Raw genomic sequence first — 67,120 nt, 5'->3', positions numbered from 1 at the left:
ACAGGATACACTGGCGGACCCCAAAGATGTGGCTGTCCTCCTCACTCAGGTGAGTCTCTAGCTGCTTTCAGACATGCACACACGTCCCAGGAGACTCAGATGAAATCTCCAGTGGAACTGATGTCACAAGTTTGATTCCTCAGATTTAAAACATAACAACTGTTATGGATGTTGATTTGTTTACAGCAGCCAATAGCTGTGAATGTGAACAGGAAGTAATCAGAAGTCTACGTCCTCACTCACCTCTCTCTCTCTCTCTCTCTCTCTCTCTCTCTCTCTCTCTCTCACCTCAGGTGTCTAACTTGATCTACCACCAGCACATCGAACACTGGGAACATCTGGATTTCATTTGGGGTCTTGATGCTCCTGAACAGATGTTTCCCTCCATCCTGAAGCTGCTGCAGGAGCACCGCTAGAGGGCGCCATGAGGACACTGGTTTCTGTTTACAGTTTTTTTCGATTGCATAAACACTAAAATCAAAAGTATAACACAATTATCAAACCTGACACTCAAGGAGCAAAACATGGCCCAGACCTGCACCACTATAAGCACAATGTCAGCTTCACAATTTTTGCAAAACAATACACACAATGATCTGCAAAACACTAAACACACTTGTATACATTAAACACAGAAGTATATCAAGATGTCACTTCCTTGCAATTCCTAAGCACTTCCTGTCAAATTACCCCCCCCCCCCCCCATGGGCCAATTGGTTAAACACACCATGTTTAACCATTTGGCATTCAAACACATGATTGCTTAATTGTAGACACACCAATCAGGTTTAATCACTATACAAATGCATCAGCTGAGTTCACCTGTTTTCAACCAAAATGGAGCTTGTGCTCAAAGAAGAAGAAGAGTGAGGGTGAGAGGGGGGGGGGGGGAACCTCGGAGGAGGAGAAGGCTGCAGCTGCGGCATTAGTAATGATGTTGTGTGTGATGTTCATACTGCACACATAACTTTCATAATGTAAATGTACTGTATTCCAGACCTATGCTGAACTACACAATCTTGTCTTTCACTGTATTTCTGAGAGTTTTACAGATGGATGAGGAAATCACATGAATTCATATTCATAGATGAGGCAGGGTTCATAGGACAAAATCAAAAAGGAGAGGCAGACATATCATTGGCCACGGGGCTATGATCCATGTCCCAGGGCAACGGGGGGGTGACATCACCCTTTGTGCTGCCACTACACAGAATGGGGTCCTCCTCCATCACGACAACATGGGCCCTTACAACACAACTCACATTCTCACATGTTTGGACCGATTGCACAACATCATCACAGCAGTGAACCACAGGCACCAGATGCAACACACTGTCATCTGGGACAATGGGTCATTCCACCGCTCTGCTCTGGTCCAGAACTGGTTTCAACACCATCCACAGTTTACAGAACCATACCTCCCACCACACTCTCCGTCTCTAAACCCAATCAAAGAGTTTTTCTCTGCATGGCGGTGGAGGGTTTACGATCTCCAGCCCCAGGCTCAGGTTCCCCTCATTGAAACTCTACTGGATACACAATGTTCTGTTCTCTGATATTTGTCGAGCTTACAGTGTTATGCACACTCCTGTAGTAGCATGACAACACATGTTGTGTTGTGATTCTCCATGTTGACATGTTGACTGATTTGGGGATATGGAGAGAAATAAATTCCATTTTCATGAGTCTGCAGCATTGGTCTTGTGTAGTGTTTGGTGAATTTATTGTCTATTTGCACTTTCTCAGAGTACTTCACTTATAGTACTCTAATCACTGAGAACTGGAATTGCTAAAAGTGTTTAAGGTTAGCAACAGCAGTGTGTAACTGGTCAAAACAGAATTAAGTCATATGAAGCGTGTGTGTTTCATATGGCCAAAAAATATGGTTTTGATAAATAAGTGTAAAGTTTTTACAAGAGTGTTTCGTTTTGCAAAGGATCTGAGGTGTTGTGCTGATTGTGTGTGTGGTTGTGCTGATTGTGTGTGTGGTTGTGCTGATTGTGTGTAGTGTTTGAAACACCGGGCCCTGTTTTCAAAATCGTGCTTAAGCAATCGGAAAAACTGTAAAGCTTCCCCCTCCACATCTGTGCAGTTGTAGCTCACAGAACCAGAACAACTCTTTTGATCAAGCTGAACTTTTTGTCAATTAACAACATTTATTTGTGTTCCTGTGACGTCATCAACCTGGTCTGTGAGGTCACAGAGTCGTGCACGTGACCACAACAGAGCGCCCGTCACAGTCATGTGACTGTGAGATGTGTGCAGTATCAACCAGAGACAGTTTGATATAAGATGCTTTTATTTTGACGGGACATGTTGCATATGACTCTGTACTGTGAGGTTGTAACTTGACTCTGATTTCACAAGTTAACCTTAAGATTTTTTAACATAAAACCGTTTGATCTGAATCAGTTTTAATAAAAACAATTTTAAATGTGATTTTTCTTGAGGAACTCTCGTTCGGCCTCGCTCTCTCTCCTCTCATCCGTCCATCACTGCATCTTCAACATGTTGACGATCTTGTTGAACTTCAGTCTGGTGGCGATGTCCAGCGGCGTCTCTCCGTCCTGCAGAAGAGAACACAGACGGGGTTCAGGCTTGTGGCGTCATCAGGTCCACACGACACGCCCCTGTCCTCTGAGCACGTACCTGGTTTCTGAGGCTGGAGTCCGCGTCTCTGTGCAGCAGCAGAGGAACCAGACGATGACTCTTCCTCTGGCAGACCAGGTGCAGCGCCGTGTTTCCTTTCTACACAAACACATATCACTCAAACACACGGTGTCGCCCCCCAGTGGTGTAGCTGTGCACTAACATCTGAACTCTTCAGTCTGAACATATAAAACAGGAAATTGTCTGCAAACATTCAGACCAGTGTTGTATTTATATTTATATTCATATTTCCAACCTGCTGAAACCTGTAGTTTTAATAAAGGTAAAGTTTCATTTAGTTGAAGAAACCTCCTGAAGCAGACTACAACTCCCATCATCCCACACTGCTGCCCCACATCAACTAACTGCCTGTAGTCCATATTGTGACTGTGACGCCTCCTGGTGGCTGAGTTTTATTCTTCTGACTGATGTGAGAATATTCTGCTGTCAGCTCTAAATTACAGAATCAGGTTTATGGTGTAAACTCACATAATCAGCAGCGTTGACGTTGACTTTACTTCTCAGAACGACCTCCATCAGACTCACATTCTGCCTCTGCTTCTGTAACTGCACACACACGACAAGGAGTCAGTGTCTCAGACAGTTTGTGAATGAAAAATTAGAATCAGTTTCTACCTCATTAATCCAAACATTAGGACTTTATGAAGTTAAAATCTGACGGACAGTAACTCACCATGAGAAAGTATCCGAGCAGCAGGATGGGCATCAGGATGGAGATCATCAGATAGTCGAGCAGAGAAAAAGTCCTCTTGGACACGTAGTGGAGACACGTCCTCTGCTTCTGAAACACACAGACTGTCAATAAAGTTGATTTCATTTAGACACAACATTACTGAAGCTGTCTTCACACATGAGCTCCAGGTCAGATCCAGGGAATCGTCTCCAGAGTTTGTGTTTCACAGCTGAACATCACAGCAGCAGGTTTCCTCATGGTTCAGGTGAGAGGTGGAGCAGCCGGTGGGGGGGGGGGGACCTGTTACCTTAGGTCATGTGATCATGTTTACATCACCTGACACATCGTCAGCTCTGATCACCACAAACTCTCTTCACGTCTTCGTGTCTTCATCGTGTGTCAGCCCCCCCCCCCCCCCCCCCCCGTCAGTGAACCAGTGGAGGATCCTCTGCTCCTGGATTCACACTCTACACAGGAGCTCAGGAGGAGGAGGAGGAACTGACTGTGGTCCTCATGAGAAGATCCAGAGCTTAACAGAAACCTGATGACATCATCCTGTGAAAGCACCTTATTGGTCAGGTGGGCGTCGGCCTTGTTGTCCAACAGGTATCGGACCATCCTCAGGTTGCCGCGGCGACAGGCAGCGATGAGGGGCGTGTCCCCCGTGTGTCCGTCCTGGACATTCAGGTTGTTAGGATCATCGGTCAGGATGCGATAGAGCTGATGAACGTCTCCGTCATACGCTGACTGACAGGCCGGCTGGGGGGGGGCACCACAAAGACACAAAGACACAAAGAGACAAAGAGACAGACAAATTATGAGACAACTGATGTAACTAATGTTTATCAGCAGCAAAGAGGACACGTCCACTGAGGGTGAGACAGGACACGTCCACTGAGGGTGACCAGTACATGTCCACTGAGGGTGAGACAGGACACGTCCACTGAGGGTGAGACAGGACACGTCCACTGAGGGTGACCAGTACATGTCCACTGAGGGTGAGACAGGACACGTCCACTGAGGGTGAGACAGTACACGTCCACTGAGGGTGACCAGGACATGTCCACTGAGGGTGAGACAGGACACGTCCACTGAGGGTGAGACAGGACATGTCCACTGAGGGTGAGACAGTACATGTCCACTGAGGGTGAGACAGGACACGTCCACTGAGGGTGAGACAGTACACGTCCACTGAGGGTGACCAGGACATGTCCACTGAGGGTGAGACAGGACACGTCCACTGAGGGTGAGACAGGACATGTCCACTGAGGGTGAGACAGTACATGTCCACTGAGGGTGAGACAGGACACGTCCACTGAGGGTGAGACAGTACACGTCCACCGAGGGTGGGACAGGACACGTCCACCGAGGGTGAGACAGGACACGTCCACCGAGGGTGACCAGGACATGTCCACTGAGGGTGAGACAGTACACGTCCACTGAGGGTGAGACAGTACATGTCCACTGAGGGTGAGACAGGACACGTCCACTGAGGGTGAGACAGGACACGTCCACCGAGGGTGAGACAGTACACGTCAACTGAGGGTGACCAGGACATGTCCACTGAGGGTGACCAGTACATGTCCACTGAGGGTGAGACAGGACACGTCCACTGAGGGTGAGACAGTACATGTCCACTGAGGGTGAGACAGGACACGTCCACCGAGGGTGAGACAGTACACGTCCACCGAGGGTGAGACAGGACACGTCCACCGAGGGTGAGACAGGACACGTCCACTGAGGGTGAGACAGGACACGTTTCTCTGTTGAGATGAGAATCAACATTCTTCTTCTGATGTTTAACAGATGTTGTTCTCTCTCTCTCTCTCTCTCTCTCTCTCTCTCTCTCTCTCTCTCTCTCTCTCTAATGATAAAATGAACAGAAGAAAGACATCAAACAAAATCATTCAAAAGCTCAAACTCCTTAGTGAATAGTAACTAAGAGTAAAGTAACTAAGAGTACAGTAACTAAGAGTACAGTAAAGAAGTGAGCAAATGTTCTTTGTTACTTACATCACTCGTCATTTATTTGCCTTCATGTTGATTCATGTTTGTACCAGAACGAGTCACAGTTGCGAGTGTGTGTGTGTTTCTGTTTGTGTGTGTCTATGTATGTCTATGTGTGAGTGCGTGTGTGTGTGTGTGTGTGTGTGTCTGTGTGTGTGTGTGTGTGTGTGTGGGTGTGTATTTGTAATTGTGATTAAGATAAAATATTTAAAGTTTTTACCTCAGAGTAAACCAGACCCATGGCGGCTGACAGGAACTCACCTGTGCACATCAACACACACACACAATATCTGAACACTCACTTCCTGTTCCACATATCAAAATAAAAGAAAGTTTCGGTTTCTTTGAATCAGGGTTTGAATCAGTGACACGTTGATGAAAGTTACTGTTTCATGTCCTGTCATTATTTGTATGTTTAAAAACTCTTATTTGTATTTATAACTTCTCAAAACGCCACACATTCTAACAACGTTCACTTTTCAAGTGTTTTTCATTTTCGTGATGAAAATGATGACGGACCTTTACCTCATCATCATGACGTCATCATCAACAGCAGCGATGTAAAAAAGATTTTCAGGCAATCTGCTTTACTTTGAAATCAAACACCTACCACTTCCTGTCTGTCCTTCCTTGACTCTGTTGAGTTTGATTCTGAAAGAGGAAGGGACGTAGTTTCCGGTTTCTGTCTTCCGTTTAACACCTGAGAAGAGGTGGCGTCAGAGGGAGGCGGGGCTTCACAGATGGAATTCAGCCTGAAGCCAAATCAAACAAGATCCATTAAAAAGTTCACAAGAGAAACACGACACAGAGAAAAGGTGCACATCAACAACCCACACAACCAACTCACTGTCAGGACACGGAACTTTGGTTTTTAGTGTTTGGCTAAAGTTTGTTTTCTTCTTGTAACAAAACTTCTGTTTTTTTTTGGAGAAATGTTTTTGTTTAGTTTTTCAATATGTTGGTTTTGACTCATGATGGATTAGAACCAACGGCGTCACATGACAAACCCAGTGACACACTGAGCGATCAGCTGATCTGACTTTTGGATTGCGCCTCTAGTGGCGTCATGTGGAACTCTCAAGAAGAAGCCACAGGACAGGTAAATCCAGGTGGGTCTAACCTTTAGTTCAAATTAGTTGTTTTATGACGTCATCTTCACTTCGATTTAGACGATAAACAATGACAATGTTTTACTAAGTCAGAGGTTATGACGTCACTGTGTTTACCTGCTGCTGATTGGTCCTCACTACATGGATAAGTTCTGTTTATGAAAAACGTGTCAGAGTGACACATCTCTGCTACTGGGCTAAATCTTCGGCAGCAGTGATGCGCATGCGCAGAGGGTGACCGGAAGCTGTAGTGAGTCATCTGTGAGCAGAGACGATCTGTGCGCTCCACCATCATCAGCTGTCACACGTTTCAACGTCTTCTTCATCCCTCGTTCCCTTTCAGCTGCGGGCTCGATCCCGGATCCGGACGTGGTGCGGATTCAGTCCGAGTTTAGAGCCTCTGACCTGGGCTGTTCTCCAGCTGCGTCCCGCTCTCAGCTCCAGATGTGACGGTGGATTAAAGGTAAATGTCTCCTGGAGCTTTCTGTCCCCGGTCTTCATCTGTCCCACCAGGACAAAACCCACTTCCTGTTTCATTGCGTCTCTTTACGATTTATCATGAAAAATATTTAACTTTAAATCAAAAAAAGGAGCAGATTTAACTCATCCATTTATTATTCATCAATCATTTCCCATGAACTCTTATTTTGAAAATCAGGATTTGTTGTTCAGCCATTTATTTGAACATGAGACTCACATTTGTTAAGGTTTTAAATATTAAATTAGTTTTTTCATGAAGTGTGTTTTCTGGATAATTAAGCGTTTTTATAAAAAATATAGAATATTAGACCTTTACTTTCAAAATAAATCTTTAGACAAACATGTTATTTATTGTATTTTCAAGTAAATTCATGTGGAAAAATCCATTAAAAATAATACATTGCTGTTCATTAATTAAAACACCATTAATTTCCCTTATATAAAAAGCATTTAAGCATTAACATGGTTAGCTTCCATATCTGAGGCTGAAGCACTTCCTGTCACCTGGCAGGTGGGACGGAGGTCAAAGGTCGAGCAGCAGCAGAATGTGGACGAGCAGGAAGTTTGAGTTAATCATGAGTCGCTGCAGTCGGTGGTTCGACTCCATGTGAATGAACCATGACACAGGAATGCTATCAAAGGTCGACTCAGTGTGAGCGGACAGCGCCCCCTGCAGGCTCACAGGAAATCCGTCCAGTCAAATGATTCACGTGTTCAAACCGACCACAGCTCATCTGTCTCGTGTTGTTTTTAGTCTCGTCCGCTCTTCTGATAAAACCCAGTCTTCTTCACCTCGTCACTGCCCCTGAGGCTGGAGAGCAGAAGACACTCACTAGTACTAGACAGTTACCAGATATCAGAACCAGGACCAGGACCAGGATCAGGACCAGAACCAGGACCAGAACCAGGATCAGAACCAGGATCAGAACCAGGACCAGGATCAGGACCAGAACCAGGATCAGGACCAGAACCAGGATCAGAACCAGGATCAGAACCAGGACCAGGACTAGGACCAGGACAAGGACCAGGACCAAGACCAGGACCAGGATCTAATCCGGATTCAGGTGTGAACAGGCTTTAGTTTCTGACTGAAACTGTCTGCAGGCTCCAGCATGATGCAGCTGTTGCCATGGTGACGTCCTCCAGTGAGGATGATTCAGAGCTGCTGGTTTCCAGTCCTCACTCATCTGCTCAGAGAAGAAGACCCATGCTAGAGTATCACGGTAACTCCGGATCCAAGGAAAGGTCCAGCAGGTGTGAAGGTCCAGCAGCTGTGAAGGTCCAGCAGGTGTGAAGGTCCAGCAGCTGTGAAGGTCCAGCAGGTGTGAAGGTCCAGCAGGTGTGAAGGTCCAGCAGGTGTGAAGGTCCAGCAGCTGTGAAGGTCCAGCAGCTGTGAAGGTCCAGCAGGTGTGAAGGTCCAGCAGCTGTGAAGGTCCAGCAGGTGTGAAGGTCCAGCAGGTGTGAAGGTCCAGCAGGTGTGAAGGTCCAGCAGGTGTGAAGGTCCAGCAGGTGTGAACCTCCGCGCTGCTTCTCACAGTCTCACAGCTAAAGGGACAATTCACACAAAACTGAAGAGTGACGACCAATGTCTCTTTGTCTCCCTGCAGTGAAGCATGATGGGAGGTGGCAGATGGACGAGCTGGTCGTGGGCCGAGTGACTGACACACACCATGGACCAAGACTTCAGTTTGAATACACTGGTGTGTGTGTGTGTGTGTGTGTGTGTGTGTGTGTGTGTGTGTGTGTGTGTGTGTGTGTGTGTGTGTGTGTGTGTGTGTGTGTGTGTGTGTGTGTGTGTGTGTGTGTGTGTCCCTCTGTCTGTCCCCCCTCTCTGCGTCCATCCTTCCATTTTCTGTCTTGTCTGCGCTGCGTCTTGTGAATAGAGAACATGGTGAACAGAGGACTGGTTCTCCTCCTCTAACCAGTCCACCATCTTCTGATGGAAATGAGTTGAGTAACAAACGATGCATTCAGGCTCCGGGCAGAGACGGGAAATCTGAATTTCTTTGCCTGTAATCTCAGCTCAGATGTTAATGTGTTCGCTGAAGGGTCTTGATGTGGGACAGTGATGGTTGAGGTGGATTTACCAGGACACAGGTTCTTTATGTCCGGACTGTTCAGAGTCCAGACTGATTCCACTCAGTGATACTCAGACTTCAGAGTCACTGTGAAATCAGCGCCGGCTACATTTGTAGAATCCGAGGTTTCCTTATTGACTCGGTCATTCAAATCACATCTAGGGTTAGGGTTATTATTTTTCTGATGCAGGTTCAGACCCCAACACAAGTAACCTGGACGTATGTTACCTGATAAGTCTGTGTGCAGCGCACAGCAGCATCCAGGAGTTTCTCTACTTGTGTGTTTGTGTTGTGCAGAAGAAGCTGGCAGCAGAGCCGGACTACACTGACGTGTCGCTGACGGCGGCGGAGCGTGTTCGAGCGCTGGGGAAGATGGGATTCAGTGTGGAGATCAACGACGACATCACACCACGACGCTACCTCCGCTCCGGTGTGGAGATGGAGCGCATGGCGGCCGTGTACCTGGAGGAGGGCAGTCTGGAGAACGCCTATGTCCTCTACACCAAGTTTATCACGTAAGAAGTAAAATGACTGTTGTCATGATGTCAGTGTTTATATTAACTCTTCAGTCGCTCACAGAAAACGTGTTTGTTCAGTCTGTTCGTAGAGAAGCTGCCGAGTCACAGAGATTACCAGCAGTGCAGCATTCCAGAGAAACAGCTCATCATGAAGGTAACAACACTGATCACCAGCCATTGTGTTCAGACTTCTAGAGTTATACCCCACACTCCTGGAGCTTGTCCCCTGACCTCTAGGGTTGTCCTCTGACCCCTGACCTCCGGATATAGCTTCTGTACCGATGGACAAAGCCTCCAGGACCTTTGCAACTAGTCCCCAGACTGTTGGAGCTTGACCCTTTCCTCAGACTCTGGAGAGGTGGTACTCCCCATACCACTAGAGGTCATCCATATACAGTGACTTGCATAAGTATTCACCCCCTTTGGACTTTTCTACATTTTGTCATGGTATAACCACAGATTAAAATTTATTTCATCGTGAGTTTATGTAATGGACCAACACAAAATAGTGCATCATTTGGAAGTGGGGGGAAATATTACATGGATTCCCCAATTATTTACAAATAAAAATCTGAAAAGTGTTGAGTGCATATGTCTTCACCCCCTTTACTGTGAAACCCCTAACAAAGATCTGGTGCGACCAATTGCATTCACAAGTCACATTTGCAAGTCACATAATTAGTAAATAGGGTCCACCTGTCTGCAATTTAATCTCAGTATAAATACACCTGTTCTGTGACGGACTCAGAGTTTGTTGGAGATCATTACTGAACAAACAGCATCATGAAGACCAAGGAGCTCACCAAACAGGTCAGGGATAAAGTTGTGGAGAAATATGAAGCAGGGTTAGGTTATAAAAAAATATCCAGAGCTTTGAACATCTCTCTGAGCACCATCAAATCCATCATAAGAAAATGGAAAGAATATGGCACAACCGCAAACCTACCAAGAGGAGGCCGTCCACCCAAACTGAAGAGTCGGACAAGGAGAAAATGAATCAGAGAAGCAACCAGGAGGCCCATGGTTACTCTGGAGGAGCAGCAGAGATCCACAGCTGAGGTGGGAGAATCTGTCCACAGGACAACTATTAGTCGTCTACTCCACAAATCTGGCCTTTATGGAAGAGTGGCAAGAAGAAAGCCATTGTTGAAAGGGATCCATAAAAAATCCCGTTTGGAGTTTGCCAGAAGCCATGTGGGAGACACAGCAAACATGTGGAAGAAGGTGCTCTGGTCAGATGAGACCAAAATGGAACTTTTTGGCCTCAATGCAAAACGCTATGTGTGGCGAAAACCCAACACTGCCCATCACCCTGAGCACACCATCCCAACAGTGAAACATGGTGGTGGTAGCATCATGCTGTGGGGATGCTTCTCTTCAGCAGGTACAGGGAAACTGGTCAGAATAGAGGGAAAGATGGATGGAGCCAAATACAGGGAAATCCTTGAAGAAAATCTGATGCAGTCTGCAAAAGACTTGAGACTGGGGCGGAGGTTCATCTTCCAGCAGGACAATGACCCTAAACATACAGCCAGAGCTACAAAGGAATGGTTTGGATTAAAGAATGTTAATGTCTTAAAATGGCCCAGTCAAAGCCCAGACCTCAATCCAATAGAGAATCTATGGCAAGACTTGAAGATTGCGGTTCACAGACGGTCTCCATCCAATCTGACTGAGCTTCATCTTTTTTGCCAAGAAGAATGGACAAACCTTTCCATCTCTAGATGTGCAAAGCTGGTAGAGACATACCCCAAAAGACTTGCAGCTGGAATTGCAGCGAAAGGGGGTTCTACCAAGTATTGACACAGGGGGGTGAATACTTATGCACCCAACAGATGTCAACTTTTTTGTTCTCATTATTGTTTGTGTCACAATAAAATGTATTTTGCACCTCCAAAGTACTATGCATGTTTTGTTGATCAAACGGGAAAAAGTTTATTTAAGTCTATTTGAAGTCCAGTTAGTAACAGTACATAATGGGAAAAAGTCCAAGGGGGGTGAATACTTATGCAAGGCACTGTACAGTTGCAGCTAGTCCCCAGAATTATGGACATACTTTCTAGACCTCTGCCACTAGTCGCCAAGTCTCCAGAGGAAGTTCCCAGGTTTCTAGAGCAAACCTTCACACTGGTGAGCTTGTCCTCGGAGTCTGAGAGCTACTTACCTGGAGTTCTGGAGCTAGACCTCCAGAACTCTGGAGATAGTACCTGGACCTTGTCCAGAAAGCTTCTTCCATCCTGGTGCTCACCCTCCTCAATGTTACCAGCTCGAATCCGGTCCTCAGTTCACTAGTGGCTACCTGCTTCAGATGCAGGCCCAGTGGTTGTACCCGTCTTGGTGACTACAGTAGTAATAGTTGTAGTAGTAACAATAATTCTGTTTCTCATTTTTGTAGAAACTTCAGGAAGTGGCATTCCCTCGTAAAGACGAGTTGAAGAAACGTCTTCAGGAGAAATACAGCAGGGAACACAGCGAGTACCTCAGATCCCAGGTCTGTTTGTGTTGTCCAATCAGATTCTACAGTGTGTGTTTAACTGTTATCACATTCGATGATAGACTGACTCACAGGTTTGTGGAAGTGAGATGGAAGGTGAAGTGTTATTCTAAAACATTTACAGGAGTCTTTTGTGTTGTTTTAGAACAGGTGTGTTAGTACAGGTGTATTACAGTGGTTGTGTTTCCTCAGAGCCAGCCGGTGGTGTTGGATGGGTGTGGCCAGCAGCTGCAATGCCTCTCCCTATTGGACGAGGACAGGAGGCGGCGGCTGCTGCTGGAGGGGGAGAGGCAGCGTGTCGCCGCCTTGCGACGGATGCAGATCGAATCAGAACAGTTTCGTTACTTCGAAGACCAGCTGAGGCGTCAGGAACTGGCCAATAGCAGAGAGGAGGCGACACAAAAGGTCACACTGTAAAAGTCATACTGTTACTATAACTGCTACTGTTCCTGTTACCATTACTCCCACCAGTACATCAGTACTACTGCAGAACTTCTGGTGTGAATCAGTCCCATGTTCCGTCAGTAGTTCCAGTATCAGTGCTGTGTTGTGTCAGTAGTATTTTTGCAGTAACATGTTTCTCCTGCAGGTGGAGACCAAAGTGCCGGAGGTGATCGACAGCACTCGTCTATCTCGGCAACCAATCAGTGATGCTGTACGATCCCAGGGGGCGGATCCAAACAGAAACAGACCTGCTCCTATCAGCGAACCAGCTGCCACGTTGGCTGGAGTACATTGTGAGTTCACACGTGCACTTAAACTGTACTGTTTATATTTATATATATATATATATATATATATACATATAAATATATATATACTGTATGTATATATTCGTTTGTTTTATGTGTGTGTGCAGCTCAGAAGGTGGAAGGTCTGAGGCGGGTTGTGATTCCCAGAGATCTGACGTATCGTTTCCTCCTGTTGGCTGATTCCAACACGGCCAGAGGAATAGAAACATGTGGAGTTCTGTGTGGACGACTGGTGAGACCTGATCTTTGATATTTGATTCTCCGAGGAAATATTTAACAAGTTACCATAAGTACCGACCAGAACTCTCTCTCTCTCTCTCTCTCCTGTCTGCTGCTCTCAGACACACAATGAGTTTGTGTTGACTCACGTCGTGATCCCCAAACAGTCGGCCGGTCCAGACTTCTGCGACATGGAGAATGTGGAGGAACTGTTCAGCTTCCAGGACCAACAGAACCTGCTGACGCTGGGCTGGATCCATGTAGGATAAATACACAATAAACACACACTAACTACACACTGAACACACGCTAGCTACATCTGAACTCACGCTAACTACACACTGAACACACGCTAACTACACACTGAACACACGCTAAATATACATCAAACATACGATAACTACACATCAAACACACACTAACTACACACTGAACACACGCTAACTACACACTGAACACACGCTAACTACACACTGAACACACGCTAACTACACACTGAACACACGCTAACTACACACTGAACACACCCTATCTACACACTGAACACACGCTAACTACACACTGAACACACGCTAACTACGCACTGAACACACGCTACCTACGCACTGAACACACGCTAACTACACACTGAACACACGCTAACTACACACTGAACACACGCTAACTACACACTGAACACACGCTACCTACGCACTGAACACACCCTATCTACACACTGAACACACGCTAACTACACACTGAACACACGCTAACTACGCACTGAACACACGCTACCTACGCACTGAACACACGCTAACTACACACTGAACACACGCTAACTACACACTGAACACACGCTAACTACACACTGAACACACGCTACCTACGCACTGAACACACCCTATCTACACACTGAACACACGCTAACTACACACTGAACACACGCTAACTACACACTGAACACATGCTACCTACGCACTGAACACACGCTAACTACACACTGAACACACGCTACCTACGCACTGAACACACGCTAACTACACACTGAACACACGCTAACTACAAACTGAACACACGCTAACTACACACTGAACACACGCTAACTACACACTGAACACACGCTAACTACAAACTGAACACACGCTAACTACACACTGAACACACGCTACCTACGCACTGAACACACGCTAACTACACACTGAACACACGCTAACTACAAACTGAACACACGCTAACTACACACTGAACACACGCTACCTACACACTGAACACACGCTACCTACGCACTGAACACACGCTAACTACACACTGAACACACGCTAACTACATACTGAACGCACGCTAACTACACACTGAATGCACGCTAACTACACACTGAACACACGCTAAATATACATCAAACATACGATAACTACACATCAAACACACGATAACTACACATCAAACATACAATAACTACACACTGAACACACGCTAAATATACATCAAACATACAATAACTACACATCAAACACACGCTCACTACACACTGAACACACGCTACCTACACACTGAACACGCGATAACTACACATCAAACATACGATAACTACACACTGACCACACGCTAACTACACATCAAACATATACGATAACTACACACTGAACACACCCTAACTACACCCTGAACATACGATAACTACACACTGACCACACGATAACTAAACACCTAACACACGATAACTACACACTGAACACACGCTAACTAAACACCTAACACACGATAACTACACACTGAACACACACTAACTACACACTGAACATACGCTAACTACACACTGAACACACCCTAACTACACCCTGAACATACGATAACTACACACTGACCACACGATAACTACACACTGAACACACGCTAACTACACCCTGAACACACACTAACTACACACTGAACACACGCTAACTACACACTACACAGGCCACCCACTGATCCCACTGGCAGACTGGTGTCCTCCATTGTCCTTCATTTGCATGATCAGAGCTCACCATGGCAGCGGGGGTTGAGCAGCGACAGATGGAACAGAGGGACAGAGGTCTCACTCTGAACAGTTTTTATGTTTAGCATATTTAAATTCGCTTCCCACAACATCTGCTGTCCGTTCATGTCAGTGGACAGTCAGGTTGTGTCTAAAAAGAGTTGTGTTGTTTTGTGTTGGTTGTGTGTTTCAGACTCATCCCACTCAGACGGCCTTCCTGTCCAGCGTCGACCTCCACACTCACTGCTCCTACCAGCTGATGCTGCCGGAGGCCGTCGCCATCGTGTGCGCTCCCAAACATAACGAGTATGTCCCACACACATAGAGACTACATTTCCCATCAGGCCTTTCAACAGGGTGCTACACAGACCAGTGCTACACAGACCAGTGCTACACAGACCAGTGCACTGCGAAGTGGACTGGAGAGAGGGTTCAGGGGTCAATCACGCTCAGTTCAGAGGGAACAGTTCATCAGTTTGCTCAAAAAGACACTGCGCTTAAAGGGACACGCACATTATGAAGTTAGACATCAGAGAACTGAACGTAAACTGAACATGAAGAACATAAAGGACGCTGTGGCTCTAACCCCTCCCCCTCCTCCCCCCCCCCCCCCCCCCAGCACTGGCGTGTTCCAGCTCACCGCTCCGGGGATGTCCGAGGTGTGCGGCTGCAGACTGAAAGGTTTCCACCCTCACTCCAAGGAGCCGCCTCTCTTCACTGTAAGTCATCAGTTTACGTGACTTGGTGTCACTACATGTTAGACCCTGACCAATCAGAGCTCTCCGTCTCGTGCTGCTGTTCCTTAGCGTCTCAGGCTCTTCTATCGTCCTGGTGAAGCTGTTCTAACGTGTTCCCTGTTCCCAGTCTTTGTGCTCATCCAAACATCAGTGACAAATCTGACTCTGAATGTCGGACTGCTTCTTTAAGGATTCACATCACCTCTCTCTGTTTGTGTGCATGTCTCTCGTCCTCAGGTGTGTAAACATGTGGTGGTGAGAGAGTCAAAGATCAGCCTGCTGGACCTCAGGTGACAGACAGGAGGCGCTGTGAGCTCTGCGTGTCTGAAACCATCCACATATTGGTTTTAAATGTTTGATTTGAAGTCATCACACACACACACACACACATACACACACATACCTGCTGTGAGTGTGTGTGTGTGAATCTGTTTTTAATAAAACATTGAGAATTAAAACCTGAAGTTTCCTGTTTTAGTTCTAAAAAGTGGACAGTTGTCTTCATGTTCAGGTTTAAAGTGGTTGATTGAATGAGGACAGACACAACGTCTCGTAGGACAACTCTTTATTGTCTCTTCTGTCTGTTCCATGTTGACGTAGCGTCTGTTTCTAATTCTGTTCTAATGCAGACAGGCGCCACGAGGCCCCGCCTCCCACTTTGACATCATCATAACACTGTACGAGTGTGTTTGGCTCCACAACAAGGGAAGATAACACCAGGGGGCGACATTCAAGCTTTATTCTTAAAAAAAACAACAACAAAAAAAAAGAAACACTAACAACAAGTAGAGAGCGGGGGTGAGGGGGTGAGGGGAGGGGTTACAGATGTAGGACAAGTGGCACGTTCACAGTTTGCAGCTGAACAGAGGCTTAAGATTTTAATCTTAAAAGTTCAACAGAAACATCTGGAATTAAAAACATCTGGACTCAGACAGTGACATCATTTCCCTTTTTCCAGCTGTACTGGAAACGTTTAAGGAGGAAGTGAAGTCAACAACAACAACAACAGCCTGACGTTGTTGTTGTTGCCTGTGTTGGGGGTGGGTGGGGGGCTCTGTGCTCAGTGAGAATAAAGACGGTGCTGCTCTGGCGGGGGGGGGGGGGGGTCTAGAAGCACTTGCGGTGGACGATGGAGGGTCCGGCCTCGTCATACTCCTGCTTACTGATCCACATCTGCTGGAAGGTGGAGAGCGACGCCAGGATGGAGCCGCCGATCCACACCGAGTACTTCCTCTCCGGGGGGGCGATGATCTGAGGGGGGTCGAATATTTACTTGTGGTATTTTAATGGGTGACAGTAAAGTCACTGCTTTTAAAGCTACAATCTAAAAAATCTGAAAATTCTAAAAAAGGAAAAACATTCCTGAATGAAAGTCTTAATTTAACCTTAACTGAGGGAGAGCCAGACACGTCTCTTAAGGGCGGAGTTAAGGGTTAACGCTGGAATGAAGCTTTAGTCGTATGTGTGTGATTAAAGATTAAAGAACATTCAATATTTGTTTTTTAACTTGTTACAAACTTTGTGACGTTTGTGGTGAAGTGACAACACGTCAGCTGACGTCATGACGCCCACTGGTGTACCTTGATCTTCATGGTGCTGGGCGCCAGCGCGGTGATCTCCTTCTGCATGCGGTCGGCGATCCCCGGGTACATGGTGGTTCCTCCGGACAGCACGTTGTTGGCGTACAAATCTTTACGGATGTCGATGTCACACTTCATGATGCTGTTGTACGTCGTCTCGTGGATCCCAGCTGACTCCATACCTGAGGGACGAAGACGCAGGTTAACTGACCGGTGGACAGACAGAGAGAGAGACACAGGTTGACAGACAGGGGGACAGGTGTCTGACCTATGAAGGACGGCTGAAAGAGCGTCTCGGGGCAGCGGAACCTCTCATTGCCGATGGTGATGACCTGGCCGTCAGGAAGCTCGTAGCTCTTCTCCAGAGAGGACGAGGTCGCCGCCGTCCCCATCTCGTTCTCAAAGTCCAGAGCCACGTAGCACAGCTTCTCTTTGATGTCTCGCACGATCTCTCTCTCCGCTGCAGAGACAAAGAAGACACAGTGAGACAGGCGGACTCCACATCACCTGAGCTGAGGGCCGCCGCCGTCGTACCGGTGGTGACGAAGCTGTAGCCTCGCTCCGTCAGGATCTTCATGAGGTAGTCGGTCAGGTCCCGTCCCGCCAGGTCCAGCCTCATGATGGCGTGAGGCAGAGCGTAGCCCTCGTAGATCGGCACGTTGTGGGTGACGCCGTCGCCTGAGTCCAGGACGATACCTGGACAGAGGCCGAGGTCAACAAGTCTACTCACCCACCCCACGTGTAATAAACACTGTATAACATGTGAAGAGAGTGAGGAGTATGATGATGAGGATGAAGAGTGAGGTCCAACCTGTGGTTCTTCCGGAGGCGTACAGTGACAGGACGGCCTGGATGGCCACGTACATGGCAGGAACGTTGAAGGTCTCAAACATGATCTGATGCACGTTACAATGCAAGAGAAACATGTTGACTTATTATCAACGTGTAATAAACATGTTATTAACATTCAGACATTATTAAGATATTAAGCTATTCACTAATTAACACATTTCATCACATGATGTGGTATCTGACTCAGGCCCTGTCACCTGGGTCATTTTCTCCCTGTTGGCCTTCGGGTTGAGCGGCGCCTCCGTCAGCAGAGTGGGATGTTCCTCTGGAGCCACTCGCAGCTCGTTGTAGAACGCGTGATGCCAGATCTGACCAATCACAGAGCAGACACACTAGTGAGTCACAACCATTAGATTAACCAGTGTTCATGATGACAGACGTTTGGATTCACACGGACCTTCTCCATGTCGTCCCAGTTGGTGATGATTCCATGTTCGATGGGATATTTCAGGGTGAGGATTCCTCTCTTACTCTGAGCCTCGTCTCCAACGTAACTGTCCTTCTGCCCCATTCCCACCATCACGCCCTGAACAAGTCATCAACAACCAAAGATTAACAATCTGTTCATCTCCAATATTCAGCAGGAAACTTTTAGAATATGCAGACTTCTGAACAGAGTTTGGTGGATTTGTTACAGCTGCAGCGCTTCTGGTTCAGGAAGCAGAGGATCATGGGTAATATCCCGCGTCACGACACAGTCAGAGATCAACACAATGATTCCTTTCTTTCACATGAAAGCACTTCATCAGCCACAGAGACAGAGTTAACTCCCTCATGTGGCTGCAGGGGGCGCTGCTGCTCAGAAACTGTTATAAAGTGGTACTTTAAAAAACTGATCTGACGGAAAAGATTAGTGACTAGAGAGAGTGAAACAGAACAAAGACAAAACTATGGAGAATCAGAAGAGGTGATGAGGTCATTAACAGGTGAACAGGAAGTGTTTTACACATGTCGCGACCTCTCTACATGTGACCCTGACAGACAAACAGGAAGTGACAGCATCAACGTAAGCATTAGCATTAGCCTGTCAATCAATTTGTGTTCACCTGGTGCCTGGGCCGGCCCACGATGGAGGGGAAGACGGCCCTGGGGGCGTCGTCTCCAGCGAACCCCGCCTTACAGAGGCCGGATCCATTATCACAGACCAGAGCGGTGCTCTCCTCATCATCACACATGACTGCAGGGGGCGCTGTGGACGAGCAACGACACTACGACACCGGCTCACACTGTGGAGGGACGACACGTGATGAGAGGCCGTGCAATTCTGTTGCAATGAACAGTGGTGTCCAGCTGGGGGCGCACTTCTGTTATCTAAAACTTTGATAAAAATCATCTTAACACGGAAACTTAAATTTAGGCATTTCAATTTATAACATATTTATAGTCTTTAGTCTTTTTCACAAACATAGAAAATACACACACACACACACACACACAAACACACACACGCACACACACCCCACTGTTCTGTCCTTTCCTATACTGAAGGAACAAATCACTCTGGGAAAATGTCCTAATTAGGACATGAAGCCGAGACCGGACTGTGTTTGGAAGATTCTCTCTCTCCCTGTATTCACCCTCCTCACTCAACCACTTTTTTTCTTTTTCTCTCACTCTCTCTCTCTCTCTCTCTCTCTCTCTCCTTCTCTCTCCCTCTCTCTCTCTATCTCTCTCTCTCCTTCTCCCTCTCCCTCTCCCTCTCCCCCTCTCCCTCTCCCTCACCGCCTCTCTCTCTCTCTCTCTCTCTGTCTCTCTCTCTCTCTCTGTCTCTCTCTCTCTCTCTCTCTCTCTGAGTTGACTCCATATTTAGTCATGAAACCTGCTTCATTTTATTTTGTCACAGTTTTACGCTGAAGAAAAGAATATTTTTAAAACACATTTAGTTTTTAATTGACTGCGAAACCGGATGAATCATTAGAACAAAATTTCATTTTGTATTTATTCTCTGAAAAATGATTGTTATGAACTATTTTCTGTGGTGGATTTGGTTTCGGTTGTGGTTGGTTTAAGGTTTATGTTTATGTTTAGTTTAAAGTTAAGGTTAAGGTTAAGGTTAAGGTTAAGGTTTAGTTAAAGGTTAAGGGGTGGTTAACCCTAACCCTGTAAATATGTAAGAAACAAACAAACTTATCATTTTGAAAAGTTAAAAGTGTTCAAGATAAAAAGTCATCAACAACTGAAGCATTACAAATATAAAGTATATATAAATATTATATAGTATTTATATATTGTATAAGACTATGAACTTCAAACAAATTTCATTAATAGATTGTTACTGCCCCCTGCTGGATGAACGTTTCTTATTCTCAGGTTTAATCAACACAAGAGTAAAGTGTTGTGTTTCATCATCGATCATGTGAAACAGCAGAAAGCTCCAGAAAACATCTGAGAAATTAAAAGCAGATTGTCCCTCCAGGCCTCCGTAGTTTCCCCTGTCAATCAACACTCAGGGATTATAATAAAACTGATGACATCATCAGGACGAGACGTTTGAGATGGAGGAGCAGAAGAAGTGGAACAGGGAGGAGGAGAATCCAATGAAGAAGGAGGGAAAGAAGAGGAGAGGAATACAGATGAAGTGATGAAGGTGGAGACGAGCAAGAGGAGATGGTTTAGGAGCAGAAAAGATATGATGCTGGAGGAAAGAGGAAGAGGGGAAGTGCAGCAGAGGAGGAGGTGAAGAGATAAATGAGATGCAATGAAGGAAGAGGTGAGCGAGGAGGTGAGGCAGAGAGAAGAATGGGAGGAATAGAAGAGGAGGGGAGGGGAGGAAAAGAAGAAGGAGAAGAGGAAGAGGAAGGGGAGAAGAGGAAGAGTAGAGTAAGAGAATAAAAGAAGGTGATGAGGAGGAGGTGAAGATATTTTTATCAGAGAAAAAAGCTTTGTATCAAAGATAGTGAGAGAGGAGGAGCATGATGGAGGTGAGGACGGGCGGAGGAGGTAAAGATAGATAAAGGAGGTAAGGATGGACAGAGGAGGTGACGGAGGAGGTGAGGATGGACAGAGGAGCTGACAGAGGAGGTGAGGAGTGACAGAGGAGCTAACAGGAGAGGTGAGGATGGACAGAGGAGGTGACGGAGGAGGTGAGGATGGACAGAGGAGCTAACAGGAGAGGTGAGGATGGACAGAGGAGCTGAGGATGGACAGAGGAGCTGACGGAGGAGGTGAGGATGGACAGAGGAGGTGACGGAGGAGGTGAGGATGGACAGAGGAGCTAACAGGAGAGGTGAGGATGGACAGAGGAGCTGAGGATGGACAGAGGAGCTGACGGAGGAGGTGAGGATGGACAGAGGAGCTGACAGAAGAGGTGAGGATGGACAGAGGAGGTGAGGATGGAAAGAGGAGCTGACAGAAGAGGTGAGGATGGACAGAGGAGGTGAGGATGGACAGAGGAGCTGACAGAAGAGGTGAGGATGGACAGAGGAGGTGAGGATGGAAAGAGGAGCTGACAGAAGAGGTCAGGATGGACAGAGGAGCTGACGGAGGAGGTGAGGATGGACAGAGGAGCTGACAGGAGAGGTGAGGATGGACAGAGGAGGTGAGGATGGAAAGAGGAGCTGACAGAAGAGGTCAGGATGGACAGAGGAGCTGACGGAGGAGGTGAGGATGGACAGAGGAGCTGACAGGAGAGGTGAGGATGGACAGAGGAGGTGAGGATGGAAAGAGGAGCTGACAGAAGAGGTGAGGATGGACAGAGGAGCTGACGGAGGAGGTGAGGATGGACAAAGGAGGTGACAGGAGAGGTGAGGATGGACAGAGGAGCTGACAGGAGAGGTGAGGATGGACAGAGGAGCTGACGGAGGAGGTGATGGAGGAGGTGAAGGAGGAGGTGATGGAGGAGGTGAAGGAGGTTGAGTCTTACCGTGGCAGTGCAGGGCTGCTTGGACGTGGGGAGGGGGCAGGACAGAAGTGAGAGTCTGAACGACTGGGACTGGGTTTATCAACCCTCCACCTCCTCCTTCCATCCCTCCTTTCATCCCTCCATCCCAAACATGGACCGGGCCTCCTCCCTCTCTCTCTTTCCTCTGCTTGATTCCTTATAGGGCAGGACCTAAAGGAATCGACCAATCAGACAGCTCGAAGCCCAGCCGAACTTTCTCTCATCATTCACTGCATTCCTGAGTGAGAGAGAGAGAGAGAGACACTATTAAAAGTAATAGTAATGGAGTATTTAAAATATTACTCAAGTAAATGTTTGTGAATTTATAAGATATATCAGAAAATAAGTATTAGAAATTAAAAAAAAATTACTGTTTAATATGAAATTGATCAATTGATCAACAACCAACATTAGTATGAATGTTTTTTTGGTTTTTAAGTGAAATATGATCCATGTTCTTTTCTCTGAGACAAACGAGTGTCCAGCTGTGATGGGTTTGAAATCAAACTGACGTGTTGACAGTGGAACGGTGGAACAGTGGAACAGTGGAACAGTTCACACTCACTAGGTTTTATCATAAGTATGAAGAAGATTTAATACATCACTGTAGAATATTAGTAGAAACCATATAAATCGTATATCATTATAATTATATGTTATTTTAAATAATATATTGGTATGAATTATATATTATTAATCATATTTCATATATCATTATAATAACATATTGTTATATATTATATAAACCCTATATCACTATTTGATTTAGTATTTTACCCTCCCTGTACTACTGATTTTACTTTAACTTTAATTTTAATCTGATTAAATATTTGTATTCTGTTGATAAGCACAATCTTATTAATAAATAAGAGGACAATGAAGTGAATTTGAATGTGATGTAGAATCTTCCTTCAGGAGGAGGAGGAGGAGGAGGAGGAGGAGGAGGAGGAGGAGGAAGAGGAGGAGGAGGAAGAGGCAGCGAGCATCTCCTTAAAAAGACAAACACGACGGGAGGGAGGAGGTCAGTCTGAACAAGGAGAAGAAGAAGAATGTTTGGAGGAGATGTGTGTGTATGTGTGTGTGTGTGTATGTGTGTGTGTGTGTGTGTGTGTGTCACAGAAAAGAGCCTTGTATGGGGTTAGTCAAGAGGATTCTGGGAAATGTAGTAGCTGCATGAGGAAGAGACAAATAATTCTAGTTAAAATCTGGTTTGTTCACAAAAATGTTGACTGACCTTTAACCTTGAACACATAAAACATTTTAATTTATTTTTAATAATAAATCAATGAGGTGGGTTGAACTGTGGTTGAAATTGAAGGTCATTATTTTGTAATAATAAAAAACATAAATAAATATTTGCATTGCTTTTATTCTGAAAATCCATTAAATCTCATTTCAACAGAAGTCACTGATGAACATTCACAACTTTATTAATCCACGTTCTCTGAGAGAAATTAATAAATAACCCGTGAAACAACATGAATCTAAAACTAATGAAACCTTTACTCCTTCGCCCTCTTGAAGCAGCAGCTTCTTGATGGGACTTCTGTCTTGTGCTAAGATGCTAAGCTAACCTTCAGAGCTGCAAACACAGACTGGTTCTAACAAACATGTATGAAGCTCACCGCTCGCTCACTGAGGAACAACCAGAGGACAAACAGGAAGTGCCCTGCTTGGTCCATCAGGTAACCAACCATCAGTGAGGATCATGGGTAATGTAGTTTTCAAGGGAGGAATATCTGGAATGAGATTCTCTTAGTTTTTCAGAATCATTCAGGTTTTTTCCTTAAAAGGACATTTTCACCTTCCTGCCACAGAGACCCCGCCCACTTCACCTCCTTGCTCCTCCTGAATTAAAGAGAAAAAGTTCCTCTTCCTTACATCTTCCTGCCGGGTACCTCACATGTTCCTGACATGTTCCTCCCGTGTTCCATACATGTTCCTCATATGTTCCTCTTTTGTTCCTGACATGTTCCTCCCGTGTTCCATACATGTTCCTCATATGTTCCTCATTTGTTCCTGACATGTTCCTGACATGTACCTCACAAGTTCCTGACATGTTCTGGAGGTTCTGGATGTGAGAACAAATCCTGAGTCAGTGTCTCTGGACATGTTCTGGATCTTCTCCTGCAGCCTCCTGGTAACATGTGTGTAACATGTCAGAGTCCATGTGAGGAACCAGCAGGACAATGTGTGGAAGCTTCCCAGTGAGCGAGTGGACGTGTTGATGAGGTTTCTAACACGTGACGTGAAACATGAAGAACACAAACATCTCAGGATGAAGAAGAGGAGCCGGACACGTAGAAGATGAAGACGTCCACTTGGAAACACGAGGAGATTCCAGATCTTCTGGTGATGAGGGCCGACTCCGGTGTGGACGAGCTGTAAACAACAACACTGATCTTTCCACAGCAGTTTATACGTCATGTCCCGCCTCCTGCTGCTCTACAGGCTCCGCCCCTCGCCTGATGTTCTCACATGTTCCTGTCTGAACGAGTCGGACCGACAACCTGCTGCTGCTTCACAAACACCAACTACACAACATGTCCACACAAATCATGTGTGAAAACATGGTCTCTGTCGTCGAGTCCAAAAAAGGAAACTGGTCAGTGAATGCAAAGAGGACTGTGTGTGTGTGTTTATGTGTTTATGTGTGTGTGAGTGTGTGTGTGTGTGTGAGAGTGTGTGTGTGTGTGTGTGTGTGTGTGTGTGTGTGTGTGTGTGAGAGTGTGTGTGTGTGTGTGTTTATGTGTGTGTTTATGTGTGTGTGAGTGTGTGTGTGTGTGTGAGAGTGTGTGAGTGTGTGTGTGTGTGTGAGAGTGTGTGTGTGTGTGTGTGTTTATGTGTTTATGTGTGTGTGAGTGTGTGTGTGTGTGTGAGAGTGTGTGTGTGTGTGTGTGTGTGTGTGTGTGTGTGTGTGTGTGTGTGTGTGTGTGTGAGAGTGTGTGTGTGTGTGTGTTTATGTGTGTGTGAGTGTGTGTGTGACGGTCAGTCTCTCCTTCTTTAGTTGTACAGTGTCCCCACCACTCCCCCCCCATCTTCATCCATTTTCACTGACTCACACATTCACACACACACACACACGTTTGTACAGCTATCTTAGTGAGGACAATCATTGACATAATGCATTACGAACTAAATGTCTAACCCTAACCCTTAACTTAACCTAAACCTAATTCTAACCCTAACCCTAAAACCAAGTCTTAACCCCCAAACAGTCCATTAAAGGGGGGGGGGGGGGGGACAAAGTGGGGACCGGCTCTATAGGTTGTAGATTCAAAGTGGTCCTCACAAGGACAGCTGTACAAACACACACACTCCGTCTCATCCTGGACTTTGACCGAAAATGGGAATCAGTCGGATCCTCAGACTCAGACGCTGATTGGTCGAGTGACGTCATCACAGGAGCCGCCGCCCAGCCAGCCCAGGAATGTGTGTGTGTCTTCCTGTACTTCTATCTTTGTGAGGACCATGTCAAGCTGAGACTGGTCCTCACTTTGAACGTTTCCCTGTTTGAGTGTTCAGACTTTTAGGTTTTAGGGTTAATCAGAGAACGTGTAAGTGAGTGTCCCCAAAAGACACGAGTGCAATCGTGTGTGTGTTAGTACGTGTGTTAAATGTGTGTGTGTGTGTGATGTATAAATCACAAACTTCTGCTTTGTCTAAAACTGTAAATAAACTGTGGATGAAGTTTATTCCATTTGGACAAAGTATTCGAATACTGTAAAAAATATATGTCCTGTTACTTCAGATAAAGTTTGATGAGGAAATAATAAATATAAACTTACATGAATTGCTACTGATTGATTATTTTCAGTGTAGATTTTAGTTTATCACATCTGGAAAAATGAAAACTGAATTAATCGATTTTTAAAGTGTAAATGAATCAATATTATACCAATTCATGTTTGTTTTATAGACAACGTCATATTTTTATATGTTATTAATATTTTTGGTAAAGAAAAGGATCTCAAAAATGTTGTGTGTTATATGTTGTATTGTATATAACACATTTACACTTGACGTGTTCGCGAGATGTTGCGGAGAAACATGTTTTAGTTAAAAATTTAATTAAAACTGACCAATTATTTATATATTTAATTAATTAAATTTCATTGAATGAACAAAAATAAATCAACAGTTCCTGCTTCTCTCCCTCTGTACCCGCGGTGTTATCCTGCAGCTCCTCCTGCTGGATGCCTGGTGTCAGTGCAGTGTTGGTGTAGTAAAGCTCAGTGACCTGCAGGTGGCGCTACCTGCATGTCAAATTATTTGGATCAATTTGATCAAAATCTTTGGTTTCCAAATAAAAACTAATAATGATATCATTGACAATAAAACACGCAATAGACAGACAGAGTCACATGTGAGGATTTGTTTCTGGTTTTATTTTCTTGTGTTTTATAAAAACGTCGTCACAATGTTTCAGGAACACTTTGTCCTTTATGAAAACGTGTCTGAACAGAAGTTTCAAATATCTCAGATGATTTAAAACTGTCTCTCAAACGAGTTTGAACAAATGTCTTCAAGTTTTCCTGATTTTATCAAAGTGTTTTCACTCAGAAAGAATGTCTCATGGGGAAAGTCCACACACACACACACACACACACACACACAGACACACACACACACACACACACACACACACACACTGACTCACCTGTGTGTTTTTCCTGCTGAATTTGATGACGAGTCGTTTCCTGTCAGTCGCACATCATTGAACACATATTTCTACACACGCGTACAAACACACTTATTGCACACAATTGTTCAGAATAACATACATGATATATTGAAGTCTAATGTTGTAAAAATCAGATAGAAACATTATTTTGGACTCTAAAATTGAATGATAAAAAACACGAAACATCATCATCATCATCATCATGACTGAAATAATCAGTGACCTCCGACTGAACTCTGATGAGAACAAGGTTTTGATTCTTATCCTCCTGGACCTGAGCTTTATACAATTTGACCACGATGTTGTTATCGCTCGTGATAAATAATAATAATAATAATAATAATAATAATAATAATAATAATAATAATAATAATAATAATAGTGTCCCTAAGGGATTTTCCAGAGTCTTTTGTTCTTATCCAATCCTTCTGGTTGTGTTGCACCATGTTTGTTGAGTCATCAGGAAGCAATGGCTGATGGGAGAATGTTTCTTCATTCAGAGTTCACGCCCTGAAACATTTTTCATCTCGAGTCTTTCCTAAAGCTTGGTGATGTTCAGAAGAACATTAATATTCCTCTGAAGAACATGTTTATTAGATTATTTCAAATGGATCAGTTACATTTTAAATGTTATCAAATGATTATTTTATTCTTCAAATGTCTTCAGTTTAAAAACATTCATCCATGAAACATTTTAATAACATTATTTTTAACATTTTCAAAATATTAAAATGATCCAAATTTAATAACATATAGATTATTTACTATAACAAAGCACTGTGGTCTGTAAAGTAACTAAATAACTACAGTAATCAAATGCAAGTAGTGGATTAAAGGTAGAATCCCTCTGAAAGTTACTTAGAGTTGTACTCGAGTACCGGAGTACATGTAATCTGTTACTTCAGACTTTCATTTCATCAATACAAATATGTAAATGAATAAATATCTCAATTAGAATGTGTCGATTAACATTAATGAATTTACATTGGAAGTTCATCTTGTGGTCACTTTAGAGTTAAAGGTTCAGTGTGTACGATTTAGGGGAACGGATCTATTGGCAGAAATTTAATACTTAATAGTTGATGATCCCAGTGTTGTTTCACTAGTGTGTTTCCCCTAACTTGTTGTTTTATTCAACCTAGAATGAGCCTTTTATATATAAATACTTAATATTTAAAAGATTTATATTTAAATACTTTGAGAAACATGTTGGCCTCCGTAGAGATATAAAGTATTTAACTTGACAGTAGCCCAGACTGGACAAACTAAACATCTTTTGAGTTTTCTTGAAGACTGAAGCTGCCACAGGTTCTCCTTTATGTTTGAGATAAGTAAGAACTAAATCATTCAAGTTAGTTTTGTTATTAAACTTTATTCTGATCACTTCACAAAAACAGTTTTCGCATTTTATTTTACCCGAAAACTTTTTTCACATCAAAATTTGAACCTTCGTTTGTTAAAAACATAATTAATATTCAAATCAATAATATTTTATAAAAACGAATAAAAAAATGTCAGTCAAAACATTAAATACATTTGTTCAATATGAACTATTATCTGTCACAAACAAAATATTATTAAATAATTCACACTAAACGTTTGGAAATTCAAAAACAGGGACTTCAGATTCTGTTTTTAAAACATTGATATAAAAAACTTCAGGTCAAGGCGTTGACCAACGTCTCCATCAGTTCATCTTCATCAGTTCATCTCCATCAGTTCATCTCCATCAGTTCATCTCCATCAGTTCATCTCCATCAGTTCATCTCTATCAGTTCATCTCCATCAGTTCATCTCCATCAGTTCATCTCCATCAGTTCATCTCCATCAGTTCATCTTCATCAGTTCATCTTCCTCAGTTCATCTCCATCAGTTCATCTTCATCAGTTCATCTCCATCAGTTCATCTTCATCAGTTCATCTCCATCAGTTCATCTCCATCAGTTCATCTCTATCAGTTCATCTCCATCAGTTCATCTCCATCAGTTCATCTCCATCAGTTCATCTCCATCAGTTCATCTTCATCAGTTCATCTTCCTCAGTTCATCTCCATCAGTTCATCTCTATCAGTTCATCTCCATCAGTTCATCTCCATCAGTTCATCTCCATCAGTTCATCTCCATCAGTTCATCTTCATCAGTTCATCTCCATCAGTTCATCTCCATCAGTTCATCTCCATCAGTTCATCTCCATCAGTTCATCTCCATCAGTTCATCTCCATCAGTTCATCTTCATCAGTTCATCTTCCTCAGTTCATCTCCATCAGTTCATCTTCATCAGTTCATCTTCCTCAGGAGTGGGTCAGTCTCCCGTGCACAGCGTCCCTGCCAGAAGGTCCCAGTGTGTGAAGTAGGGGGCGTAGTTGCACTTGGACTTGAGGTGGTGGAGGTTGTGGTGGCGAGCGCCTCCGTACAGCCCCAGCGGCACCAGGCGGTGCGTGGCCCAGGGCAGGTCGTAGCCGCAGTGGTCCTCCACCGACAGCCACATGTTGACCAGGAAGAACATCAGCTCGGTGAGCGGGTGGCAGCTCAGCAGGGCCGGAGTGGCAGCGGCGAAGACGCCGAGACTAAGAGTCTCCCAGGCGCCGGAGAACTCTGCGGTGAGGGCAGAAGTGGAGCTGAAGGTGTGGTGCACCTGGAGAAAAAACATGAGGAAATAGTTTAATTATGGATTTATTACATTTGAATTCTTATCAATCAGGAATGAAACATTATTGGATAAAATGACGCCACCGTGTGGTCGGTTGGGACAGTGCAAGTGACCGGGTACGCACCTTGTGGAAGCTGCGGTACAACCAGGTGACCTTGTGATGCAGCAGGTGCCAGGTGAAGCTCTGGAAGTCGAAGAGCAGCAGACAGACAAACACCTGAGCTAGCAGCCGGGGGAAGGGCGGGGCCTCCTCGGGCAGGGGGAGGGGCCGCAGGTAGGAGTGCAGCACGGTAAGCGGCAAAATAAAAACCAGGTGGTTATAGAGCGTTAGCTTCAAGCAGCTCCGCACTGAGGCCCAGCTGACGGAGCTCTCCGGCTGCAGCTTGTACCTGCGCACCAGGGCCCACCTGGAGGACAACAGGTCCAGCAGCAGGAAGGGAAGACAGAAAGACAGGTAGACAGACAGAGAGAAGAGGACGGGGAAGACAGGTGAGTGCAGAATGGAGGCATGTCCCAGGAGGACAGACCAGAGCGGCTGCAGCAGCATCATCTCATCTGGTTCAGACTGAGCTGGACACACCTACTGACTGGCTTTATATGAGCCCAGCCCCGCCCACTCCACGAACAACCTGTCCGCCCACCACATCCGGGCCACGCCCCCACAACCATATATAGACTCTCCCTGCTCTGACAGGAAACTACATCACAGAAGCTCAGGTTGTTGGTTCAAACTCAGCAGTGACACCTGCTGGTTGACACATCTCAGCAGCTGGAGCTTCCCAAAGCACAATATCTATTACACACACACACACATATATAGATATATATAACTTTATAACTATATATGTTTGTACATATAATACATATATATGTATGTGTGTGTATATTCAGCACCAGCATCTTCAGCTCTTTAGCATCTCTTCTTCACTTCATAATAATAATAGATATTAATGTCTCTAGACAAACATTTATCGGATGAACAAACGATGGACAACATGTTTCCACTTCCTGTCCAACAAGCAGGAAGTGGAAACACCCGATCACACCACACTCAGTTTCTGTTCGGCAATAAAAACAAAACGTCACTTTGATTTTTACATGATTGAATTATTTTATTGTACAAATGAATCTTTTCATTTCATTCAACAAACTCTTTCCAACAGTTGTGTTTACACATTTCTCTTATGAAGCATTATGGGATGTTTAGTTCCTGATCAGTCCCTACTCTGGTTCCTCATTAGGTTCACACTGGTTTCTGTTCTGGTTCCCTCCATGTCTCTGAACTCACTATTTATATGTTTAAAGGAAGTCTACGTCCTGCTGTGTGTGTGTTTGTGTGTGTGTGTGTGTGTGTGTGTGTCAGTGTTGGCTCGGTGTTTGTGTTGCAGTAAAGTCCAGCTGCGTCTCCTCTGTAGCGTCCAGAGCCTCATTGACTCGTCTCTGCAGCTCGGCGTCCAGCAGCGTGGCTCCGTGTGTGAATCGATCCTGATGAATTAAACTTAATCAGTACACGTTAGGATGTGAACAGCAGGTTAAAGGTAAGATTGATTTTTCTACCTTCTTCTTGGTGCGGGGCGGAGCTACCGGGGGGTTAAAGGTCATGTCTTTGACGTTGTAATCTTCAAACAGCTCAACCGGAGACCTGGACAGGAAGTCAACACATGCACATGAATTTGAAATTTAAAGGAGCATTTACAGAGTTTTTAAAGGCTTCATGATTGTGGTGTGTGTGAATCGGGAGATAAACAGCATCAAATCAAACGCTCCCTGCTCCAGAGGTCTGTACTACAAAGTTCAACATGTCCAGGATATCCTGCTGAGATCCAGATGAACTTAACTAACAATCACAACAAAACTAACTGGTCACATGACGCTGGTTATCAACTCGTTAAGTTAATTCAGGTTTGCCAGCTCTGAGCGTGTGTGCACATGAAAGGGGCGGAGTTTACTGCATATCACCATTCACAGACATGGACAGTTTGACTGACAGCAGAGCTGAGGATCAAACTATTGTATAATAAAAATGAGAAGAGAACAAACATCCAGAATAAAAGAAACAGTTACAGTTGGTAAAACCTCTGGGATTGTGTCAGTGTGTACCTTACAGCGCCCCCTGGTGACCACGTTATAACAACATGTGTGAACGAGAGGAATAACGAGATCGGAACCTGCTTCACTAACGAGACGCTTGGAAGTGAAGAAGCTTCTCGATGAAACGCTTGAAACCCATGATCTCGCCTATTTAATAATATCACTACACAGGAGAAAGCTACTTAAAGGAATAAAGTATTAAAGTATGTGTGGTTCTCCTCCACTAACACACACATAAACCTGAAGTTAACCTGATAACCATAAGTCCTGCTTCATGGAGCAGGGCCGTGCTGATCGTACCTGCGGCTCAGCTCCATGCCGAGCGCCGCCGACCCTTCACTGGGAGCTCCCCGGCTGAGGTGAGCTGCAAACTGTCGCACAACTGGATGGTAATGTCTCTGTGAACGCACACACACAATGATATTAATCAGCATATGCAATGTGTACATTCAGTGTGTGTGTGTGTGTGTGTGTGTGTGTGTGTGTGTACCTGCAGTGTGTGTAGCTCCCACAGTGCAGTGTTTTGTGCGTTGCAATGTTCAGGTTCATCGAGTTCCGGCAGATAAAAGCCACTGCCCTGAACCTCGTTATCTAACAGGAAGTCACACTTAGGAAAAGACTGACAGACACACACAGTTAATCAATCACAATGTGTTCAGACAGTAAAGTTCTTAATGCAAACACACGTTTGTACAGCTATCTTAGTGAGGACACTAACCCTTTCCCTAGCCCCCCCACCCTAACCATCCAACTAAATTCCTAACCCTAACCCTTAACCTAACCATGATAACCCTCATACTAACCAAACCAACAAAACAAACCATTAAGGGGGGGGGGGGGGGGTCAAAAAATGAGGACTGCCAAAAGGTCCTCACTTTGTAGGTTGTAGACTCAAACTGGTCCTCACAAAGATAGCTGTACAAGGGCACATGCACACACTCACGTGCATGGTGGCTCTGTTGGCGGCGAGCAGGCCCACGCTGGCGTTGGGCAGGACGTGGAGACTGAGTGTGCTCAGTCTTTTGATGAACGCCATCGCCCTCTGCAGGGTGACCTGCTTCCTGCGGCGGATCAACAAGGTGTCCAGACAACGCAGCAAGATGATGATGTCATCATTAGGCGCCCCTGGGTCAGACGGAGCAGTTTCATGTTTAACGGTTTTCACACGTTCACGCTATCAAAGAGCAATAAGCTTAGAGAATATTCTGGTTCTCTGGCTCTGTTAACAATTAAATAATAAACATTAGAATCAGGATTTATGAGGCTAGCTCAGTGAACTGGAAGGTTATGATTTAAATGAACTCTTAGGTTTCTATTGTATTAGCATAGTGTGTGTGTGTCTGGGTTAGGGTTAGACTTCCACTCTTCAACTAATCGACAAACTGCCTATTCCACATTAACGTTGTCGTTTATCTCTGCTTCACTGTCTGTGTGTGTGTGGGGGGGCGGGGTGTGTGAGTGTAAACTCCGCCCCAGGATATGACATCACAGCTGTGAACTGACCTGCGTGTAGCCGCGGCAGCATCCAGTAGAGCTGAGAGTAGAAGGTGAGAGGGTCGATGTTCAGGACGTCACCTGATACAAACACACATCACAGAGTCAGGGACCTTTGACCTCCTGTCGCAGGATGTCCATGTGTCCTTTTCAAAATAAAAGTCTGACCTTGTCCTGACAGGATGGTGAAGACGGTCTGGATGCAGTGAAGACTCTCCCGATTGGTCCGATCCTGCAGAGATGACATCATCAATCACTTATTGATCGATCGGTTTCTGACACCGGACTAATGGCTCAGTAAGGGGCGAGGCCAAAGTGAATACTCACTCCTGATTGGATGAGGTTCTGCAGCACGTTGAGTAAGTCGTCAAAAAACTCCAAGTTGATCAGATGAGCAAAACTGACAGGAAGTGACAACAGAGTCAGTGCTATTGCAATACACTGTCTGTGTGTGTGTGTGTGTGTGTGTGTGTGTGTCATACTTGGCCAGTCCCTCCAGTACGGCAGGAAGAAGAACAGACCCCTGAGCTTTCTTCAAAATCCTGAAGTAGATGAGGAAGACGATGTTCAGAGTCTCTGTGTGCTGAGGAAGAGGAGGAAGAGCAAGAGGTAGAGAAGATAGGAGAAGATCAGGTTTCTCTCACTAATAAAGTTTTATATTGAATTTTTAACTTAGGCTCCTCCCACACAGACACATCATCACTATTGTAACGCCTGGCCAGCCTCTGAATCAGAGACTGGTGTGAACTGGTTTGAAAACTGGTAAACGGTGACACGTTCTCCTCCTGATTGGTTATTATCAGTCACATGGAGGAAGACCTTTCAGTAGCACTTCCTGTCGGTAGCACTTCCTGTCGGCTGCACTTCCTGTCGGTAACACTTCCTGTCGGTCACACTTCCTGTCGGTCACACCTCCTGTCTGTCACACTTCCTGTCTGTCACACTTCCTGTCTGTCACACTTCCTGTCTGTCACACTTCCTGTCGGTCACACCTCCTGTCGGTAACACTTCCTGTCGGTCACACTTCCTGTCGGTAACACCTCCTGTCGGTAACACTTCCTGTCGGTAACACTTCCTGTCGGCTGCACTTCCTGTCGGCTGCACTTCCTGTCTGTCACACTTCCTGTCGGTCACACCTCCTGTCGGTCACACTTCCTGTCGGTCACACTTCCTGTCGGTCACACCTCCTGTCGGTCACACTTCCTGTCGGTAACACTTCCTGTCGGTCACACTTCCTGTCGGTCACACTTCCTGTCGGTCACACTTCCTGTCGGTAACACCTCCTGTCGGTAAAAAACTTCCTGTCGGTCACACTTCCTGTCGGTCACACTTCCTGTCGGTCACACTTCCTGTCGGGCACACTTCCTGTCGGTCACACTTCCACCTCGTCGACCCTGCTCTGCCTCTTCACCTTCACTGTTCCTCTCTCACTAAGCAACCAGCCGCAGAGGAGACAATCTACTTCCTGTTTACATCACATGACCTGTGGAATGAGAGTGATCATGCATTAGGGCGGAGCCTCAGCTTTCTACTCACAAGCTTGATCTTGTTCTCTTTGCTCTCCGATGCTTCGACCTCCATCAACTCCTTCTCCAGCTTCTCCTCAGCCTTCTTCCACTGCGCACGCACACACACACACACACACACGCACACGCACACACACACACACACGCACACACACACACACACACACACACACACACGCACACAGAGAGAGAACAAGTGGAACATTAACAAACACGTTGTAAATGTGTAATTACATGTTTATAAACTAATGCGTAATATTGATTAACGCTTGAATGTGATTATTGATTATTATCAACAGCTGATGAACAAACCTTCCTCTTCATCCTGGACAGACTCTTCTTCTCTTTATTGTTCATGAATTTTTTCTTTGGCGCAGTCGCCTCCACGTCCTTCTTCATCTGGATCTCCTGAATCCTCAGGCTGAGCAGCGTCCGCAGCACCTGGGGGGGGGGGGTCAACATGTCAGTGTGAGGCAGCTGTCCCAAAGCAGCGGACATGATGTTTGGGTGTGCTTGATTCGTTACCTCAGGTCTGATGTTGTAATTTAGACTCTTAACGAGTCCAGAGACGACTCTGACTGTCGCCAATGAGGCCCCGCCCAGTTTGTCCTCCTGGAAGAGCTTCCTGAACGCATCACAACACATGTCTGACACCTGTAAGCACAGAGACACCTGAACGCATCACATGTCTGACTCCTGAACCTTTCCTGACAGTATGGTGCAGTGGGCGGGGCCTCACCTGCTTGGCGGGGTCATTCATCAGCGGCACGAGGACGACCACGATGTTGTTGTGGAAGTTGAAGTGCGGCAGAGCGAGCAGCAGCTCACACAGACAACGAACCGACACGTGGGCGAGACTCTGGTACGACTGCAGACTCACAACCTGCGAACGCTTCTTCTTCTGCTGCTTCCAGTCTGACAGCACAACACACAGGCAGTGAGTGTGTGTGTATCAGTGTGTAGTAGAAAGTTGTATGCAGTGGTGTGTGTAAGGGAAGGCTGAGTTCATCGGTTGTGTTTTTATCTTATATAATATATATTATAAATGTAATGATCTGCCTCCGGAATCTACTGTAGAAATAATGAATCTGCAAAATGACCAGTATTAAATTATAGTTCATTACATTATATAACATTATATTACTTTGTGGCATCGGTTGCACCGACACATAACGTCCTATAGGTGCTCAACTGGATTTAGGTCCGAGGAACGTGAGGGTCAGTCAATGGGGGCCCTGCACCGGGAGGAACCCAGGGGCCACTGTACAAGGAGGAACCCAGGGGCCCTGCACCGGGAGGAACCCAGGGGCCACTGTACAAGGAGGAACCCAGGGGCCCTGCACCAGGAGGAACCCAGGGGCCCTGCACCGGGAGGAACCCAGGGGCCACTGTACAAGGAGGAACCCAGGGGCCCTGCACCAGGAGGAACCCAGGGGCCACTGTACAAGGAGGAACCCAGGGGCCACTGTACAAGGAGGAACCCAGGGGCCCTGCACCGGGAGGAACCCAGGGGCCACTGTACAAGGAGGAACCCAGGGGCCCTGCACCAGGAGGAACCCAGGGGCCACTGTACAAGGAGGAACCCAGGGGCCACTGTACAAGGAGGAACCCAGGGGCCCTGCACCGGGAGGAACCCAGGGGCCACTGTACAAGGAGGAACCCAGGGGCCCTGCACAAGGAGGAACCCAGGGGCCACTGTACAAGGAGGAACCCAGGGGCCCTGCACCAGGAGGAACCCAGGGGCCCTGCACCGGGAGGAACCCAGGGGCCACTGTACAAGGAGGAACCCAGGGGCCCTGCACCAGGAGGAACCCAGGGGCCCTGCACCGGGAGGAACCCAGGGGCCACTGTACAAGGAGGAACCCAGGGGCCCTGCACCAGGAGGAACCCAGGGGCCCTGCACCGGGAGGAACCCAGGGGCCACTGTACAAGGAGGAACCCAGGGGCCCTGCACCGGGAGGAACCCAGGGAGGTGCAGCTGAACCACTGGTTCTTCTGATGGACACTTTGATCTCTGGAGTTTAACTGACTGGTGTTAGTGTTAGGGCTGTTATACTGTGACAATTAAGTGTTCCCGTAATGTTTTTGAGCAGTATACAACATTTTATATATATATATATATATATATATATATATATATATATATATATATATATATATATATATATAAATAAACTATATTAATTCTTTCAGTCCATCCTGACTCTCTGGCTTCTTTCTACCGCTCTGATACACAGACACACACACAGGTGTAAACTCATCAATACAGAACTCAGTCTTGATTATTTACGACTAATAACTGTATTTAGATCTTTCAAGTCTGATGAAGACAAATAATCACAAACAGGAGAATTTGTGTTCTTTGAAAAAATGGTCTGTCATGCATTCTCTGATTCTGGCACGTGAACACACATCTACACAAATATATCGTTAATCTGCGGTTGTTATTGTTATCGTCCAGCTATTCTGTGTGTCAGTGTGTAGTCGAGGTTGTGTGTCATTGCTGTGTGTTGTAGTGTAGTTGTTATGTACCTTTGATGGTCTGTTCCAGGTCCTCCAGGTAAAACTTGTACTGACTCACTAAACCTTCCTCAAACTCTCTGAGACGCTGAGTCTCCTTCTTCACCTGGAGACAGAATCATCATCATCAGAATACATACGCACACGCACACACACACACACACACACACACACACACACACACACACACACACACACACCTTGACGCCCTTCTCTTCGGCGGTCAGGGGGCGGATCCTGTAGGTGGGGGCGATGTCTTTAAAGATCTCCATGAGTGAAACCATCACCAGCTTCCTGACCGTCACCGCCACGCAGGGGTCCGACTCCATCAGCATCCCCCGCAGCTCCTTCAGCCTCTTGATCTGATCACACACACACACACACATTACTCTGACTGTCTCTGTAAATCCAGCAGCTCCTGATCTGGATCCAGACTCACGTTACTGGACGGGTCGGAGATGACGGCTGACGCCATGTTTGCGATGAGCAGCTTCTTCTGGTTTATCTTCTGAGCTCTGAGCAGCTCCATCTGCTCCGCTGTCAGTTCTACAACACTCTCTGGCTCCCCCTCTGGACAGAAGGATGCATAACAGCACATCAGGACCAACAGCTTGTGACTTTTCATCTCGTCTCATGCGTGTTCTTCTTTGTGTGATTTCACTCATACCGTTCTCTGGCTCCTCTTGTTCTTCAGCTGCTTCCTCTTGCTCCTGATGTTTGATGACTTCAAAAACAAATCACAAGTGATATTAAAACCATCCCTGATCGATCCCTGATCCATCACTGGTCGATAGTCCTACCTCTCTCCACAGTCTGGGGAATGACTCCCGTCTTGTCTTTGATTGGCAGCAGGTGGATGATCTCCTTCTCCTCCGTCCTCACCATCTTCCTCGGGACCTTTTCGTAGCTGTGGACGACCTCCGAGCTCCTCTTCTTCCCGCCGTGCACCGGCCCGCTGGGACACACACAGCTCCGTCACCATCTTGTTATTCATCACAACCGGATGACGACTGAGTGTGTGTCTGTGGTTACCATGACGACAGGTCCCTGGTGATGAAGGACGCCTGTCGAGCCATGGCCGTCATCTGCTGCATGTCCTCGTCCTCAATCATGTCGGTGGGCAGAGTCTCCAGAAACTCCTCCTCATCCTCCTCTTCCTCTGTAGGAGACACAAAGCAGAGCATCAGATCCCGGGCCCCCTGGGGAAAAACAAAACTCTAAACCAATCAGAGAGTGACCCATCGTCCACATCGTCCTCTCACCCGGTCTCTTCTTGTAGGTCTCCAGTGGGCGGGGCGTCCGCAGGACGGCCTCCTTCACCGCCTGCCTCAGCTTCTTCTGCTCTTTACGCTGCTTTTTGGCGACGTTCTGTTGCTTCATCTGTCGGTTCTTCAGTTTGTTCTCCAGCTTCACATCGCTCGTCTTCAGCAGGCGGCGGAACGACGGGCGGACCTTCTTCGACCGAGGCTGCGGGGGGGGGGGGGGGGGGAATAAAATACATGAAGTCAAATTGAACAGGTTAAAGAGTTCAAAGAATTTATTCTGTCAAAATAAAGATCTGATATGTTTTACTCTTTGATTTTGAAAGTTTGCTTTCATCACAAATTAATAGACTTAGACTGGATAGAAGAATAGATAGAAAGAGATAGAAATATAAATAGATAGATAGATAGATGGATAAATAAATAACTAGACGTATAGATAACTAGACGGATAGATGGATAACTAGATGAGATAGATATAGATAGAAAGATAGATAAATAAGGGTAAGGGTTAAATCTTAAACTGTTTATTTAACGGTGTAAACTCACCGGAGCCATGACGTCAGTGGTTTAGGGCCTCAGGGCTCTTCTTCTTCCCGGGTTTCGGTCACTTCTCCTCGGTCGCAGCGACAACAAACACCGGAGAGTTTAACAGAGAAACTCCGGTTCGCTGCTTCACGTGTGTTGATGTGAGAACCGGGTTCACAGCGACGACCCGGAAACGATCAACCAGAGTCTTCCGCCGTGGACACAACAGCCCCCCCCAATGGCGGGAGGACAGAACAACAGAAAGACTACTATAGAACTATATCATTAACTATTCACCAGTAAATATTCAAACCTGGTTCATGTCTTCATCAAAACAAAAGATTAAAGAGAATAATCTATTTTTTTTTCGTTGTCACGTTTCGATTAAATTAATAAATTAATTAATTTGGTATATTGGCGGTGGACTAGTGGATGAAACTTGGACTATGGGAGGATCAGGTCTCTGGTTCGTCTCTGGTTCGAATCCATGGAGAAACAACAAAGAGACGAACCTGGATCTGTCCAAAAATCCAAGAGGATTCTCTCTACCCTGTCTAGTGCCCCTGAGCAAGGCACCTTACTCCCCCAACATCTGCTCCCTGGGCACCGTACCTGGCTGCTCACTGCTCTGTGTGTCCTGCACCTGATGGGTCAAAAGCAGAGGTTACATTTCCCTACCTGCATGAGTGTGCCTGTGTTTGGGACAAATAAATGTATCTTAATCTGAAGAGATGTCAATAGAATAATTCCAATAAACATAACTGTTTTATGAAACATAAGAACTCGACTGCAATAGAGATGAGGTCAGAGGCTTGGAGACATGGTGCCAAAAGAACAACCTGTCTCTCAAAGTCAGCAAGACCAAGGAGATGATCGTGGACTTCAGGGAGCTGCAGGGGGGGGGGGGGTGCACGGTGCGTTACAAATCGATGGAGCTGTAGTGGACAGAGTCTCTGAGTTCAAGTTCCTCGGTGTGTTCATCACAGAGGACCTGACTGGTCCAGACAAGAGGACTCTGTGGTCAAAACTGCACAAAAGCACTGATACTTCCTGAGGAGACTCAACAAGTTTGGAATGGCTGCAAAAACTTTAACAAACTTTTGCAGGTGCACCATTGAGAGCATCCTCTCAGGCTGCATCACTGCCTGGTAGCTGCTCCGCTCTGATCACAAGGCCCTGCAGAGGCTGGTGAAGACAGAGGAGCATCATCGGCTGCCATCTCTCTTCTGCGCAAGACATCTACAACACAAGATCCTGAGAAAAGCCAGGCTGTGGTCCTGGATGAAGATCATCCAGGACCTCAGCCACCCAGGCTGTGGACTTCTCACCCTGCTGCCGTCTGGCAGACGTCACCGGAGCATCGAGCACGGACCACCAGACTCACTAACAGCTCCCCCGCCCCCTAGGCCATTAGGCTTCTGAACATCAACACTGACCCTCTGAACAGTCACCATGTACATTCTGCTCCCCCACTCATACAAATACACTTACTTCACATATATTCATTTAATTTAATATTCCCCACTCCTTCACGCTGTAAACTGCTGCTTCATTTGACTTTGATTTGACTATGTTATATGTTTTACATATATTCATGTTATTTAATTTAATATTTCCCCATCCTTTACCCTGTAAACTGCTGCATCACTTGACTATGTTATATGTTACGATGTTATGTTATTTTTCTATTTTGTAAAGTCATCTACTGCGTAGATGTTGTCTGACATGACAACAATTTCACTGCTCCGACGACGCTGTCATTGGTGCATGTGACAATAAACTTTCATTTGATTTGATACCTAATAATTAAGGAATTCTATTACCAGTAATCTGATTACTCTGATTCACTGGTTGAAGATTTAGGAATTTTGATGTTTTAGTTTTGATGATTTCCATCAATTTCTTTTAATATATCTAATGTTGTGTTTTGACTGTCAAACTCATTAAATAAAACTAGAACATTTCTTGAGCTCATTCTTCCACCAAGACCAACTATTAGTTTTTAACTGTTCCACTTTTCATTCTCGTGATTATTAAACTCAATCTGGACCAGATCACACTCTTGAAAATCAGTCGGACACTTTTCATCATGAATTATTCTCTGAAAAAACGAAAAACATTTAATGTCACAATGTTAAAAAGATTAAAACTAACTTTCTACACTGAGCCATAAATCATCTTCCACCAGGTTTACTGGAGATCTGCTCATCCTGCTGACAAACAAACAAACAAATAGACAAACAGGAGTGGAAACATGACGATATTATTATAGTTATTCATAATAAAATATTCTAACTCTCAACGTGGAACTGTACCTTTAAGAACAAACAGACCAGTTGCAACAGAAATTTAACATTTATTACTTTTTACAAAATTCTTGAAATATTATAAAATCCTACCGGGCTTATTATAGATACGTGTCCTTATCTGGTCCAATAATATTGAACATCCACTAGGGGGCGCTGTGAAAGCTAATCCTGCGTGGAGGCTGAAGCCCTGACCCCGAGTTTCATTCATTATATCCACTGTGGCATCTTCTAATTTGTCTCGTCAGTTTCATAACGAACAAAAACACTTTGACACTCCTCAGGAAAACATGAGGGATCTGTAACCGTTGTGTAACTGTGAGCAGCCGTTACACTGAAGTATTTAGCGTCCACGTAGACAGTCACACGTCATACTTAAGTCCTCTCTCACCTTTAAATATCAAAGGTCAAAGATCGTGCACTGCTGTGAGAAGAGGCTCATGGGAAATTTTCAAAGCCCAACACATATCAACACAAATGACATCTGATCGGTTTACCCTCCTCAACACTGAATAAATAATTTTCCTCTTAAAAAAACCTGTTTCATAAGTAAAATAAAATTCAAACTGAGTTTTAATCCCTGAATGTCCAGAACTTTGATACAGTTCATTTTAAATCCCTGCGTCATCTCATTCACGCGTAGCTGCACTTGTGCAACTTCATGTTGCGTTGGTCCGAGTACCTCTTCCCGCATTTGTCGCAGATGAACTGTTTGCCGCCGGCGTGGACGTGTCTCTTGTGCGTCCTCAGATGACTTCCCTGACTGAAGGTCTTGCCGCAGATGTCGCAGGTGTACGGTTTCTCCCCCGTGTGGACGCGCTCGTGCAGCTTCAGGCTGTTGGCGTTGTTAAACTTCTTGTCGCAGGAGCTGCAGGCGAACGGCTTCTCGGAGGAGTGAGTGCGGCCGTGTGAGATCAGGCTGCTCTGCTGGCTGAACGTCTTGCCGCACTCCTGGCAGCTAAACGGTCGCTCGCCGGTGTGGATTCTGCGGTGGATCTTCAGGTTCACTGACTGGCGGAAGCTCTTCCCACAGAGCTCACAGCTGAAGGGCCGCACGCCACTGTGGATCCTCTGGTGGTTCTTGAGGTTGACGGCGTGGCGAAAGGTCTTGGGACACTCCTCGCATTTGAAGGGTTTCTGTCCCGTGTGGATGAGTTCATGAGTCTTAAGCGTGACGGAACGGGTGAAACCTTTCCCGCACACGTTGCACACGAAGAGCTTCTTGCCCGTGTGCGTGAGCTGATGGCGGTGCAGGTTCTGCAGCAGGCTGAAGCGGCTGCCACACACCTCACAGCCATGCGGCTTCTCCCCAGTGTGGATGATGGAGTGCGTCTTCAGCTGCGTCTGTTTGGTGAAACACTTCTCGCACTCGGGACACTTGTACGGCCGCTCCCCCGTGTGCATGCGTGTGTGGCTCTGCATGCTCTGCCTCTGACGGAACGCTCTGCCGCAGATGCTGCAGGAGAACGGCTTCTCCTCAGAGTGGATACGCTGGTGGCTCCTCAGGTTGCTCTGAGAAGTGAAGGACTTGCTGCACAGCGTGCATGTGAAGTACTTCCAGGTGACGCTCTCAAGAACAAACTCAGGGGAAGCGGAAATGTCCTCCTGCCGGTCGATTAGAAGAAGCTGAGCTTCATCATGAGCTCCTGGAGGGAAAAACCATCATCATCATCATAAGCCACACATCCTGAGGTCTGAGCAGGGATTTGAAATTGATCAGACCAGGAACATGTATTGGTCACTGGGTTTGATCAAGTATTGACTGATATTGATCAGGTGCTCACTCTCAGCGATGGCTCCTAGGTCGATGTTTCCAAGTCCGTCTTTGACTGTCACCGCCGGCACAAACGGAACCTCCCCCGTCTCCTTCTCTGGTTGGGTCAGCAGCGACGTCTGTAATGTACTCACATCGGTCAGGTCAGTGAACGCATCACGATGAGCAGGTGTGTGGGCGGTAGTCTTACCTGTGGCGACCTGTCCGGGTCGCAGCTCTGCAGTCGGACGCCGTACGAGTGTTCCAACTCTGTAATGACATGTAAACATCACGTCAGCACGATGTAATCACCGCTGGGTTTCAGAGATCATGTGTGTAATCAGCAGGGGGCGGGGCCACGTACCGACTTGTGCGTTGTTCAGGATGTGGAGGACGCTGGTCTGTGGTCTCTTCCCAGTCCGTCCTGACACCAGCTCGGCTTCATCCACGATGTTCATAATTTTCCCCAGAGCCTCGTTCCCCAGGGTCTCCATGATGGAGGCGAACAGCACCTGACGCAGGTCAGAGGTCAGACTCACCTCATAATGTTCTGACTGCAGCTGTAATGTGAAGCAGTTCTCTCTCTTGTGTGATTACACCAGGTTATAAATGATTCTGGTCAATACAAAATCATATGTTGTGGCTGTTTTAACTGTTTTTCCCTGAATTGAATCATGAGTTAAAATCAAACTGTACAACCAGTGTATCGCTCTGGTTCCGGGGTCCAGCTCCACAGCTGCCCGGCTCCTCACCGTCTTCTCCCGGCTCTCTGATGAAACTTTGGCCGGCAGAGGCAGCTCTGCTTCGGTCCGGAGGTCCAGAAAGATCGAGCTGTTGTCCACCAGCTTCTTGAGCTCCGCCACCGCAGCGTGAACCAAAGACTCCATGACGGTGGCCAGCTGGGTGTGAAGGGCCACTAAGGAGCTCATCCTGCCAGCTAACAGCAGCTAACAGCAGCTAACCGCAGCTAACCGCAGCTACCAGCAGCTACCAGCAGCTAACCGCAGCTACCAAGAGCTAACAGAAGCTACCAGCAGCTAACCGCAGCTACCAGCAGCTAACAGCAGCTAACAGAAGCTACCAGCAGCTAACAGCAGCTAACAAGAGCTAACAGAAGCGAACCACAGCTACCAACAGCTAACAGAAGCTACCAGCAGCTACCAGCAGCTACCAAGAGCTAACAGCAGCTACCAAGAGCTAACAGAAGTTACCAGCAGCTACCAAGAGCTAACAGAAGCTACCAGCAGCTACCAAGAGCTAACAGAAGCTACCAGCAGCTAACCGCAGCTACCAGCAGCTACCAAGAGCTAACAGCAGCTACCAAGAGCTAACAGAAGCTACCAAGAGCTAACAGAAGTTACCAGCAGCTACCAAGAGCTAACAGAAGCTACCAGCAGCTAACGGCAGCTACCAAGAGCTAACAGAAGCTACCAGCAGCTAACCGCAGCTAACAGAAGCTACCAGCAGCTAACAGCAGCTACCAGCAACTAACCGCAGCCACCAGCAGCTAACCTCAGCTACCAGCAGCTACCAGCAGCTAACCTCAGCTACCAGCAGCTAACCGCAGCTAACAGAAGCTAACAGCAGCTAACTGCAGCTACCAGCAGCTACCAGAAGCTAACAGAAGCTAACCGCAGCTAACAGAAGCTACCAGCAGCTCACGCGCTCCGCCTCGCGGAGTCTCTTCACTTTATCAAAACTAAAGTTGAGGCGAAAAAGTTTCAGATCAACTCACAACATACAGCGCTGACCGGAACCGGAAGAGGTCTACTTTCTTTTCCGGTCAAAAACATTAAGCAGGGAGAAGCAGATTCTACAATATTATTATTTTTTGTATAATTTCAAATTATTCTTCAGCTTGAAGTTTGGGTTTCAGAAGTTTATTTCATGAACGTGTTTCTGTTTAAAATGAAACTTAAGTAAATCGTGTATTTATTGGTTTTCTTTGCCGGGGTTCCTGCAGGGGGCAGACTCTCTCTTACAGACACCAGCAGAAGCGGAAGAAGCGGAAGAAGAAGAAGAAGAAGAAGAAGAAGAAGCAGCAGCAGCAGCAGCTGCAGGTAAACACGTTTTATTTTGAAATGACGTGTTCACTGTGACTCTGAACTCCGTCATCTTTGTTCTGTGACCTGAGGTCAAAGCTGCTTCATGTTTTCTTCATGATTGTTTCATATAAACACATTAGTCACATGTTCGATCTATAATAGCATTATTCTCTTTTAGTGTTTATGATACAAACACTAACATGTGCATTCATGTGTTGTGGTCAGAACACATCACACTAAAGATCATTCACTTTTATATCAACATGAATCATGAAACATTAATGAAGAATTGATCTTCACAGCAGCAATTTGATATAAAATAGTAAAAATAAGTAAATCACAACAGTGAGTAAATTCATGTGTAATAACACCTGTGATTTCATGTCAACAAAACTGCTGTGAAGAAGATCTATAGTTCGATCTGACTGTCTGGTCTTCATGCTAAGCTAGGCTAATACCCTCCTATTGCTCATGATTAGATATGCTAACAGTTTCCCACTTCCCCCAGTCTTAATGCTAAATTAGGTACCCCCCCCCTTCATCTTTATGCTAAGCTAGTTTTTTTCTTCTGTAAAAAGTCAGTTGCCTCTGACTTGTCTGCAGCCAGCAGAATCGGTTGAAACCAGTCTGGTCCAGACCAGTTCAGGATGGCGGCCATGTTGAAACCTCTGAGGATCCTCCTCTCTACCTCAAAATGTCCGCAGAGTCGCAGTTGCTCTAGATACGTCTCCAGGATGAGGTTCAGTAACTTACAACTTCTAAATGATCAGCTGATTGTTAGCAGGTGGATGATTGATTGTCTCCTCAGGTATGTGAACCAGCTGAAGGAGGACGACTCCTTGTGTGCTGAGGCGCTGCAGAGCAGCCACATCATGTTGTTCCACCGTCTGTCTCCTCTGCTGCAACCTGCTGAGAGAGGAACCTTCACACCGGCAACATTCAGCAGTGCAGGTTAAGAACCTAAAGCTTCATTTAGAGAACCACAGAAAAAGAGACCTTCAGGTTCAGAACCTCCACCGCAGGTAGAGAACCACAAAACAGGACCTCTGGTATGGAACCTCAGAAAAACAGAACTTCAGGTACCTCAAGAACAGAAGCTAATAGACAGGACTACAATTAGGGAAACTTATAAAGATAATATCAGTAGAAAAGTGTAGAACCATAACCTGAGGCACAAATTAGCTTGACATTCTAACACAGTTGATGTTTTACATTCCAGATGTGCAGTTGATGCTGGAGCGACTTGGTCATGACAGATGTTTGCTGACGGAGTCGGTTCTGGTCGGGTGCTCTGAAGAGAACCAGGCTCAGTTCTGTTTGGATGTTGGTGAGAACACATGATCCATTCGTCGGACTGACAGCAGGTTCTGGTCTGATGTTCTGCTCTGTGTTCGGTTTTGTAGGAGAATTGGATCAGGCAGCAGTAGAAGACGAGTGTGAAGGCAACTTTGTAGAGCTCAGGAAATCCTTCTTTCTGCTGACTGCTGCAGAGGTCCCTATAGTGGCCAAGGTCAGGAACTACAACAAGACTGTGTCTTCATTTGATTCATGCTTATATTTTGAAGTATTCCTTTTTAAAAGCTCAGCTCAGACAATTAGAGTGGACCTGCCGACAGTGTCCAGTGTGGATGATCAATTCTGGTCCTGATCATGGTCTGTCCTGCAGGGTCAGGCTCTGCTGCGCTGGCATCAAACCAACAGGTTCTGCTGTGCTACAGGCCAGCCGACCCACCGGAACCAGGCAGGAAGTCAGAGAGTCTGCAGGAGCAGCGGGACTGTCCACTATCCAACTGTGAATCTAATTTTAAAAGATCCAAACTCAACCTAAACTGGATCTGAACCAGATTTAAACCTGGATCCAAACCAGCTTTCAATTTTGTTGTTGGTGGCATGGATCGATGTTCTGTTCTGACTAGTTCCTGGTCTCTCCGGTCTTCCTGCAGATGTCTCCAGTGGTGATTGTCCTGGTGTCTGATGGGAAGCGGTGTTTGCTGGGGCGACAGTCGTCCTTCCCACGGGGGATGTACAGTGCTCTGGCTGGTTTCTGTGACATGGGTCAATCTCACTTGTAACACACTCTCTTATCTGTTTCCCGTCTGTTCACCGGGTCTAACCCACCTGTGTGTGTCTGTTCCAGGTGAGTCTGTGGAAGAGACTCTGTGCAGGGAGGTGGCGGAGGAAGTGGGTTTAGAGGTCGACAGCATCTCCTACAGCTCCTCGCAGCACTGGCCTTTCCCTCACAGCTCCTTTATGCTGGGCTGCCACGCCTCTGTGAGCCCCGCCCACACTCAGGTGAGCTGACATACTCAATCAATCAATCAAATTTTATTTGTATAGCCCATATTCACAAATCACAGTTTGTCTCATAGGGCTTTAACATGGTGTCACATCCTCTGTCCTTCACCCTCAACAAGAGTCAGGACAAACTACTAAAAAGGTACAAATACGTAGAAACCTCAGAGACACATGTGAGGACCCGTCTCCCAGGACGGACACAAGTCAACAGATTAAAGTTTTCAGCAGCATTGATGAGGGGAAACATCTTGAAGGATAACTTCAATACTATATATCAAACAGTCCTGCTGCATCATAGTCTCTGGTCAGCAACCAGCAGGATCATGATCCACCATCCAGATCAGATCCACTAGAGTCCACAGTCATTGTCCACTGCCGCCAGTTAGGATCCATCATCAGCTGCCACCTTGGTCCTGGTCCACCACCATTATCTGATGCCAACGTGACACAGGATCCACCATTACCACCACGATCAGCCCTCATGATATAGAATCCACCAAACTGGATCAAACTGGATCCACCACCGCGACCTCTGATGCGCGATCCACAAATTATAATCCATGGTGCGGCCACAGAGGCCCTGGATCCGCGGGAGATAAAACAAAGGGACTCAGGGAAGAGGACAAGTCAGAAACATGTACTGATGAGATATGAATCTCTTTGATGTGATAGGGATGAAGAAGAGGAAGGAGAAGCTGGAAAGAGAAGCTCCGTGTGTCATGTGTCATAACGTCCCTCTGCACCATCAGGTGTGTTTGTCTTGTAATCAATGACACAATGATACAGGCTGAACCTGAGGCTACACTGAGGCTCAAGGTAAATCTGACTGGCTACTGGTTTGTATGGTAGAACGATGAAAACCATGTGACCCACTCAGTAGATCAGACTTCAATACCTCTATGCCTTTTTAGACTAAACGCTTCCTATTCTAGAACATAGAACAAGTTACGTTCTGCTGCACTAATCAATGCAAAGCGCCAGTTGATGTTATCGCCCTTCTGGACCTATAGCAGCAGAACTCAGAGCAGGTTTGAGACTGGACCTGCTCTAACTATAAGCTTTATCAAAAAGGAAGGTTTTGAGCCTACTCTTAAACGAACAGATGGTGTCTGCCTCCCGAACTGAAAGTGAGAGATACATTCACCTGTGAATACATTACATTACATTACATTACATTACATTACATTTAGCTGACGCTTTTATCCAAAGAGACACTGACAGTAAGTGCATCAACCATGAGGAAAAAAAACAACAACAAGAATCAAGAACGCCAAACTACAAAGTGCGATGAGTAAGTGACATAAGTGCCACTAAATATAGTGTTTTAAATTTTATATTTATTAAAACATTTTTATCCGAGGTATAGTCTGAAGAGATGTGTCTTCAGTCTTGAGGACGATGTGTGGACTTCCTGTCCTGATGTCCATGTGGAGCTGGTTCCACGGTAGGAAACGGTCCTGATGTTGTTGAGTGACAGGTCCATGCAGAGCGGACGGGTTGTAACGTTGGACCAGGTCCTGGATGTGGACTGGACCCGATCCGGTCACAGCCCGGCACCAAGTGCTCGTGTTTTGAAACGGATGAAGCCACTGGTAACCAGTGAAGGGAGCAGAGGAGCGTGAGTGAACTCAGGTTAAAGACCAGTGGAGCTGCTGGTTTCTGGATGAGCTGCAGAGGTCGGAGGGCAGCAACAGGTCGACCTGCCAGGAGGGGGGGCAGTAGTCTAGGTGGGACCAGATTCTGGACCAGAGCCTGGACCAGAACCTGGCCTCCTGATGTTGTGCAGCATGAATCTACAGGAAAAGGTTGTTGCAGTTATGTTGGCAGTAAGGGAGAGTTAACTGTTGAGTGTCACACTGACCTTTGACCTTGTCAAAGGTAATAGTTCACGGGTAGGAGGAGCTTTTCCCTGGAAGGAAAAGCAGTTTGTAGATGATAGATGAGAGCAGGGACTCAAGTTTGAACACAACCAGTGGAGGACCTAGCGTTGACCCTGTTATCTGTGCAGCTGGACGTCGACCACACAGAGCTGGAGGACGCTCGCTGGTTCAGTCTGGAGGAAATCACCTCCGCCCTCCAAATGAAGTCTCCGCCCAGGAGAGGTGACCCTCCCGGCGTCTGGCTTCCCCCGAAACACGCCATCGGCCACCGCCTTATCACGGAATGGATGGAACGACAGCAGAGCGGCGAGAGAGGAGAGTGACGTCATGTCTCTCTGACGAGTCCTGAAAGTCGGAGAGATTTCAGAAAACGAGCGACAAAAGTACTGAGCTCTAACAACTGAACACATCCAGCTTTGCATCATGGGAACTATAATAACAAAACTCACTGTATGATTAAGCTAAATCAACGCTGTCTCTAGATGGAGCTAATTAGCTCAATGTTACGAAGCAAGAAGTCGTGTCCACAGAGTGAAAACAACACATTAACTAATGTTAACTTCACTGTCGATGTCCAGAGGCTAATGAGTTAGCATGCTAGCATGTAACATAATGCAGGAAATACAAAGACACAATGAAAATCAACATGACAGGTCAGAGGTCATGATCACTGAAAACATGGCGACAAAGGCAAATTAAAAGATAAGGATTTTAAACATCATTGAAATGACTATTCATGTTAATTAGGTTGATAATGTTTTTATAAGTTATCGTCTTTTTGTGATTCCTTTGTAATGAAATGTTAATAAACAACATCTACCTCTCTGTTATATAATCTGATGACTTTGAATAAAACATACGATTTTTAAAGTTGTGTTAAAACGGATCATTTAAAAAGTTCATCTGCTTCATTTATTTTGATCATGTGAATATTTTGTTCATTGAGTTTAAATCACAGATTATTCAAAATAAAAAGTTGAAAGAAATGATTTCATCAGATTTTAAAGGTTCTATCATCATGTCTCTATAATAAACTGGTTTTATCTTTTATTTGTGCACGAGAAACAACTGACAACTTTTCACAATTGAACCACTGAGTAAATAACGATCAAAGTTAAAGTCCTACCCTCACAATCCTGCTGAGGTAAAAGTATTTAAGTCCTTAGATCAAGAATACTCAAGTAAAGATATCCATCACTTAAATGCTGCTTTACTCTATTATTTATCTGCATGTATATGTAGAGGAGTAAAACAAATTGTGAATCTGAAAAAGATTACATTAGTACGGGGGTTAGGGTTATATAGTTAGTTAAGTTGAAGACAAACTAAAGTCACATGAAACAGAAACATTCAGATTTTAAATATCTGACTTTACTCTGTTTCTCAAACGTTACATTATGTCCCATGAGACTGTGACGTCGTAACAGGCGGGACTACAGCTCCCAGCAGGCCTTTCGGCGGAGCACGTGCAGCATCATGGCGGTTTTCATGGATCTGAACCTGAGCTCCAGCTCCAGCGTCCGGAACCTGATCGAGTCCGCGGCTCAGCGTGAGTCTGCACCGGCCTCCCCCGGACCCTGTACCCGGGCACCACCACCCGGCAGCGGGGCGAGCAGTCAGCGCAGCCCCGCTGCCGGGTGGTGGTTCCCGGACTCTGCACCGGGGGACCACCACCCGGCAGCGGGGCGAGCAGTCAGCGCAGCCCCGCTGCCGGGTGGTGGTTCCCGGACTCTGCACCGGGGGACCACCACCCGGCAGCGGGGCGAGCAGTCAGCGTAGCCCCGCTCTGAGCTCCGGGCTGTGGACCCTTTACACCGGGCTCTGCTCAAGCCTCAATTTAACGTTTCTGTTTCTGAACTCAACACGTGTTAACTCACCTGTCGGTAGTTAACCGCTAGTTAGCTTGTAGTTAACCTGTAGTTAACTGGGAACTCACATTAACCAGCCACTGTCCAAAGTTCTGCTCATATATTAATACAATTATTATTATAAGATCTGTTGTTCTCACTAATAATAACTTTGCATTTTAACGTCACATGACAAAGATTTTATTAAGAATTAAATCTGTGTCTTTAGAAAATCAGCTGTTAGAAAAACAACATGGGGTCAAAGAGGAAATGACCTGATCAACATCACGAGTGACTCGTCAGTGACTGGTCAGTGACTCGTCAGTGATGATCAGTGACTGGTCAGTGACTTGTCGGTGATTGATCAGTGACTTGTCAGTGACTTGTCGGTGATTGATCAGTGACTTGTCAGTGACTTGTCAGTGACTTGTCGGGGATTGAGCTGTGACTTGTCAGTGACTTGTCAGTGATTGAGCTGTCTGTAATGTCTTGTTCTTTCAGTTGGTTTCTCCACTGTCGCCATCAACTATGTGTTCGAACCTTCCAAAAAGAAACAGGTGGGTGTGTCCTCTGCGTTGCTGCGTTCAGGAAGTCAGTCGCCCGCAGGAAGTAACCTGTCTGTTTCCTGTTTGCAGGAGATCCCCACGCCGACGCCCATCACCGAGCTGATGGATCAGCTGCCGGTCGTCCAGGTACAGTGAGGACGAGTGAGGACGAGTGAGGACGAGTGAGGACGATGCTGATGGGGATGGACACGAGTGGTTATTGTATTAATGTGTGTTTCTGGTAGGGCCGCTCTCGTCCAATCAGAGTGCTGAACAGACTGACAGTTGTGATGTCAGACTCCAGTCACTTTGTGAGTGTTCGTGTTCACAGGATCTAAATAAAAGCTCAGACCTTCAGAATAAAAGCAGGGTTGATTAATCTGCAGATGGTGGTAACTGGTCGATCTGTGTGTGCGTGTGTTCAGAGGCCGAACGCTGCAGAGTACCGGAGCTTCGACCTGCTGGCCGTCCAGCCCACCACAGAGAAACTCTTCCATGTGAGCACCATTAACAGCTGCTTCCTGTTCACATCCAGTTTCCACATGATGTCAGTGAATGCAGCGCATGTTGACAACGATGCGTTTGTGTTCAGGCGGCTTGTTTGTTGTACGACGTCGACATCATCTGCATCTTAGTCACAGAGAAACTTCCCTTCTTCTTCAAGAGGGCGCCAGTGAGCGGGGTGAGGTCATCCTCATTGATTATCATTTATGAGGATAGGCAGCGATTTATTTTGCAACAGCTGGATTCACTGTGTGCGTGTGTGTGTGTGTTTTTGTGCGTCCAGGCTGTGGACAGAGGTGTTGTGTTCGAGGTCTCGTACTCTGCGGCCATCAGAGACTCGACCATGAGACGTTACACCATCGCTAACGCAGTTTGTCTGATGGAGAGCTGCAAGGGGAGGGTACGTCCTGTTTGTGGCTAAGATGTCGTCCCCCTGACGGTGTGGACTGATGTGGACTGATGTGGACTGATGTGAGTTTGTGTTTTTCAGAACGTGATCCTGTCCAGTGCAGCTGAGAAGGTGAGAGATCACTTGTGATTATTGACCAAAATGGATCCGTCTTGATGAGGGTTAGATCTAAACTGATGTGTGTTTCAGGCTCTGGAGCTCAGAGGTCCTTATGATGTCACCAACCTGTATCCTGCTGCTTCAGTGTGTATGTGTGTCTGTGTTAGTGTGTGATGTTGTGTGACGTTGTGTTCCTGAAGTGGTTGGTCAGAGGTCTGTTGTTCGGTTTGTCGGACAAAGATTCCAAAGAAGCAGTTTCCTCCACGTGTCGATCAGTTCTACTGCACGCAGGTTAGATTACTCTCAATATTAATACTCACTACTATTACTACAGTGTACTGAATACTATTACTACTTGTACTGTCTGTCCAGAAACCAGGAAGACGGCCAGCGGGATCATATACACAATGAAGAGCTGCAGTGACTCATGTGACCAGCAGGAGGCTCCACCACAGTCTGAACACTGTAGGTTTTCTGAGGAACCACAAACTTTTGAAGGAGATCGATATCAGTTAAATATTGATCACTCTGAGACGTTCTCCAGTGACGGAGATAGTTCCTGATGCTGTGGAACGTTCAGTTAACATGAGTTATTAATGTTCCTGATGCTGTGGAACATTGTGTAGACGTTTATAATCATTTCCTGTGTATTTTAATCGTAATGTAAGGAACATGTTCTCATGTTCTGTTGTTCTACCTCAACAGGCGAAGCTCCGGCTGCAAAGAAACACAAAACCACTCCGGCTGACAGCTGAAGGGGGCGGGGCTTACTGAGATCTTCAGGTTCACTGGTTGACGGTGACGTTTTTAATTTAGATTCTTCTCCAGACTTCTGTTATAAGAGGACACTTTATGTTGAAACATCTTAATAAAAAAACTAAATGAATTCATACTTGTCTGTAATGAACTGATTTAAATCAAATATTCAAATAATTTTAGAGTTGATGTCGGAACAGAACCTTGTTTTAAGTTTCTTTCAGTATCACGATGATCTTCCTGTCAGACGAAGTACAGGGTTCACTGACTCCAAACAAAACACCTCACAAGTTTTCAGTCTTATTTTTATTGTGCAAATGCTGCCCTGATTGGTCAGACCCCAAGAGGGAAATGTTTTCATCAAAAATAGTTTGACATTTTTCAGTCACGTTAAAAATAAAACTCTGCTTCATATAAACGTACAAACAGGAAATGACATGACAGCGATCATGTGGAGTGTTTAGTGAGGACGTTAAAAGTCTCAGTTTGAACACAGGTCACATGATCGTTTGTTCAGGATCAATAAAGTTTATCCGAAGCTGTTAAAGTTTTACAGCGATGAAATGAGAAGAGTCATGTGATCAGAGTGGCTATGGCATTTTAACAATCCTTTACTGTGATTGATTAGTTATTAACAAAAAACACGCATCTAATAAAGTGATGTCACTGAGCGATGGACGAATCACTGCCGATGTGTTGCGTCTGTATGGATGTCAGGAATGAGGAGAAGCATGTGATTGGACGGCAGGTTCTCCAAATCCCACCGGATGGTGCATTCAAGACCACATGGACATCTGAGACTCAGGTTCAGAGGGAATTTCTCTGATGTCATAACACATCAACAAGATAAAGAAGTGGGCGGGGTCACAACAACATTATCAGTCATTGAAACTGAATTGGAATTGGGCCTCTGGAGGGTGGCGGGGGGGGCACGCCCTCCTCCTGTGGGAGTGTTGACAATCATTTCCCCATGATGTGGTTGATGTGACCCTGAGATGAAAAGCACAAGTTAACATCAATTCCCAGGATGCATTTTCAACACACATGTCCAATCACAGAGCTTCATTTTGACTGACAGCAGTCAAGGCTCCGTGTGTGGGCGGGGCCTGGTGACACTGGACTGCACCGGAGCACCAAACTTTACCGGCTGTGTCAGAGCTTCATCGACTCGTCGTCTCCTTTGTGGAGTTTCCACTCAGCTACACACAAGCCCTAGGCCCCGCCCACTCTGACACATGGCCAGTGAAGCTGAGAGGTGGGCGTCGTCCAACATACTCACTGACCTGAGCTCTACACTTTCACTATAAACAACAACACACCACGTTATCCAGGATGTTTTAAAATGTTTAATTTCAGTTCAAATGTATATATATAAATAAATAAATAAAGAGGTATAATAGTTTATTATTGTGGCAACAGGAGCAGTGAAAACCTTTTGGTCACTTAGATGAAGACGTTAGTCTGGAGCTCTGAGTCTGATCATGTGACAAATCAAACACACCCTGTTTATAGCTGCAGACAAACTGGAGATCAACGGTCACACGACAAACCAGCGTCAGGTCTCAAACACACAACTTACTGGTTCTCCTCCGAGGCACCTGGGACAGGAGAGTCGGGGTCGGACCACGGCAACCTGTGTCTACACACACACACACACACACACACACACACACACACACACACAGTAATAGATTCATGACAGGATTAGTGATGTCACATAACGACAGGTTGCAGTGACTCATAGTTTATAAAATAATAAAACGTGTCAATAGAAACATGAATTTGAAGAGTGAAGCCTCATGGGTAATGTAGTGTCAGGACGACCTCCACTGACCTGCTGCTCTTCTTGCTGATTGGCTCCGATAAAACCGTGATTCGTTTCCATTGGACATTCAGATGATTGGAACTCCAAACACACCCGCTTCTGATATCAAACACATCTTCATCATCCTCATAAACACCTTCATCATCTTCAATATAAACATCTTCATCATTACCATCACTAACATTATACAGTACATCCTGATTATATAATGTTAAAATCATCATCAATGTTATCTGTCTCTCTTCTTCATCACTAACATCATCTTCATCCTCTCACCGCTCTGCAGCTCCACGGCTGCTGCTCCACGCTCCTCTTCCTCAGCCGGTTGGCACACTGCATGTTAGCAGCTAGCAGCTAGCAGCTAGCGGAGCGGGGACACAGACCGGTTAGCCTGGAGCTAACGGCCCGGCTGTTAGCTGCTAGCTGTGTAAAGCTAATGTGTCCACACTGAGACCGGAAGCTACCAGTTTTAACTCTCCGCTAACGTCCCGGTACCGTAAACCTCCGCTAACGTCCCGGTACCGTAATGCTGCACTGCCCGGAAACACCGCGCGGTTTAACCTTCTGTTTACCGGCAAATTCAAGTTTAAATTAATCACATGAGGACTTCCGGTAAGAGACACGCAATAAAAGCTGCAGTTTCTGAATCATACACTATTTAATTATTTTATCTTATTTATTCCACTTAAAAATGAAGTAAGACTATTCATTACATCAAATGTTAATTTCATATATACTTAATGAATTATTTTCTGAATTGAACAGTGAATAATAATCGCAATGTGATGTATGTATTTCACATAAAAGTTTTATGTTCCAGACATTTTCTCTATATTTGACATTAATTTGTTTTTTGTCGTTTGAATTAGAGTTTGACTCAAATCGTGTATCCTCAGATACTGATTCATTTATTAATTTCGTTTTTATGATCAAAAGTATCAATATGAACTAAAATGTAAAAGTTGTATTTACTTCGAAGTCTCACTCGCTGCACCGGAAGTTGTATTTCCGTTTGTTTGAAACGTCACACGTTCCCATTGGATTCATTTTAAATCACGTGACGTCACATTGACTGAACCAATCAGAGGAGATTAGTGACGTGAGTGAGCAGCAGGGGGCAGCAGACACTCGGGGATGAGAGGGAGAGAGAGAGAGAGAGAGAGAGAGAGAGAGAGAGAGAGAGAGAGAGAGAGAGAGAGAGAGAGGAGGAAAGAGGGAGAGAGAGAGAGAGAGAGAGGAGGAAAGAGGGAGGGAGAGAGAGAGGAGGAAAGAGGGAGGGAGGGGGTGCTCTCCAGAGATTCTGTTAAACGAGTTGAAACTATTTCGACCAAATGAAGCGAAATAGCGAGAGAGAGGGAAACGAGAGAATGAAGGTCGACAGAGAGAGAGAGAGAGAGAGAGAGACATGTTGTTTTAGATGAAGTCTCTCCATCCTGAGCTGCTTCATATTATTCATGTTAAAAGAGTCTGAGCGGAAAATCCTGATCTCTGAGGACCAGAGACACTGGGACCACTTTAGACTGGGACCAGAGACTCTGAGATCACTTTAGACTGGGACCAGAGACACTGGGACCACTTTAGACTGGGACCAGAGACACTACGTTATATTTGTTATCAACGCGTTAAAGCAGCACGCTGTGATTGACAGCTAGTACCGTCCAATGGGTGCGTGCGTAGGTGGGTGTGTCCTCGATCTCTCAGTCAGGCTTCACCCCCCCGCTCATCCAAATATGGTTACTTCTGGTTTAAAAAAAACAAGACAAAGCTCGACACAATGTCAAACACACACCCACACACACGCACACACACACACACATTCACCACACACACACACACACACACACACACACACACACACACACACACACACACACACACACACCTGACACACAGTGTGTATGTGTGGTGTGGGGGGGTTGATCGACTGATTGGTCAGACAGCTGCATGATTGATTATCCTCCAACACCCAGAGTCTGACGTTTGGACCCTCCACAGTGTGTGTGTGTGTGTGTGTGTGTGTGTGTGTGTTTGTCGGCAGACTGTGACACCTCTATTACAGTGTGAGGTCAGTAGTCTGGAGTGGGGTCAGAGTTCACTCACACACTCACACACACACACACATACACACACTTCAGACTGACCTCATCAGGTTTACTTAAATTCATTAATTCATTCTTCTGACTAATATACTTTATTTGATATTTATTACTTTAGTTTTATGTATTTTATTTTATTTTTTATAATTCTCTATTTCCTGGTTGTGTGTTTCGTCACATGTTTGTGAGCGAAGGAGCATGTGACCCGAGAATGTCATCTCCAGCGACTGCTTGTGAGTCACATGACAAATAAAGTTTTGAAGACAGGAATATAGAAGCTGTTCCCTTGAGCAAGGCACAGAACCAATTATAGCCTGCAACTGTGTCATCATGGTTGATAAGAGGAGGAGGAGGAGGAGGAGGAAGAGGAGGAAGAGGAGGGAGAGGAGGAAGAGGAGGAAGATGAAGGTTTCATTGATTTTCTGTCAGTTTTCAGCAGAGAAAATAGAAAAATGCTGTTTGGCCAAAATGTACAAATCATGTCCCAGAGGTGTGTGGTTGTGTGTGTGTGTGTGTGTGTGTGTGTCTGTGTGTGTGTTTCTAATCAGCCACAGCCACAGCTTCATCTTCATGAGACTGAAGTTCATTGAAGTTCACTGAAGTTCCGTTTTGCTCAGTTTCAGATTTAATCAGTTAAAATGAATAAAAACCTTTTTTTACTGATTCTTCAGATTTGACTTGATCAGTCTGCAGTTCTCTTCCTGTCCTGCTGGTGGAGCTGTGGTTTCACATGAGAAGATCTCTGATTATTCAGTTTTTAATGAAATAAATCAAACTGATTCTGTTCATTTAACATTACAATTATTTTAATATTATGAAATACAACAGAAGATACAAGAGTCACTGTTTCATATAAACAATTAAAGCAGGAAAATAAATATAATCACTTCATCAGAAATTCATTATCCGTGAATTAAAATCTATAAAGTCGACTAATTCTGACCTAAATTGAGTCTGTAATGTATTGTGATCTCTGATTAATGTGACCCATAAACTTTTCCAGTTCATAAAAATCTAAATGATTCATGTTAGTATTTGTAAATATGTAGAAATGTACTTGTCAGATCTTTCTGATGATTCAGACGGTGAACGTCGCTCTGAGGGATGATACGGTGGCCCTGAAGGCAAAGGAGTTTCACAGCTGAAGAGAAATCATAACTGCAAATCAGCAAATCTGCAAATCTGCAAATCTGCAAATCTGCAGGGACGGAGGAAAAAAACACAGACGTCAACCTGACTTGTTGACAGAGAACTTTGTTTCAGCCGAAAATTTAAATAAATTAAAGTGTGAAGTGACCATGTGTAAATACACAGAAGATGAAACTCATCAGAACGTCAAGAAATCTGCACATTAGAAATAAAATGAGATGAACATGAAATAACAACCGCAATAAACAGATACTCTGACAGAGGTTATAGAGCATCACACACATCTCTCTCTCTCTCTCTCTCTCTCTCTCTCTCTCTCTCTCTCTCTCTCTCTTCATATAAATATACGAATATATTATACATATATGTACATATATATATATATATATGTATATATATAGATAACATCTGGAGAACATCTGTCTCCTGACCTGGTGACGTTTTACAGCGCTGGATGAAGTCAGACACAAACTCTAACCAGCGCCGCTCACGTTGAACGCCCCTTTTAACGGTTCCTGCTCTGTTCAGGAAACCAGAGCTGGAGGAGGAACCACAATTATTATCCTCATCATAATAATCATCAATAGTTATGTGAATGATGGAGAAACCTCAGATGTTATCTCACAACCAGAAGATGGAGGCTTCATACGATAGAGTCCTGACAAGTTCAGAACGTAACCTGACTTTTATATTATTTCTACAGTAGTACAGTTCTGTACACAGACCAATCCACAGTCAAAAGAAAATAACTTTAAATTTGTATTTTGTTCTGAGGAACTAAGTTCATGTCTGTTGTTCACTGACACTCGTGACTGGGCAGATGTGACAGACAAGAAATCAGACACAGTCAGTTCTGAAACATCGAATAAAACAAGTTTTCTGTTTATATATTAACGTGGGTATATGTGCGTGTGTGTTTTCATGTGTGTGTTGTTCTTTTCATGTGTGTGTTGTTCTTTTCATGTGTGTGTTGTTCTGGCTGCGTCGCTCACAGACATTTCACCTTGAAAAGAGATCAGAGATGTTTTGAGAGCTGCAGGAGAAGAAGAAGAAAATCTGGACGAGTCAAGAGCTCAGGGACTGAGCGAGTGTGAGTCCAGGACAAAGAACAAAGAGACCAGGAGACCAGGAGACCAGGAGGCTGGAAGAGATTTAGTTTATGTGTTTCAGTAACTTTAAAATGAAATAAAAAAAACACAAAAAGACGAAAGCTGCAAAAAAACTAACTCAATACTAAAAACCTGTTTTTAACACATATGGAGATTTGTGTGTGTGTTTATGTGCGTGTGTGTGTGTGTGTGTGTGTTTGTGGTTGTGTGTGTGTGTGTGTCTGTGTATGTTCGCGTGTGCGTGTGTGTGTGTGTGGTTGTGTTAGTAACCTACTTATGCTGATCCTTCTGGCCAGTTGGAGTTAATCTCCATGTTCACAGGGATGATGGAGATGTGGAGCCAACAAATCAGATTAAAAACCTCTGAGGGAATTCTGCTGCATTTGGAAAGGAGGAGGAAAAAGGAGAGAGATGAGGAAGAGAAGAGGAGGAGGAGAAGAGGAGGAGAAGAAGAGGAGGAGAAGAGGAGGAGGAGAAGAGGAGGAGAAGAAGAGGAGGAGAAGAGGAGGAGGAGAAGATGAGGAGAAGAGGAGGAGGAGAAGAGGAGGAGAAGAGGAGGAGGAGAAGAGGAGGAGAAGAAGAGGAGGAGAAGATGAGGAGAAGAGGAGGAGGAGAAGAGGAGGAGAAGAGGAGGAGGAGAAGAGGAGGAGAAGAAGAGGAGGAGAAGAGGAGGAGGAGAAGAGGAGGAGAAGAAGAGGAGGAGAAGAAGAGGAGGAGAAGAGGAGGAGAAGAAGACGAGGAGAAGAAGAGGAGGAGAAGAAGAGCAGGAGAAGATGAGGAGAAGAAGAGGAGGAGAAGAAGAGGAGAAGAAGAGGAGGAGAAGAGGAGGAGAAGAAGAGGAGGAGGAGAAGAGGAGGAGAAGAAGAGGAGGAGAAGAAGAGCAGGAGACTGTTTGTCATAAATTTGTCAAATCTGCAGTTTCTGTTTGTTTCTAATATCTTATACAGAAGCAATTAAACAAAGTGAAATGAAGAAAATTGTAAAGCAGCTCGACAGCAAATTGTCCTTTAATTCAGTGTGTGTGTGTGTCTGTGAGTGTGTTATGTGTTGTGTATGTGTGTGTGTGTGTCTGTGAGTGTGTTATGTGTTGTTTATGTGTGTGTGTTTGTCTGTGAGTCTGTTATGTGTGTATGTGTGTGTGTCTCCAGGGTAACATCTACCTAATTAAACAGTGATAACTTCCCATAATTTGATGACAACTGTAAAAACAAGTTCATACAGAAAATGTATCTAATTTTTTCTTCGGGTTTAAACAAAGTTTAGAGATGAAGTGAGACGGATTCAGAATCCAGATGTCGGTGAAGAGGATCCAGATGTTGGAGAAGAGGATCCAGATGTTGGAGAAGAGGATCCGGATGTCGGTGAAGAGGATCCAGATGTTGGTGAAGAGGATCCAGATGTTGGAGAAGAGGATCCAGATGTTGGTGAAGAGGATCCAGATGTTGGTGAAGAGGATCCAGATGTTGGTGAAGAGGATCCAGATGTTGGTGAAGAGGATCCAGATGTTGGAGAAGAGGATCCAGATGTTGGTGAAGAGGATCCAGATGTCGGTGAAGAGGATCCAGATGTTGGAGAAGAGGATCCAGATGTTGGTGAAGAGGATCCAGATGTTGGAGAAGAGGATCCAGATGTTGGTGAAGAGGATCCAGATGTTGGCGAAGAGGATCCAGATGTTGGCGAAGAGGATCCAGATGTTGGCGAAGAGGATCCAGATGTTGGAGAAGAGGATCCAGATGTTGGTGAAGAGGATCCAGATGTCGGTGAAGAGGATCCAGATGTTGGTGAAGAGGATCCAGATGTTGGAGAAGAGGATCCAGATGTTGGTGAAGAGGATCCAGATGTTGGCGAAGAGGATCCAGATGTTGGCGAAGAGGATCCAGATGTTGGCGAAGAGGATCCAGATGTTGGAGAAGAGGATCCAGATGTTGGAGAAGAGGATCCAGATGTCGGTGAAGAGGATCCAGATGTTGGAGAAGAGGATCCAGATGTTGGTGAAGAGGATCCAGATGTTGGCGAAGAGGATCCAGATGTTGGCGAAGAGGATCCAGATGTTGGTGAAGAGGATCCAGATGTTGGAGAAGATGATCCAGATGTCGGTGAAGAGGATCCAGATGTTGGAGAAGAGGATCCAGATGTTGGAGAAGAGGATCCAGATGTTGGTGAAGAGGATCCAGATGTTGGAGAAGAGGATCCAGATGTTGGTGAAGAGGATCCAGATGTTGGAGAAGAGGATCCAGATGTTGGCGAAGAGGATCCAGATGTTGGTGAAGAGGATCCAGATGTTGGAGAAGAGGATCCAGATGTTGGTGAAGAGGATCCAGATGTTGGTGAAGAGGATCCAGATGTTGGAGAAGAGGATCCAGATGTTGGTGAAGAGGATCCAGATGTTGGCGAAGAGGATCCAGATGTTGGCGAAGAGGATCCAGATGTTGGCGAAGAGGATCCAGATGTTGGAGAAGAGGATCCAGATGTTGGAGAAGAGGATCCAGATGTTGGAGAAGAGGATCCAGATGTTGGTGAAGAGGATCCAGATGTTGGTGAAGAGGATCCAGATGTTGGAGAAGAGGATCCAGATGTTGGAGAAGAGGATCCAGATGTTGGTGAAGAGGATCCAGATGTTGGCGAAGAGGATCCAGATGTTGGCGAAGAGGATCAATCAGATTCAGATTCAGGTTCAGGTTCAGGTTCAGGTTCAGGTTGAGATTCAGGTTTAGGTTCGGGTTCAGGTTCTCAGGATACAACATGAACCAAGTTTGACTAAATGCCTCTATGACCCACAACCAAATCAGCACCAGACCCGGAACTGATTCAGATCTGATCCAGGTCAGACCCAGGTAAAATGATAAAGTAATTATACTGAATGATAATGAAACTGAAGGATTGTGATTGTTAATAATTTCTGATAAATATTAATGAATAATATTATTAACCAGATTTATTTATTGTGAACTTCCTGCGTCTCATCAGAGTCTCCTGTCCTGATGGTTTCCTCAGATCACATGATGTCACTAACAATAACACATTTAAAGACTAATGAAGAAGAGTTGATCATTAACTCACCTTCATCTCTTTGATCTGTTATTCATCTCGTCTACTTTCATCTGCTGCAGCTTCTCATCCCTTCATTTAGAAACTTTATTATTTCATGACACGCTTCTCCACCATCAGGAACTTCAACCACAGGTTCTCCAGAAGCTTCTCAAGGACCATCAACTTTCTGAAGGACGTCAGGATCCTCATCATTAACTTCTTACAGATTACAGAACTTTCTCCACATCCTTTGAGGAACCCTGAGAAGGTTCTTTAAGGTCACGGAACATGTTAAAGTCACTTTATTAACTTTTTTCCTGGTTACCATAGAATCTGAATCAGATTCAGAATCAGAATTCTTTTATTGGCCAAGTATATTTTCAGATACAGGAAATTGACTTGGTGTGATAGCAACCACACTGATGCTTCAGGTATGTGACATTTATGGTGTAGATTAAATATGAAATATGATTGACAGGCTGGTTGCCATGGTTTCAGCAGGTGAGTTTGATTAACTGAGTTTTATTGGCTGAGCTCCGTCTGTCGGTTTTAACGAGCTCTCATTATTAGCTCGTTAGCTCGTTAAGGAGGGAGGGGTCATTAACGAGACAAACTGACCAGCCTCCGGACACACCCTGTGCGCACACACACACACACACACACACACACACACACACACACACACACACACACACACACAGAGCTGCTGCGTGATGACCACCTCACATTAAAACTTTAATTTTTCCCTTTTATGGGTCTCGTTAGGGCACAGCTAATGTCCTGTAACACACACACACACAATCACACACACACACACACACACACACACACACACACACACACACACATACACACAGGTGTGATGTGGTTTTATCTCTGTCATTAGGTTTTACTCAGTCGCTGCAGTCGACCTTTAGGACAAACTGAGGGATCTGAGTGTAGGACCAGTGAAGAAAGCTCAGTTCCATCAGATGCTGATAGAACTGAACAACAGGATTTACTGATGAAGAAGAGCTGACACACACGATGAAGACACAGATGAAGATGTGAAGAGAGATTGTGGTGATCAGAGCTCACGACGTGTCAGGTGATGTAAACATGATCACATGACCTCTGCAGCAGAGATAACAGGTCACTTCCTGTCTGTATGTCCTCACAATTACACAAGTACAAACGTACACACACAAACACTTTGTGTGTTTCAGTTTTTTTGTCTCTGAGAACAAAAAGGAAAATTATAATGTGTCTGAAACAGAGACACTGAAACCTGACAAGTGTTCCCCGACGACGGCAACTTATCTTCTCTGATGACACACACACACACACACACGCACACACACACACACACACACACGCACACACGCACACACACACACACACACACACGCACGCACACACGCAAACGCACACACACACACGCACACACACACATATAAACACACACACACACACACACACACACACACACACAAACACGCCCCCTCACACACACACACACGCTCTCACACACACACAAACACACCCCCTCACACACACACACACACACACACACACATATATATACACACACACACACACACACACACGCACACACATACACACACACACACACACACACACACACACAAACACACCCCCTCACACACACACACACACGCACACACGCACACACACGCACACACACACATACACACACACACACGCACACACACACGCACACACGCACACACACACGCACACACACACATATATACACACACACACACACACACACACACACAAACACACCCCCTCACACACACACACACACACACACACACACACATATATATACACACACACACACACACACAAACACACCCCCTCACACACACACACACACACTCAGTAATTAGCGGTCCTGTGTTCTTACTGCCAAGCTGTTACTCTGGGCTCTCAGCTGCCAATCACTGTGATTCCCTCTGTAATTCAGCAGCCAATCAGCTGCAGCGAGCCCTGCAGCTACAAACAGACAGAGAGAGAGCGATGAAGAGGAGGAAGAAGTGGAAGAAGAGAGGAAAAAAAGAGAGGGAGTCAATTAGAGAGATGAGGAGTCGGACAGAGAGTTCAGACTGAAACATGTAAACAGATTTTTATTAAAGATCAGATTCAACAAAAACTGTCAAAAAGAACTGACACAAACTGAGTGGGTGGAGCCTGACTGAGAGCTCGAGGACACGCCCAACTACACCTGCCACCTGCACCAATTGGACGGTAGTAGCTGTCCATCACACTGTGGTGTCCACCCCCCAACACATCCGGTGGTTTATGGTCTGTTCGACTCCAAATGATCATAATTCACTAAATGAACATCAGCTGTTTGAAGAAGACTTGAAAGTAGAGACTAAAACATAAACTCCTGACTTCTCTAGAAACTACCAGTGGAGTCGCCCCCTGCTGGTCAGCACACAGAATGTAGAATTACACTGTCTATCCCTTTCTACATTTTAATTAAAGCCGTGGAGCTTGTTAACGAATCACAGCCCAGACATTGTTTTAACGCTCATAACAAACAAATAATAAAAAGTGGAAACTCTCGTTAGCTGCTAACAAGCTGATATCGTTCTGTGTGATTAAATCATTAGTGTTACATTGAACCTCGGAGACTGAAGGCCGGCTCCTTGTCAAGAGCCTAAAAATAATGAGCTAACAAGCTAACGAGCTAACGAGCTAACAAGTTAACGAGCTAACGAGCTAACGAGCTTACGAGCACCACTTTAAACACATTAAATGATGTGAAGCCACAAGCTGATGAGGTCGACACACAAACACAACACGATGAATCAGCATATTGTGTATCGCAGTCACACACACACAGTAATTCAGTAAAGACTAACAGCTAACGAGGAGTTGACACTTGAAACCAGCCACAGATCAAATCGTCCGACCTCCAGTGTTTGATAATTAAAGTTCCGTCAGCAAAACTGACAACAAAGAAGTCGTTCATAAGCAGAACTGATAGCACCTGTATCCATAGCAACTCGTTTCTTAGTCATTTATTAAAAAATGATTAAATCAAGAATCATTAATATAACAATAAATGATGTCCCATCTGCTAACATAGAGGACGAGGGGTTTACAGCCTATACTGCAGCCAGGCACCAGGGGGCGATCCAGATGCTCTGGCTAGTCTTCAGCAGTGATCAGTCATGTGCCCCCTGGAGGTTGCTGATGGAACACGTGTTGTAGTTTTAGTTTGAAAGTCTTGTTCTGAGCTTCTCACTCAGCTGCTGCAGCTGAAGGTCGCAGGTTTAATCCCTGAAACAGCAGAAGTACCCTGAAGCAAGGCAGCGGCAGAGTCCAGCTGTCGACGTCTCAGTCACTAATTAAGATTAACGATTGGCTCGTTAATTTCCCCTCAGCTTCCTGAAGATAAAATCTCTGCTCTGAGGAGAGAAACAATAAAATCACAATTTTATCAGAGTTGAGCTTTTTGCCCCAATAATCTGAGAACATTGAAAATATATATCACATATTGATATAAATGAAACTGCCTCAATCCTTAAAGACTCAAGTGATCTTTACTTATTTCAGAGAAACCGAAGAGAACTTAGGTTCTGTTTCTTTTGTTTCTAGCTGAATCTAAAATCATGAAAATGTATATTAAACATTTATTTAATTATAATCAATCACATGTTATTAGTCTGATATTCCCAGTTTGTCTCACAGATGTTAATAAGGAGCAACTTCCTCTGATCTTAACTCAAAGAGTCAAACTACAGAGAAACTTTGTGATCAGTGAATAAAGCTCAGTCTCATGTGAGGATCCTCTCCCAGGACCTAACCCTAACCCTAACCCTAACCCTAACCCTAACCCTAACCCTAACCCAGTTAGCCTAACCCTAACCACAATATCACAGAATCTGATGCGTTTTCCTTGGTTCCTGACATCATTTCTTCTCCCCCTTCCTCTCCCCTAGGTGTTGCCGGTGCCCGGACTGGCACGATGGGACAAGAAGGAGCCCCGACCGCATTAGCAGGAGGGTCATCAAACATGATGAGCGGCGTAATAAAGGCTAATATAGCCCACAAGACCGTATCTGAGACCTCCTCTCAACAACTGCGCCCGGGGACTCCGCCTCCCGGTTGTGCCACTCCGGACTCCGGCACACCTTCACCCCCCGACGACAGCTCCCCAGGACCCTGTGCCACCTCCTCTCCTTTCAGTCCTCTGCAGTCCGACTCCAACGCAGCAGGTAAATTTAAGACCACCTATCACATCTCCAGACCCCACCGGAAAATCCAGGACTGGTTCATCAAAGGCCGCAATCCAGTCCTGGTACTGGGGGATTCCAACATAAATCGAATCCCCCCTCACAACCATCCCACAATACAACTTGACAGTTACCCGGGGGCCAATATGTACCATTTCCTGAAACTTTGTGAGAAAGCCATCCCCACTCCAGAGGTCAAAATTGTCATCCTCTCAATTGGTATCAATAACAAAGATCAGGACCCCAGGCAGACCTCTTGTAAACAGCTCAAAGCATTATACAAACAGGCCCAACTTGCCTTCCCCAATGCTGACATTTACTTCCCCATTATTAATTTTTCTGCCAACCTCACTAGTAAACAGCAACACAACCTTAAATATATTAACAATACCATAGCAACTTACTTTCCATTTTTAGCCGAAAT

General features: G+C 45.4%; 9 protein-coding genes and 1 long non-coding RNA gene across 29 annotated transcripts in view; 5 read left to right on the top strand and 5 right to left on the bottom strand.

The window, feature by feature from the left end:
- Window positions 1-1,685, top strand: part of lipf (lipase, gastric) — a 4,831-nt gene extending 3,146 nt beyond the window's left edge. For all 3 annotated transcript variants that reach the window (XM_053413657.1, XM_053413656.1, XM_053413658.1), the window contains 2 exons: window positions 1-49; window positions 294-1,685. The exon at window positions 1-49 is cut by the window's left edge and continues 62 nt beyond it. In XM_053413657.1, coding sequence (XP_053269632.1) covers window positions 1-49; window positions 294-416 — 172 coding nt within the window. In that variant the 3' untranslated portion in view covers window positions 417-1,685. The remainder of the gene's footprint in view (window positions 50-293) is intronic.
- A 596-nt stretch (window positions 1,686-2,281) lies between these two features.
- ankrd22 (ankyrin repeat domain 22) lies at window positions 2,282-5,675 on the bottom strand. Of its 2 annotated transcripts, none has more exons than XM_053413659.1 (6): window positions 5,571-5,675; window positions 3,911-4,102; window positions 3,344-3,451; window positions 3,139-3,216; window positions 2,650-2,748; window positions 2,282-2,567 (listed from the first exon to the last, which is right to left on the bottom strand). In XM_053413659.1, exons 1-6 carry the CDS (start codon window positions 5,619-5,621, stop codon window positions 2,493-2,495), a joined length of 603 nt encoding a protein of 200 aa, XP_053269634.1. In that variant the 5' UTR covers window positions 5,622-5,675; the 3' UTR covers window positions 2,282-2,492. The 2 variants fall into 2 exon arrangements, with proteins under 2 accessions (XP_053269634.1, XP_053269635.1); XM_053413660.1 differs by having other exon boundaries at window positions 3,344-3,448.
- A 1,024-nt stretch (window positions 5,676-6,699) lies between these two features.
- On the top strand, window positions 6,700-16,182 carry stambpl1 (STAM binding protein-like 1). Of its 4 annotated transcripts, none has more exons than XM_053413649.1 (13): window positions 6,700-6,922; window positions 7,451-8,414; window positions 8,547-8,639; window positions 9,315-9,532; window positions 9,614-9,689; window positions 11,931-12,026; window positions 12,222-12,434; window positions 12,619-12,766; window positions 12,889-13,013; window positions 13,123-13,260; window positions 15,187-15,299; window positions 15,613-15,712; window positions 15,968-16,182. In XM_053413649.1, exons 3-13 carry the CDS (start codon window positions 8,610-8,612, stop codon window positions 16,022-16,024), a joined length of 1,314 nt encoding a protein of 437 aa, XP_053269624.1. In that variant the 5' UTR covers window positions 6,700-6,922; window positions 7,451-8,414; window positions 8,547-8,609; the 3' UTR covers window positions 16,025-16,182. The 4 variants fall into 4 exon arrangements, with proteins under 4 accessions (XP_053269624.1, XP_053269623.1, XP_053269622.1 ...); XM_053413648.1 differs by having other exon boundaries at window positions 7,451-8,431; XM_053413647.1 differs by having other exon boundaries at window positions 7,451-8,448.
- Window positions 16,183-16,278: 96 nt separating this feature from the next.
- acta2 (actin alpha 2, smooth muscle) lies at window positions 16,279-24,698 on the bottom strand. Of its 5 annotated transcripts, XM_053413653.1 has the most exons (11): window positions 23,924-24,698; window positions 23,668-23,781; window positions 22,025-22,280; window positions 19,209-19,388; window positions 18,560-18,688; window positions 18,360-18,470; window positions 18,122-18,206; window positions 17,845-18,006; window positions 17,579-17,770; window positions 17,311-17,492; window positions 16,279-16,981 (listed from the first exon to the last, which is right to left on the bottom strand). In XM_053413653.1, exons 4-11 carry the CDS (start codon window positions 19,335-19,337, stop codon window positions 16,838-16,840), a joined length of 1,134 nt encoding a protein of 377 aa, XP_053269628.1. In that variant the 5' UTR covers window positions 19,338-19,388; window positions 22,025-22,280; window positions 23,668-23,781; window positions 23,924-24,698; the 3' UTR covers window positions 16,279-16,837. The 5 variants fall into 5 exon arrangements, with proteins under 5 accessions (XP_053269628.1, XP_053269626.1, XP_053269627.1 ...); XM_053413651.1 differs by having other exon boundaries at window positions 23,668-24,698; XM_053413652.1 differs by lacking the exon at window positions 23,668-23,781.
- A 3,380-nt stretch (window positions 24,699-28,078) lies between these two features.
- On the bottom strand, window positions 28,079-29,925 carry ch25h (cholesterol 25-hydroxylase). Its single transcript, XM_053413646.1, has 2 exons — window positions 29,499-29,925; window positions 28,079-29,359 (listed from the first exon to the last, which is right to left on the bottom strand). Exons 1-2 carry the CDS (start codon window positions 29,922-29,924, stop codon window positions 29,027-29,029), a joined length of 759 nt encoding a protein of 252 aa, XP_053269621.1. The 5' UTR covers window position 29,925; the 3' UTR covers window positions 28,079-29,026.
- A 535-nt stretch (window positions 29,926-30,460) lies between these two features.
- noc3l (NOC3-like DNA replication regulator) lies at window positions 30,461-39,076 on the bottom strand. The gene is made up of 21 exons (XM_053413645.1): window positions 38,817-39,076; window positions 38,268-38,472; window positions 38,038-38,164; window positions 37,806-37,960; window positions 37,673-37,729; window positions 37,445-37,575; window positions 37,206-37,367; window positions 37,018-37,111; window positions 35,225-35,400; window positions 35,011-35,139; window positions 34,798-34,926; window positions 34,496-34,576; window positions 33,442-33,542; window positions 33,287-33,359; window positions 33,128-33,191; window positions 32,969-33,040; window positions 32,409-32,590; window positions 31,956-32,084; window positions 31,766-31,863; window positions 30,932-31,016; window positions 30,461-30,859 (listed from the first exon to the last, which is right to left on the bottom strand). Exons 1-21 carry the CDS (start codon window positions 38,823-38,825, stop codon window positions 30,734-30,736), a joined length of 2,385 nt encoding a protein of 794 aa, XP_053269620.1. The 5' UTR covers window positions 38,826-39,076; the 3' UTR covers window positions 30,461-30,733.
- LOC128426640 (uncharacterized) lies at window positions 32,469-35,807 on the top strand. Its single transcript, XR_008333277.1, has 5 exons — window positions 32,469-33,012; window positions 33,141-33,318; window positions 33,450-33,568; window positions 35,200-35,422; window positions 35,669-35,807. It is a non-coding gene; the product is annotated as an uncharacterized LOC128426640 (long non-coding RNA).
- Window positions 39,077-41,131: 2,055 nt separating the features above from the next.
- Window positions 41,132-44,646, bottom strand: si:ch211-207i20.2 (uncharacterized protein LOC568537 homolog). Its single transcript, XM_053413634.1, has 5 exons — window positions 43,607-44,646; window positions 43,219-43,366; window positions 43,066-43,124; window positions 42,886-42,994; window positions 41,132-42,747 (listed from the first exon to the last, which is right to left on the bottom strand). The coding sequence occupies exons 1-5, from the start codon at window positions 43,781-43,783 to the stop codon at window positions 41,735-41,737; spliced, it is 1,506 nt and encodes a 501-aa protein (XP_053269609.1). The 5' UTR covers window positions 43,784-44,646; the 3' UTR covers window positions 41,132-41,734.
- Window positions 44,647-44,809: 163 nt separating this feature from the next.
- nudt13 (nudix (nucleoside diphosphate linked moiety X)-type motif 13) lies at window positions 44,810-50,060 on the top strand. Of its 10 annotated transcripts, none has more exons than XM_053413635.1 (9): window positions 44,810-44,914; window positions 45,503-45,638; window positions 45,708-45,850; window positions 46,119-46,226; window positions 46,303-46,409; window positions 46,566-46,691; window positions 46,843-46,954; window positions 47,037-47,191; window positions 49,203-50,060. In XM_053413635.1, exons 2-9 carry the CDS (start codon window positions 45,547-45,549, stop codon window positions 49,395-49,397), a joined length of 1,038 nt encoding a protein of 345 aa, XP_053269610.1. In that variant the 5' UTR covers window positions 44,810-44,914; window positions 45,503-45,546; the 3' UTR covers window positions 49,398-50,060. The 10 variants fall into 10 exon arrangements, with proteins under 10 accessions (XP_053269610.1, XP_053269618.1, XP_053269611.1 ...); XM_053413643.1 differs by having other exon boundaries at window positions 44,811-44,914; window positions 47,867-49,259; XM_053413636.1 differs by having other exon boundaries at window positions 44,856-44,914; window positions 45,478-45,638.
- A 450-nt stretch (window positions 50,061-50,510) lies between these two features.
- rpp30 (ribonuclease P/MRP 30 subunit) lies at window positions 50,511-53,364 on the top strand. The gene is made up of 12 exons (XM_053413633.1): window positions 50,511-50,623; window positions 51,423-51,478; window positions 51,557-51,613; window positions 51,712-51,777; window positions 51,892-51,963; window positions 52,059-52,148; window positions 52,254-52,370; window positions 52,461-52,490; window positions 52,569-52,606; window positions 52,690-52,769; window positions 52,851-52,943; window positions 53,184-53,364. Exons 1-12 carry the CDS (start codon window positions 50,551-50,553, stop codon window positions 53,231-53,233), a joined length of 822 nt encoding a protein of 273 aa, XP_053269608.1. The 5' UTR covers window positions 50,511-50,550; the 3' UTR covers window positions 53,234-53,364.
- The last annotated feature ends 13,756 nt before the right edge of the window (window positions 53,365-67,120 follow it).

This window comes from Pleuronectes platessa, chromosome 21 (genome assembly GCF_947347685.1).
Source record: "Pleuronectes platessa chromosome 21, fPlePla1.1, whole genome shotgun sequence".
In the NCBI taxonomy this organism is placed as follows: domain Eukaryota; kingdom Metazoa; phylum Chordata; class Actinopteri; order Pleuronectiformes; family Pleuronectidae; genus Pleuronectes; species Pleuronectes platessa.
The sequence above is the reverse complement of the archived record's forward strand: the minus strand, read 5'-3'. Positions and strand labels throughout refer to the sequence as shown.

Bases quoted from the DNA above. Each gene is read 5' to 3' on its own strand.
- nudt13 (XM_053413635.1), top strand. From the start codon at position 45,547: ATGGCGGCCATGTTGAAACCTCTGAGGATCCTCCTCTCTACCTCAAAA. The intron at 45,639-45,707 runs GTTCAGTAACTT...TTGTCTCCTCAG, and splicing joins AGATACGTCTCCAGGATGAG to GTATGTGAACCAGCTGAAGG. The intron at 46,692-46,842 runs GTGAATCTAATT...GTCTTCCTGCAG, and splicing joins GGACTGTCCACTATCCAACT to ATGTCTCCAGTGGTGATTGT.
- acta2 (XM_053413651.1), bottom strand. From the start codon at position 19,337: ATGTGTGATGATGAGGAGAGCACCGCTCTGGTCTGTGATAATGGATCC. The intron at 18,689-19,208 runs GTGAACACAAAT...TGACTTGTTCAG, and splicing joins TGGGCCGGCCCAGGCACCAG to GGCGTGATGGTGGGAATGGG. The intron at 17,771-17,844 runs GTACGACGGCGG...TTGTCTCTGCAG, and splicing joins CTACAGCTTCGTCACCACCG to CGGAGAGAGAGATCGTGCGA.
- noc3l (XM_053413645.1), bottom strand. The intron at 37,368-37,444 runs GTGAGTCTGGAT...GTGTGTGATCAG, and splicing joins TCTCCGACCCGTCCAGTAAC to ATCAAGAGGCTGAAGGAGCT. The intron at 33,192-33,286 runs GTGAGTATTCAC...TCATCTCTGCAG, and splicing joins AGAACCTCATCCAATCAGGA to GATCGGACCAATCGGGAGAG.
- rpp30 (XM_053413633.1), top strand. From the start codon at position 50,551: ATGGCGGTTTTCATGGATCTGAACCTGAGCTCCAGCTCCAGCGTCCGG. The intron at 51,479-51,556 runs GTGGGTGTGTCC...TCCTGTTTGCAG, and splicing joins AACCTTCCAAAAAGAAACAG to GAGATCCCCACGCCGACGCC. The intron at 51,964-52,058 runs GTGAGCACCATT...GTTTGTGTTCAG, and splicing joins CCACAGAGAAACTCTTCCAT to GCGGCTTGTTTGTTGTACGA.
- si:ch211-207i20.2 (XM_053413634.1), bottom strand. From the start codon at position 43,783: ATGAGCTCCTTAGTGGCCCTTCACACCCAGCTGGCCACCGTCATGGAG. The intron at 43,125-43,218 runs GTACGTGGCCCC...ATGTCATTACAG, and splicing joins CCTGAACAACGCACAAGTCG to AGTTGGAACACTCGTACGGC. The intron at 42,748-42,885 runs GTGAGCACCTGA...TTTTCCCTCCAG, and splicing joins CCTAGGAGCCATCGCTGAGA to GAGCTCATGATGAAGCTCAG.
- ch25h (XM_053413646.1), bottom strand. From the start codon at position 29,924: ATGATGCTGCTGCAGCCGCTCTGGTCTGTCCTCCTGGGACATGCCTCC. The intron at 29,360-29,498 runs GTGCGTACCCGG...TTTTTTCTCCAG, and splicing joins TGTACCGCAGCTTCCACAAG to GTGCACCACACCTTCAGCTC.
- stambpl1 (XM_053413650.1), top strand. From the start codon at position 8,610: ATGGACCAAGACTTCAGTTTGAATACACTG. The intron at 9,690-11,930 runs GTAACAACACTG...TCATTTTTGTAG, and splicing joins AGAAACAGCTCATCATGAAG to AAACTTCAGGAAGTGGCATT. The intron at 13,014-13,122 runs GTGAGACCTGAT...TGCTGCTCTCAG, and splicing joins GAGTTCTGTGTGGACGACTG to ACACACAATGAGTTTGTGTT.
- ankrd22 (XM_053413659.1), bottom strand. From the start codon at position 5,621: ATGTGCACAGGTGAGTTCCTGTCAGCCGCCATGGGTCTGGTTTACTCT. The intron at 4,103-5,570 runs GTAAAAACTTTA...GCCCCCCCCCAG, and splicing joins TGGGTCTGGTTTACTCTGAG to CCGGCCTGTCAGTCAGCGTA. The intron at 2,568-2,649 runs GTACGTGCTCAG...TCTCTTCTGCAG, and splicing joins ACTCCAGCCTCAGAAACCAG to GACGGAGAGACGCCGCTGGA.